General features: G+C 39.6%; 2 protein-coding genes and 2 pseudogenes across 2 annotated transcripts; 3 read left to right on the top strand and 1 right to left on the bottom strand.

The window, feature by feature from the left end:
- Positions 1–16797: 16797 nt before the first annotated feature.
- LOC102284291 (olfactory receptor 10J5) lies at positions 16798–17727 on the bottom strand. Its single transcript, XM_005889552.2, has one exon. The coding sequence runs from the start codon at positions 17725–17727 to the stop codon at positions 16798–16800; it is 930 nt and encodes a 309-aa protein (XP_005889614.2).
- A 1794-nt stretch (positions 17728–19521) lies between these two features.
- On the top strand, positions 19522–20201 carry LOC102284570 (BRCA1-associated RING domain protein 1 pseudogene; annotated as a pseudogene).
- A 46775-nt stretch (positions 20202–66976) lies between these two features.
- APCS (amyloid P component, serum) lies at positions 66977–67761 on the top strand. Its single transcript, XM_005908388.2, has 2 exons — positions 66977–67040; positions 67151–67761. Exons 1-2 carry the CDS (start codon positions 66977–66979, stop codon positions 67759–67761), a joined length of 675 nt encoding a protein of 224 aa, XP_005908450.2.
- A 306-nt stretch (positions 67762–68067) lies between these two features.
- LOC102266059 (putative olfactory receptor 10J6) overlaps positions 68068–72089 on the top strand; it is a 9447-nt pseudogene continuing 5425 nt past the window's right edge.

The raw sequence follows: 72089 nt of genomic DNA on the forward strand, positions 1-72089 counted from the left end.
GAGCTATTTCAAATCCTGAAAAATGATGCTGTGAAAGTGCTGCACTCAATATGCCAGCAAATTTGGAAAACTCAGCAGTGGCCACAGGACTGGAAAAGGTCAGTTTTCATTCCAATCCCAAAGAAAGGCAAAGCCAAAGAATGCTCAAACTACCTCACAATTGCATTAATCTCACACACTAATAAAGTAATGCTCAAAATTCTCCAAGCCAGGCTTCAGCAATTCATGAACTATGAATTTCCAGATGTTCAAGCTGGTTTTAGAAAAGGCAGAGGAACCAGAGATCACATTGCCAACATCTGCTGGATCATTGAAAAAGCAAAAGAGTTCCAGAAAAACATCTATTTCTGCTTTATTGACTATGCCAAAGCCTTTGACTGTGTGGATCACAATAAACTGTGGAAAATTCTGAAAGAGATGGGAATACCAGACCACCTGACCTGCCTCTCGAGAAACCTGTATGCAGGTCAGGAAGCAACAGCCAGAACTGGACATGGAACAACAGACTGGTTCCAAATAGGAAAAGGAGTACGTCAAGGTGTATATTGTCACCCTGCTTATTTAATTTATATGCAGAGAAACGCTGGGCTGGAGGAGGCACAGCTGGAATCAAGATTGCTGGGAGAAATATCAATAATCTCAGATTTGCAGATGACACCACCTTTATGGCAGAAAGCGATGAAGAACTAAAGAGCCTCTTGATGAAAGTGAAAGAGGAGAGTGAAAAAAAGTTGGCTTAAAGCTCAACATTCAGAAAACGAAGATCATGGTATCTGGTCCCATCACTTCATGGCAAATAGATGGGGAAACAGTGGAAACAATGTCAGACTTTATTTTGGGGGACTCCAAAATCACTGCAGATGGTGACTGCAGCCACGAAATTAAGAAACTCTTACTTCTCGGGAGGAAAGTTATGACTAACCTAGATAGCATATTCAAAAGCAGAGACATTACTTTGTCAACAAAGGTCTGTCTAGTCAAGGCTATGGTTTTTCCAGTGGTCATGTATGGATGTGACAGTTGGACTATAAAGAAAGCTGAGCACAGAAGAATTGATGCTTTTGAACTGTGGTGTTGGAGAAGACTCTTGAGAGTCCCTTGGACTGCAAGGAGATCCAACTAGTCCATTCTAAAGGAGATCAGTCCTGGGTGTTCATTGGTAGGACTAATTTTGAAGCTGAAACTTGAATACTTTGGCCACCTCATGCAAAGAGCTGACTCATTTGAAAAGACCCTGACGCTGGGAGGGATTGAGGGCAGAAGGAGAAGGGGATGACAGAGGATGTGATGGTTGGATGGCATCACCGACTCAATGGACATGGATTTGGGTGGACTCCGGGAGTTGGTGATGGACAGGGAGGAATGGCATGCTGCTGTTGACGGGGTCTCAAAGAGTCTAACACGACTGAACAACTGAACTGAACTGAACTGATCTCGAAAAGGAGAAGAAATTCTAAGGGCTTTTATTTAATACCTGCTACCATATGACCAATATGTTAGGGAACCACTGTGGGGGGTTCTACCAGTCACTAAGCATATCTATTCTAATTTTACATTAGAGAACTGAGGAAATAACCACCAGGTGAATCACTTTGTGTCACATCAGAGCTAACACTGCATCTATCACCTGACTTGAGTCAACACAGTGGAGCATCACAGTCTATCAACTAGTTCCCAAACCAATGTCAATTCAAAGATCAAGAGCCCCTTGACTGAAAGGGAGCCCAAGTCTCCTTGAGGAAGTGTCCTTTATAATTAATACAAACACACATTGTAGATTTTCCACCAAATCTTTCCCCAAAGGGACCTATGCCCATAGAGTAGAGTGGCTTCACTGAGGAATAAGAAATACCCAGACCTATCAAGGATTACTTGACACTGGCCCAAAATTTATGTTAACATGTTGGGACCCAAAATCTCACTGTGGCTCATCAATCAAAATGATAGCTTATGGGGGTCAGGTGGACAAAATGGTATGCCCTGTGGATGTCAGTCAGTCTCTTTCCCCAGTGACCTTAATGTTTGTTCAAAAGCTCCCATGAACAAAATGGCCATGTTAGCAGAGGTAGAACCTACACCTAGGCTCCACAATATGGACTTACCCTCAACAAAGTTGATCTGAATTATATCATTGCTGAGCACCTTATCTGCCAAAAGCAGCAACCAATAGTAACTCCTAAATGTGATATCATTCTTTGTTAAGAATCAATCTGGTGGCAGGTTGATTATAATAGACCTGTTTCTCCATGGAAGGGGCAGAAATCTGTCTTTGCTGGAACAGACACAAATTCAGAAAACTGATTTGGTTTCCCTTCCCATAATGCTTTCTGCCAGCCCTACCATCTGTGGACACTCAGAATGCCTTAACCACTATCATGGCATTTCCCATAACATTGCATCTGGTAAAGGACCTCATTTCACAATAAAGGAAATACAGCAATGGACTCATGACCGCAGAATTAACTAATCTTACCACGTAGTTCATCATCCAGAAATAGGTGATGTATTTGAAAGATAAATGGCTTACTAATGACTTGGTTACTCCACCAGTTGTAAGATATCCTAAAATTACAGGGCTCTCTTTTAAATCAAAGAATGTATGTTCTGAATCAGACAACCATACAGCCAGAATTTATGGGTCTAGGAGTTAAGGGGTGAGAGTGGTAATGGTTTCTTTTATTCCCATTTCACCTAGTAACTCACTTGCAGGATTTTCTTTCTGTCCCAGCATACTTAGCTCCATGGGTCTTAGTCCTCATGGGCAAAATATTTCTAACCAAGAAATGTAACAAAAATAATTAAATTTAATTAGAAGATGAGACCATCACCTGGCCATTTGTGACCCCACACACCATTGAACTAACAGTAATCCCCTATTACAATTAATCCTTTATATTAAACTTTCATTATTCAAACTGTGGTTTCCCAAATGGACCATGACTGATATACTTCTTTTTTATATTAAGCAATCAAACTATTTTCTAAGCACTATTAGCTGAATCACACAAGTTTTAATGTCTTACATCTTAATTTCTATTCAGTTCCAAATATTTTTCAATTTCCCTTATAATCTATTCTTTAATTCACCAATTATTAGTCTGTGTGTTAAATTCCAAATGTTTTTACCTGATATTTTTTGTTTGATTTAAAACTGAACTCCACTGTGGTCAGAAAACATACTTTGTATGATTTTAGTATTTATAAGTTTATCGAATCTTATTTTATGATTCATATGTTCTTTCTTGTTTCCATGGGCACTTGAAAAGTGTAGTCTGTTGTTGGTTGTAAGGTTCTATAAATATCAAAAGGTCAAACTGACTAAAACATGGAAGAGCTATTCTATTTGCTTATTTACTGCCTACTCATCCAATCAATTGCTAAGCAAGTATTGAAATCCCCAATCAGAATTGTAAATTTATCTATTTCTCTCTCTCTATTTAACTGAGTTTTGTTTTACTTATTTTAGAATTCTATTACTAGGAGCTGCGTATTTAAGATTGTCATGTCTTACTGATGAATTAGCTTTTTATTTTAATAAAATCTCCCAATTTTATTTATGGTAATATTTCTTGTTTTGAAATCTTTGTCTGACATTAATGAAAACTGAAGGTGAAAGTAAGGCATTTTTAGATAAGTGAAAACTGGGATAATTCTACAACACTAGAAATTGCTAAAGAAGTTGTAGAAGGTAAAACTACTCTAGTATAGAGTTTGCATGAACATAAGTTTGAGCAAACTCCAGGAGATTGTGAAGGATAAAGAAGATTGCAGTCCATGGGGTCACAAAGAATCAGACCTGATTGAGTGACTGAACAACAACAAATGTTATATACACTCATTCTTTCAATTCATCTGTGTATTTTTATTTCAGTTTGTTTATATCCATTCTGACAACATCTGCCTTTTCATTGACCTATTTAGTACTGCAGACCCTTGAACAACATAGGTTTGAACTGTGCAGGTCCTCTTATAGATGGAATTTTTCAACACATATACTACTATATTTATAATCTGAGATTGGTTGAATTTGCAAATGTTGAACTACAAAGTGCCAACTGTTGGACTTCCCTTGGCACAGTGGATATGAATCTGTCTACCAAGATAGAGGACATGAGTTTGATCCCTGGTCCTGGAAGATTCCAAAAGTCATGGAGCAACTATGCCCATGTGCCACAACTACTGAGCCGCCACTCTAGAGCCTGTGAGCTGCAACTACTGAGCCTCTGTGCCACAATGACTGAAGCCCGCACACTCTAGGGCCTGTGAACCACAACTACTGAGCTTGTTTGCCTCAACTAATGAAGCCCATGCACCCTAGAGCCTCCACGTCGAAACTGCAGAGCACACGTGTGGCAACTATTGAACCCTGAGTGCCAAAAGCATGTGCTCTGCAGTCAGAGAAGCCATTGCAATGAGAAGCCCATGCACCGCAAAAGAGTAGTCTCTGCTCAGTGCAACTAAAAGTCTGTGAGCAGCAATGGGGACCCAGCACAACCAAAAGTAAATAAAATTAATAAATAAAATTTTATTTAAAAACTGCCAGTTGTAAAGTTAGATGTGGATTTTCAACCGCTGGGACGGGATGGGGGCAGGGAGTGTTTGAGTACACTTAATCCCTATGTCATTTAAGGGTCAACCATATATCTAGATTGAATGTAGTTCTTAATACAACTGAATTTAAGTCTAATATTTTGCTATTTTTTTTCTATTTGTCTCATTTGCTAGCTATTCCTCTATTCCTTTTTTTCCTTAAGTATTAATGTATTTCTTAAATATTAATACTTAAATATTTTTACTATTTTATTTCTGTATTTTCATAGGTATACCTCATTGCATTATTCTTTTCATTATTGTTCTATGAATATACATTCTTATTACAATCTTAGTTAAAATTGTACCACTTCTTGTTAAAAAAGACATCTCATAACAGTACAGTTATGCTTATCTTTCTATATGCTATAGCTGTCATGTATATGACACCTGTATACATTATTAGCCTCTCGATATTATATCATATTTTCTTTAATATATCCTTTAAAATAACTGAAAGAAAAACAGTATATCTTTATTTACCCACATATTATTATGCCCAGTGATCTTCAGTACTTTCTATAAATCTATAGCTTGAATCTGGTGCCATATTCCTTCAACCTTAAGAACTTCCTTTAGCATTTCTGATAAGTGTATAATGATCTCAATTTTCAATTATCTGAAAATACATTCACATACATATAATTTCTGAATGGTATTTTTTACTGGATATAGAATTCTAACTTAACACTAAAAATGTCATTTAACTCTGTTCTGGTCTCCATCATTTTTGATTAGAAGTCAGTGAAATTATTATTGTTCCCTTACGTGTAGTATACCACTTTTACTGGAGACTATCAAGATTTATCTTTGGTTTTAAAGATTCACCTCTGATGTACTTAGATTTGGTGTTCTTTTTATTTATCCTGCTTGAGATTCACTGAGATTCTTGGATCTTTATATTTCTCATTAATTTGGCCAATGCATCTCCAGATATTTTGTGACACATTCTGTTCTCTATTTGAGACTCCAATCACTTGGAAATTAGGCTTCTTATGTTGTGTATAAATCATTGAGATTTTTCTTTTTTCTGTTCTTAGATCAGTAGAAATTATTGAATCTGACCTTCAAGTTAACCAATCTTTTCTTTTACCAACTCCAGTTTGCTGTTGAGCAAATTAGTAAATTTTTCACTTCAAATATTTTAACTTTCTGTTCTATAAATTCTTATTACAGTTTTCATTTCTTTACTGAGATTCCACTTCTGTTTGTTCATTAAGAGCATATTTTCCTATAAATATTTGTATCTATGTATATACTGCCCTTTTTTTAAGCACCTGACTACTAATTTGGGCCATCTTAAAATTGACTTCTATGGACTATTTTTCTCTTAATCATGGAGTCATGTTTTTCTGTTTATTTCAATGTTGAGCATTTAATTGTATGCTGGACATTATGGAAGATATATTATAGAAATTCTTGGATTCATTAATCTTGGTGAACTTGCTATCTTTGAGTTGGCACAGCTGTCAGTAAATCTCCCTATAGCACAGTGTTTTGACTTGCCAAATTCATTCACCTTGACTTGGCCCAAACAATACATGAGAAGATGACGTCACCAGCTAAGTTAGGCCATTTTCTTCTCTGAGGTTCTATGGTACTCTGTGTATAGCACTAATCACACTGTATTAAGACAGGTTGCAAGAATATTGTGAGTTACTTAAGAGAAGCCAAGTTAAGTGAAAGTTGCTCAGTCATGTCTGACTCCTGGCAACCCCATGGACTATACTGTCCATGGAATTCTCCAGGCCAGAATACTGGAGTGAGTAGCCTTTCCCTTCTCCAAAGGATCTTCCCAACCCAGGGATCGAACCCAGGTGTCCCACATTGCAGGTGAATTCTTTACCAGCTGAGCCACAAGGGAAGCCCAAGAATACTGGAGTGGGTACCTATCCCTTCTCCAGTGGATCTTCCTGACCCAGGAATTGAACTGGGGTCTCCTGTATCACAGGTGGATTCTTTACCAAATGAGCTATCAGAGAAGCCTTAAAAGAAGGAAGGCTTAAGAAGAAGGAAGACTTAAGAGAAGGGCTTATGTCTAGTCTCTTCAGCTAATGCCTAACTGATACTCAGAGTGGATATTCATGTCATATTTGTTGATGCAACAAACAGAATCATTTAGAAGTTCATAAATCATATGATGCTAACACAAAATTCACAAAATACTGGAATATGTGAGTCTTTTAAAATTTTATTTATTTTTAATTAAAGGATAATTGCTTTACAGTATTGTGTTGATTTCTGCCATATATCCACATAAATCAGCCAAAAGTATACATATGTCCCTCTTGAACCTCCTTCCCACCTCCCACCCCATCATGCCCCTCTAGGTTGTCACAGAGTACTAGTTTGATCTCCCTGAGTCACATAGAAGATTCCCACTGGCTATCTATTTTACATATGGTAATGTGTATGTGGGTCATTTAACTCAGAAACAAAGATGCTAATATAAGCTTAGTTTCAGCTGAAGGTATCAGTGAACCACAACACAAGGTAAATTTAAATGCTCATGGTAAACATTTAAAGAAATATATTAATGAGGTTCAATATACCTTATTTACAAAGGCAAGAAAAGAAATCAGAACATTTCAGGAAGAGTCAGCAATACTGGCTGAAATGAAGCTCTAGCATGTAAAACAAAGTTTACTCATTCATCATACCTTATTTATTCCCTGATAAAACTCTGTGTGTGTGTGTGTGTGTACATATGAATAAAGAAAGAACATAGAATTTAGGATCGATAGATTGATAATTGAGGCTAACTTCTTTTTTAATCCAACTTTTATCTCTAATGGTGTATGCACCCTTAGGAACATCCCTTAATCTTCCTCCAGTGTATTTATCTGAAACTGAGGTAGTAATATTTATCTTACAGGTGTGGTGTTGGAATCAAGTGAGATCATGAATGTGAAAGACCTTTGTGAATGTAAAAAGCTACATAAATATTAGAGATAGTTATAAAATAATTCAAATGAAGCATTATTACCTTTGACTATGGCATTCATCACATCTAAAACTCCCAAATGTTCTCTCCCCTCACAAAAATATATGTGCATAGTCACTCACATGCACACACAATTCCAAATGTGTAAATACTTCAGCAGCAGCATCAAAACTGATCTGGGATCTTGCATGCTTTAAATATGCATTTTTAAAAATTGTGTGCAACATACTACCTGTCTTAATTTGGCTTCACTTTATCCCTCCTGCCTACTTCCCCCCTCTCTCCTCTTGGAAACATTTATACTTATTAAGAACGTGTTTTATTCTACTTATTGTTGGTAGTACTGCAACAATTTTCTCTAATCCATCATGCACTGCAAGTGGGGAGTGTGAAAGGATATCAAGTGAAACTGGTTTTTCCCTAGAGAAGCTACAAAGTCAACACTGTGAAAATCTTATTTCAGAACATTTAAGATCTGTCAGAGTCTGGTTCACTTTTTTTTCCCCCCTCAAAGGTAAGTATTAAAAATATTTTAACTCTTGATTTTACGTGTCAAGCTATCAAGCTATCAGGTTTAAGTTTGTTATTTTTCTGGTACGGCTAAGACATCAACCCAGTACTAACCCAGATTCCTTCAAAAGAAGGATTTTTCCCCCCAGTCCAATTTTAAATGACAAATTAACAAAAATATATGAATGTCAACCGAGTTTATGGAGCAAGTGAGACCTGATTATAGGAAATGCTGCAACGGGGAGAAGTAATTTCAAGTATGCTCCCAAGATTGTCACTTCTACTCTGTTTTTCCTGTTTACCGTAGGTGAGGGAAGTCTTTATAGGAGATAGAGGGAATATAATAGGCTATCTCTATCAAAACAAAACTGGAAATCCCTGGATAAGAACTTATACTAAGCATTTGCTCACACATTCAATATATGCATATTTCCAAAAGTATATTAAGCAACTATTATTTGTCAGGCTAATAATCAGCATGGCAATGGGCATATAGGAATGAATAATACTCACCTGCTAGTACTTCTAGTTTTTCAGGCTATATGTCTCTGCTCAGGCTCTTTTCTTTCCCTTGATTGTTCTCCCTAATCCCTCCCAGACTTCAGTTGACCTAGCACCACAGAAAGTTAATTAAATATCATCTCTCTGAATTATTTTCTGACCTTCTAAATAGATTTTGATCGGTTCTCTTTTTTTTTTTTTTTTGTACAACACTCCTGACTCCAAACAACAATCCTATATGTATGCCTATAGCAAGTTTTGGTATTTTTCTTATTTTCTCTGTCTTCCCATTGGACTGTGAAGAACTAGAAATAGAATCCTGCATTGCCCAGGATTGTAGACCCAGAACTACTTAACTGCTCAGTACACAGTGCTTGAGAAATGCACAGATACTGAATAAATATACGACATTACGGTTACTTTTCTGATGAGCAGAAAAGCTAAACAAAAGAAGTGCTGAAACAAGATGTTTGCAATGCACAAGAAACCCAAGATGAAGAAACATGTGTAGAATGAAATGTTGGAAAATTATGATAACAGAAGAAGATAATCAAGACAGCCCCCACATTACCAGCAATCTAAGTATTATGAATTGATTATAAAATTTTAGTAAAATCTTATCATTTAAAGGTTACATATAACAAAAACTACCTACATATGTGTGCACATATAACTTGGATAAAAGTAGCAAATTTTAAGACCTAAAAAAATGTGGACACACACATGCACACACACATACGTGATTCACTGTTCCTGAGTCATCCTACTAGAAGGACCTGGGACCACACAGGCATACCTACTCTTATATATTTGCTGCACAGACTGTAGAAGTGGCTTCCTCCAGTGAGTCTAAGTCCATGCAAAGTGGGTAAACAATGAGCACTAATGGGCAATTCACTCATCTGTGAGGTGTGTTGAGGAGGGGCAGGAATGATGTTTCAACACTTAAGAAAGTGGAAGGGATGGGATGGAAGAAAGCCAGAAAACCGTCAATAAAGAAGATCACAAGTATAACAAAAACTACCTATATCTCTACTATCTACATATTTCTCCATATCTGTATAGACATTGATCTATATACATACCTACATAGTATATACCTATGTGTGTGTCCACATTTTTTTAGGTCTTAAAATTTGCTACTTTTATCCAAGTTATATGTGGACACATATGTAGGTAGTTTTTGTTATATGTAAACTTTAAATGACAAGATTTTACTACAATTTTGTAAAGTGTGTCAAAATATATACACTACTATTATAAAATAGATAACTAATAGGAACCTATTCTATAGCACAAGGAACCCTACTCAGTGATCTGTGGTGACCTAAATGGGAAGGAAATCTAAAAAAGAGTAGACATATGTATATGTATAACGGATTCACTTTGCTGTACAGCAGAAACTAACACAACACTATAAAGCAACTATGTTCCAATTAAATTTTTTTTAAATAAACATTTTTTAAAAAAGAAGACCACATGTGCCTTCTTATATATATATACATATACCTTATTGCAGTATAGTTGACTTAAGTGTTTCAGGTGCACAGCAAGGTGATTCAGTTATACAAATATGCATATTGAAACTATTTTCCATCATAGGTTATTATAAGATATTGACTATAGTCCCCTATGCTGCATGGTAAATCTTTGTTGCTTGTTGCATATCTACTTTTAAATTATAAATCTAGCATTCTACTCATACTAAGTCAAACAAGTGGAATCAAAATGTCATAATTTTTTTAGTTAGGTAAACTTTCAGTTTTCTAAAATTATATATTATACATATTTATATACATATGTGTTAAAAAAAAAAGCTTTTCTACTACATACTTGATAAAGGCTTGAGAAAGAACATTAAAAAAAGAGAAGAGATAGAGAAATTAGAGAACATAAACTGAATATGAAGTAGAAAAACTGAAACAAACCAGATAAAAGTAAAAGATCATCATATAGTCCAATTGTTTTTAAACATGACTGCTAATTAGAAATGAATCTGGAGCTCTGGAGGGGAAAAAAAAAGCAATACCTGGTCATTTTTACTTTTCAAAAAATTTCAAGATAATTCTGATATACATTTGGATTTTTAAAAAGTGATTACAGATTTTTCATTAAATGGCAGTTTTGGTGATGTAGATCTCTATTACTTTTCTGTTGACCAATCATGATACAATGGTATTGAGTAAAGGTTACATAATCACAATAGTAAAAGATGTTTATCAGTTTTCACAGTCAATAGCCAAAAAATAAAATACCATTATAATTACAAGCTATAATGCAAACATGATTAACTTAACAGTATAAAATAATTACATACAATTGGGGGGGGCAGTCAAGCAGAGTGATGTGGTAAGTGGAAATGCATATATGCACATGTTCTCATTTACCCAGTCAGACTATGTCTTTTGGTTGGTGCATTTAATCCATTTACATTTAAGGTAATTATCAATATGTGTGATTCTATTACAGTTTTCTTGTTTGGAGTATATTTTCTGTAGATCTTTTCCTTTTCTTGTGTTTCCTGCCTAGAGAAGATCCTTTTGAATTTGTTGAAAAGCTGGTTTGGTGGTGTTGAATTCTCTTAACCTTTGTCTGAAAAGTTTTTGATTTCTCTATCAAATCTGAAGGAGAGTCTTGCTTGGTAGAGTATTTTTGGTTGCTGTTTCTTCCCTTTCATCATTTTAAATATACCACACCCTTCCCTTCTGGCTTGTAGAGTTTCTGTTGAGAAATCAGCTGATAGCCTGTTGAGAGTTCCCTTGTATGTTATTTGTCATTTTTCTCTTGTTGCTTTTAATATTTTATCTCTGTCTTTAATTTTTGTCAGTTTGATTACTGTGTGTCTCAGTGTGTTCCTCCTTGGATTTATCCTGCCTGGGACTCTCTGTGCTTCCTGGGCTTGGTTGACTATTTCCTTTCCCATGTTAGGGAAGTTTTCAGCTATTATTAGCTCTTCAAATTTTTCTCAGGTCCTTTTTCTCTCTCTTCTCCTTCTGGGGCCCCTATAATGTGAATGTTGATGAGTTTAATGTTGCCTCAGAAGTCTCTTAGGCTGTCTTTATTTCTTTTCATTCTTTTTTTCTATATTCTATTCTGTGGCAGTGATTTCCACCATTCTGTCCTCCAGGTCATTTATATGTTCTTCTGCCTCAATTATTCTGCTATGGATTTCTTCTAATGTATTATTCATCTCTGTTTGTTCTTTAGTTCTTGTAGGTCTTTGGTAAACATTTCTTGCATCTTGTCAATCTTTGCCTCCATTCTTTTCCCAAAATCCTGGATCATATGCACTATTATTATTCTGAATTCTTTTTCTGGAAGGTTGCTATCTCCACTTCATTTAGTTGTTTTTCTGGGATTTTATCTTGTCCCTTCATCTGGGACATAACTTTCTGCTTTTTCATCATGATTAACTTTCTGTAATATGGTTTTTGTTTTAACTGCTGTGAAGTAGTCCTGCTTCTTGCTTGTTCTGTCTGCCCTCTGATGGATGAAGATAAGAGGCTTGTGAAAGCTTCTTGATAGGAGGGAATGGTGAGAGGACAAACTAGGTCTTGCTTTGGTGGGCAGGACCTTGCTCAGTGAAGATTTGGTCCAATTATCTGCTGATGGGTTGCATTGCCTCCCTGTAGTAGTTTGGCCTGAGGTGGCCCAGCCCTGGGGTCTATGCGCTCCATAATAGGATTAATGGCAAACTCTAAAACGGTTTATGCCAAGGGGGAATTTCCAGTGCCCCTATCCCTGTGATGAGCTCCTGCCAACCCACGCCTCCACAGGAGGCCCTCTAACCCTAGGAGGTAGTTTTGGTTCAGTCTCCTATGGGATCTTTGCTTCTCTCCTCTGAGTCTTGGTTCATGCAAAATTTTGTCTGTGCCCTCCAAGGCTGGCGTTTCTGTTCCCCCAGTCCTTCGGAAGGTATATAATCAAATCCTGCTGGCCCTCAAGGCCAGATTCCCTTAGGATTCCCAGTCCCTTTGCTGGGTCCCTAGGCTGGGAAGACTGATGTGGGGTTCAGAACCTTCACATTAGTGGGAGAATTTCTTTGGTTTCATTATTCTTCAGTCTGTCAGTCACCCACCCAGTGGGTATGGGATTTTATTTTATCATGACTTCACCCCTCCTGTCATCTCACTGCAAACTCTTCTTTGTCTTTGGAGGTGGGGTACCTTTTTTTGGTGGGTTCCAGTGTCCTCCTGTCAGTGGTTATTCAACAGCTATTTGCAAGTTTGGTGCTCTCAGAGGAGACAAGTGCAGGTCCTTCTACTCCACCATCTTGAACTGCAAGCCTCTCAATATATCCACATGTGCCTTCAGATTATCTATCTACCCTCCATTACCCCTCAGTCTCCCAGGTGAGAACCACCATTTAATGTTCCATTTCCCCAGCTTAATGAAAAATAGCAGTGCCCACATAGACAAAAATAAACGGGGTTAAAGAATGCTTCTCCAAAAGAGTTTAAGAAAATTATGGAAGCAAATGGTCTATGAAAGAGGGAAGCTGGATTCTGCAGTATGTCTCTGTTAGGATTTGAGGGAAGAAATATATCAGAGAAAATTCTTTGAGAATATGATAGAAAAGGCAGATTCACACTTGAGCACAAAATTTACTAAATAATTCCGTAAAGTTCAAAAGTCCCCTGAAGCCCTTATAAACACTACTCCTGAAGGCACTATGAACCTCAGGTTGAGAAACCTATTCTAGAGGGACACCAGTGATGGTTACCATCGAGACTCTGATATCAGCTATGATGTCACCCAACTATGAGAGCATGCCACAAAGGACACTGGACAAGGAACCCCAGCCCTGCTGATCTCCTCACATTGAGACCTATGGAACAGAGAGTAAATTACAGTCATACAGAAGATGCAATAGTACTATTTGTATAGTTCAGAACAGAGAAATAAAGCTGGAAAGAAAGGGACAGGAAGTGACCTGGGGATGAAATCATGACAGGAATGTACAAAAAGACACGTGTCCATATCAATGTTTCTTCATATCTCTCAGCTCTGCCTCAGAGCAGAGATAAACTAGTAATAAGATGCACAAAAAAAATATTCTTACAACCTTAATCATTGAGGATATAAAATAATGTAGCACAAATATGCTGATTTTTCTATACGTTAGTATTGAGAGAAGGATGAAGTCTGCACTATTCTCTGAGAAAAGTGAATTCCAATGGCATTTGCCTTAGACTTTGGAATCAGAACAGCCAATATCTAAGACAACTACTTCAATGCCACTTCAGCTACTAAATAGAAGTATGAAATCTGAAAGGTTTCCATAGGTTGAATAGAGAAGACTTTATAAAAAGTGCATCTGGATAAAAGTACAGTTACAGAGAACAGCCACCAATATGTTCTCTCCCAGTTTAGCCTCTAGGGAACAACAGAGATTTTTGCTTTGATTTCGAATAAAGAAGAGAGATACATAGAAATGCATAAGAGCCAAGGAACTAACATGGATGGATAATAACAAGTGACAAGATGAAAATGAAGTCATTATTCAGCAATCATTTACTACTGTTTCAGTTATTCTTTATCTGTGACAACTCTTCTTCATGATACCAACAGAATGTTTAAGTTGTTATAAGAAAAATCAGTCAATTGAATATATAATTATGTATAATTATATGTGAAAGATATTTCTAATGCATTGACCTTATTACTTCCAAGTATATTTTCATATTAACATATAGCTTCTTGATGAAAGTGATAAAGGAGAGTGAAAAAGCTGGCTTAAAACTCAACATTCAAAAAACTAAGATCATGGCATCCAGTCCCATCACTTCATGGCAAATAGATGGAGAAACAGTGGAAACAGTAGCAGACTTCATTTTTGGAGCCCCAAAGTCACTGCACATTGTGACTGCTGCCATGAAATTAAAAGACACCTGTTCCTTGGAAGAAAAGCTATGACCAACCTAGACAGCATATTAAAAGGCAGAGACATTACTTTGCCAACAAAGGTCCATCTAGTCAAAGCTATGGTTTTTCCACTAGTCATGTATGGATGTGAGAGTTGGACCATAAAGAAAGCTGAGTGCCGAAGAACTGATGCTTTTGAGCTGTGGTGTTGGAGAAGACTCTTGAGAGTCCCTTGGACTGCAAGGAGATCAAACCAGTCAATCCTAAGGGAAATCAGTCCTGAATATTCACTGGAAGGACTGATGCTGAAGATGAATACTTTGGCCACCTGATGCAAAGAACTGACTCATTGGAAAAGATCCTGATGCTGGGAAAGTTTGAAGGCAGGAGGAGAAATGAACGACAGAGGATGAGACTGTTGGATGGCATCACCAATTCAATGGACATGAGTTTGAGCAAGTTCCAAGAGTTGGTGATGGAGAGGGAAGCCTGGCATGCTGCAGTCTGTGAGGTCACAAAGAATCAGACATCACTGAGCAACTGAACTGAACTGACTCATACCTTGATATGCCTAAAAACAGTCAGTTCAGCCACTCAGTTGCGTTCAACTCTTTGCAGCCCCATGAATCGCAGCACACCAGGCTTCCCTGTCCATCACCAACCCCAGAGTTCACTCAAACTCACATCTATCAAGTTTATGATGCCATCCAGCCATCTCATCCTCTGTCCCCTTATCCTCCTGCCCCCAATCCCTCCCAGCATCAGCGTCTTTTCCAATGAGTCAACTCTTCATGTGAGGTGGCCAAAGTACTGGAGTTTCAGCTTCAGCATCAGTCTTTCCAATGAATAGTCAGGACTGATTTCCTTAGGATGGACTTGTTAGATCTCCTAGCAGTCCAAGGGACTCTCAAGAGTCTTCTCCAACACCACAGTTCAAAAGCATCAATTCTTCAGTATCCTTCACAAAATTTATTCCATATCATAATGTTTGTCTTCATTACTTTTAATTTTGCCTATGCTAATATGTGTGGTGGTAGCTCATTGTGATTTTAATCTGCGTTTCCCTAATGGCTAATATTGAACATGTTCTCATGTACTTGTTTGCCATTAATTAATCTTCAGTGAAATATCTGTTCAAATCTGTGGTCCATTTATAACTTGGTTTGCTTGCTTTCTTTTGAGCTTTTTTTTTTTTTTTTTTTGAGTGCTCTTTATATACTCCAGACCCAATCCCTTTTCACATTTGTGAAATGCAAATTTCTTCTAGGTTGTTGTCTTCTCATCTTAGTAGTATGTTCTGAGGGGTAGAAATTCTTAATTTTGATGAGGTTATTTATCTTTTTTTATCTTTTATGAACTATGCATTTGGTTTCATACAAAAAAGGAAACTTTGCCTAACATAAAGGCACAAATATTTTCTTAAAAGTTTAGTAGTTTTTTAGATTTTACATTTAATTCTACCATATTTTTGAGTCAATTTTGTATAAACTGCAAGAGGTGGATAATAACTGGTGTTTTTACACATAGACATCCAGTTGTTCCAGCATGAATTGGTAAAACACTTTCCATTCTCCACTGAATTGCCTTTGTTTCTTAAAAAAAAAAAAAAAAAAAAAAAAACAAACAGTTAACCATATAGGTACAGGTTTCTTTCTGGACTCTAGTTTGTGCCATTAATGTTTTTCTTTCTATCAATACTCTCTTGGTTACTATATTTTTAATGCCCTTTCTCTGTGTTATTATATCTTCATTTTTAATACTGTAGAGTACTTTTATGAAATTTGTAAATGCTTATATTTTATTTTGGCAAAAAAAAAAAAGCCTTTAGATTAATAAAACCTACTTCTCTCTTGTAAAAAAAAAAAAAAAAAAAGAAGTGCTACCCTTTTCTGAGGCTCTTCATTTTTCAATCAGCAGGAGTTAAGAAAACCCTTTCTGAAATGACTGCTACAGGGCAAGTGATTCAGCTTCTGAGAATGAAAGCCATCCTTGGGCTGTCTCTGCTGCTTCATTTCCTAAGACCTCTTCCACATCTGTTCCAGCTGCCTCTTCTCACATCTTCTTACCAGACTACATCAAGGGTCTGACTGCCTGAGAGGAGCCAGGTAAAATGAAGGCCAAAAGAGGTCTCCAAACAGAACTCCTCAGGCACAGAAACAAGTAGTCTTACTCTGGCTTGGAATGATTCTTGTATCTGGTAACAAAATTCATCAGAGCAAAAACCTTGCTTTCTGCTTTGCCCCTACAGCATGAGAAAGAAAAGCATTTCAACTCTTTGACATTATTCTCCACACACATTGTATTTGATGAACTTGTGTATCGTGGCATGTTTGTGAGTAGACACATTACACTGAGCCAAAGGTCTCCTGACAAAACAATTCAATCTGTTAAGAACTGATTCTGCCCACAGCTCTACACAGGGCATCCTTGACCTCCTTGTTCCTAAGACTGTAAACAACAGGGTTCAGCAGGGGAGTGATGATGGTGTAGGTCACAGAGAGAAGAAGATCTTTTTCTATTGCATTTTCTGATTTGGGCTTGAGGTAGGCCATGGCGGCACAGCCGTAGTGGACAACAACCACAGTGAGGTGAGAGGCACACGTGGCAAAGGTCTTCTTGCGGCCCTCGACTGAGGGTATCTTAAGGATGGAAGAGATAATGAGGATGTAGGAAATGAAGACCAGGACAACAGGCACAATAATCACAAATGAACTTACACCATAATTGATGATCTCATTGATAGTGGTATCAATACAAGACAGTTTCATGACTGGGTAAATGTCACAGAAGAAGTGGTCCACCATGGTGCCACAGAAGGGCAAGGTGAACATGGCCGTTACTTGGAGAACTGCCGTAACAAGGCCAGTGCCAAAGGACCCACAGACTAACCTAGCACACACGCCTTTGTTCATGAGGACTGTGTACCTCAGGGGCTTGCAGATGGCCACATAACGGTCATAGCCCATTACTGTGAGCAAGAAGCAATTATTAATGGCCAACATGGCAAAAAAGAACATCTGAGTTGCACAGCTTCCCAAAGATATAGGCTGGTTATAAAAAATGAGACCAGAAAGCATTCGTGGGATGATGACCAGCGTGTACACAGTCTCGGAGCTAGACAGCATGCTGAGAAAGAAGTACATGGGAGTGTGGAGGTGACAGTCAATGCAGATGACAGTGATAACGATGATGTTCCCAGTCAGAGTGAAAATGTAGGTGATGAGGAAAACCACAAAGAGGGTTATCTGGTGATTTCCAAAGATGGAGAATCCCAGGAAGATGAATTCTGCCACTTCTGTGAAGTTCTTTCTCTGCATTCTGCTATATCAGTGTCCTAAGGCAACAGAGAGAGGCAGTCAGCACGGGGAAAATTCCCATCAGCAACTTGACTTCATAGTAAGGGACAATGATAGCTGAATTGAGTGAGCACAGTTCCCCCTTTGTGACCAGAAAGCTCATGTAATGACCCCTGAATAGAAAGAGAAAACTCTGGTTGCCTCTGTGGGGTTTATACCTGTAAACACAATCATGAGGTGCAAACTTGCCCTGCGCATGGAGACTTCTGAACAAATGCTCACAGCACTGATGTTGGGAAAGGGAAGATCGAGCCGGGAAAGAGAGATGCCCTGTGTCCCGAACAGTAATGAGGTCTACCACTTAAAACAAACTCCAGGAACAAGAGGCTTACTAATGAAGTGCAGGTCAAGAAAATGATAAAGATGAAAGTTTTGAGGGCAATGATATAGCAGAAGGAAGTAATCTGAAAGATGAACTTTGATCAGTCATCACTGGATCTGGTGACAGGGCCACCAATAACTTTTACAAAGTATTTCAGTTGAGTTTCGAATCTAGAAACCTCAATTCGGAGAAAGAATGTGGTCCAAACATGTCATCACACCCTCAAAGAACTGCAGGACAATTTGTGCTGTGATCTCTCCACTGAAATTGTTCACTGAGTCCCGCCACAGTAATCTTTTTTGCTGACCTCAGTAGTCCTTTTTAAGAATGAAGTCAGGAAGAGAGACAAGTAATTGGGAGAACATGGTTTAGTTTCCACTATAGTAAGAAAGGGGAAGGACAATTCAAGCTGTGAACAGGGAATGTAAGCATCAGAGTTGAGAGGAGGAGGAGAAAGGAGTCTGCCGGCTGCTGGGATCTGAATTGGCTTATCAATTTTTAAAAATTTGGTGAACACAGAATTTTATATAATTATAAGAAATAGAGTGCACTAGTTCCCTCTACCAAAAAGCCAGAGTACACAACCTGTGTGGAGAATATACATTTGATTTTGCGGACAGTGATCATTCCATTGCTCTCCCTCTTTTCTTATTCAGAATTATGAAATAAACTTTCTCTCCCACCTGCCATAATTCCCTGAAAGTTGGTTTCGTCATGGTCACTCCTACAAAACTGTTCTCTCAAATGTCAAAGAAGTCTCCATTGCTATAAGTGTCAGACTTTGCTTTTTCCTCTTTCTCTTTTCCCTCTGATTCATTTTACACTTCTGAAAACCGTGCCTCCTGGAAACATTCTCTGACCTTAGTTTCCATGACACCACACTAGTTTTCTCTTTTCTCAGCACTAATTTAGTTCTCTCCCATGAAGCTGCTCATTCCACCTATATCATAACGGAAATGCTGTTCTTTGGTCAATCTTTGGCCTTTGCTTTTTTCTTTCCACACTCTCCTCAGTTTTTCCAGTTATAATTTCTATGTTAATTGCTCTCAGATCCCTACTTCTATCATCAATCTTTTCCTCAAAGAATCCTCTGGATTCTTCTACTTATGGGTCTTGCTGATATAATACATTTTACTTTTTCAAAAACTAATAAACATTTATCCTCTTATATTTGGGACATACCCTCTACATCTTGGGCTTCCCTGGTAGCTCAGATGGTAAGGAATCTGCCTGCAAATTCAGGAGACCCAAGTTCAATCCCTGGGTTGGGAAGATCCCCTGGAGAAGGAAATGGCTAGCCACTCCAGTATTTTGCCTGGAGAATCCCACAGACAGAGGAGCCTGGCAGGCTACAGTCCATGGAGTCACAAAGAGTCAGACACAACTGAGCACCTAAGCACAAACACTCTTTATATTAACTTCTGTCTTTCTTGATGACCTCACCATTATTCCAGTCAACCAAGGTCAGTATTTTGGAGTCACTTGTACCTCATCATCGCATTCAATGGAATTCTTTCTTAAATAATATCCATTGTCTCTTCCTTTCAACGATTCTTAAGGCTAAAAAATGTGCTGAGTTTGACATTACAGTAACTCATGTCATTGTTCCTGGTGATACAGTTCAAAGCACCCTGAAATGTATGCTTGGAATTCTCAGTGGATGCTGGATCCTAAAATTTGAATGGGTGAAAGCATACTACAAAGCAAAGAATGTGAACAGGAAGAAAAGAATGAAATTCCTGAAGGACCACAGAAAAGCAGGATCAACAGAGAACAGCTGTTGCCAAAGCTGTTTGATGGATGTTACTTCTATTTGAGGGGACCCTTCAGACACCATTCAAAGGACAACCTTATTAAGCTTGTCGCTGCTGGTGGGGGCCAGATCCTCATTAGAAAGCCCAAGCCAGACAGTGATGTGACTCAAACCATCAATACAGTCGCATACCATTCCAAACCTGATTCTGATCAGCACTTCTGCACACAGTGTATCATCTATGAGGACTTGTCTAATCATCGCCCAGAGAGGGTTTGTCAGGGCAAAGTCTGAATGGCTCCTTCCAGCTGGTTTATAGATTGTGTGATGTCCTTTGAGTTGCTCCCTCTTGACAAATGAACTCGCACAGTGTGATAACCTAGGGACTGTACTGTTTTCATCAGTCACGTTTTTACAAATAGGTAGACTCATTCATCGGAGAAGGCGATGGCACCCCACTCCAGTACTCTTGCCTGGAAAATCCCATGGACGGAGGAGCCTTGTAGGCTGCAGTCCATGGGGTCACGAAGAGTCGGACATGACTAAGCGACTTCCCTTTCCCTTCCCTATTGTCTCTCCCAATGTCTGGATTCACAATGACCCTCATAAGACTAGGGTACCAAATCCTCTAGTCAGGAAATAAAACCTGTTCCCATTCTAAAACATATATGGAAATGCAAAGAACTACAAAAGCCAAAGCAATTTCCCAAAAAAATTTAAAAACTTACACTATTGCAATTGAAGACTACAGTAACGAGGCAGCATAGTACTGGTATAAGGATAGATATACAGCTCAGTGGAACAAAACATAGATCAAAAATGATCCACATATATATGGTCAATTAATTTTTTACAAAGTTTTTAAATATCTTAATAATAGTATTATCAATAAATGTTGCTGTTACAAACAATTGGATAGCTAGACAGAAAAAATAAACCTCAAATCTTACCTCATGCCATATACAAAAAAATCAAAGTAAATCAAAGACATAAAAGTTAAAACAAAAATTCTAGATGAAAATATGTGAGAAAATCATGACCTTGGAATGAGAAAATTTCCTAGACACAAAATAAAAAAGCATAAACTATAAAAGGACAAAATCACAAACTGAACTTCATCAAAATAAAGCTTCTATGCTTCAATAGACATTGTTAGAAAAATGAAAAGGAAAGCCACAGACTGGGAAAAAATATCCACAATATACATGTCTAAACTTGTATTCAAATGTATAAAGAATTCTTAGAGCTCAATACTAAGAGACATGTTTTTAAATTGGAAAAATATTTAAATAGACATTTTACATAAGAAGATATACAAATGGTGAGTAAGTACATGAAAGAATGCTCAACATCATAGCCTTATTAGCCACCAGAGAAATGTAAAATAACACCATGAGGTACTACTCCATGCCCACTCAAATGGCTAAAATTAACAACTTGACAACCCCTAATGTTGTCAGGGAAGCAAAAGAATTGGAACTCTAAAATATTGATGGCAGTCTTATAAAACAGTACAACCACTTTGTAAAACAGTTTAGCATATTTTTAGAAAAATAAATACATACTTACTCCATGATTCAATATTTTTCCTAAGTATTTACACAAGAGAAATTAAAACTGATGTCCATATAGAGAAGCGAACATGAATATCCTAGAAGCCTTATTCCTAAAAGCCAAAAACTAAAAACCACTGAAACTTTTATGGTGTATCTATACAATGAAATATGGCTCAGCAATAAAAGGAACAGATTACTAATACAAACAACATGACTGATGCTATCAAGCATTATATTAAACCAAAGAAGTCAGACACAAAAGAGTGGATACAATGTGATTCCATTTATAGGGCACGCTAGAAAATATAATTTTAATCTACACTTGCAATAAAGCAAGAGGTGGTTACCAGAATTGTTAGGAAATTGACTGTAAAAGAACACTTTTAGGGATGGGAACTTTTAGGGATGAAGGGAATGTTCGTGATTATGATGGTAGTTACACAGTCACATAAAGTTATCAAAATTCACCAAAATGTATACCTATATTGGTGCATTTTGTTACATCATTTACAGTAAACATGGTGTTTATCACATTGTATAACATTATATAGTACAATAGGATGGAATGTAATATACCTCATCTAAGTTGATTTTTAAAAAGATTCTCATTTGGCCAAAAATAAGATTTTATGCTTGCAAATCTGTCACTGCTAGATCCACAGCTCTTTAGGGGCTCACTGTGATGTAAGAAGCATGGGAATTGGCTGGACCCTAGGGAGTCAGAACCTGATGTGGAATCTGTTAATGTCATAACACGTGGTCTTGGGGACTTCAGTGATGGCCCAGTGGTAAAGACTCTGCCATTTCAGGGGGCCTGGGTTCAATCCCTTGTTGGGAAACTAAGATCCCACATGCTACACGGGGTGGCCAAAAAAAAAGAAAACCAAAAAGCATGTGGTCTTGGGCAAACCATTTAAATTTTTTCTTGGTATGGCTCTATGATAGGAAGAAACCATCCAAGTATTTTTTTTTTAAGTCAACAAAAAAAAAGAAGAAAACAGTGTGAGACAATGGAAGATGAGAAAGACAGAGAGAAATTATTTCTAGATTATCCTCTTGGGAAAATAAGAATGTTGAAACAGCAGAATATAATGAAAAGATAGAATAGCAAGTGTTTTAATCAGGAAGATTACATTCCAAATAGAAAAAGAGAAAAAAGCTTGAAGATGCAAAGAAAACTGTATTTACAAGAAAACAAACTATTATGGAATGTATTGATACTTACAACAAATCAAGTATGTTATTTAAATTGGAGTGAACCTGTTAGGAAGTGAGAAGGAACTTAAAACATGCAACTTGGCTAACCTCACAAAAAAATATTACATGTCAATTATTCTTCCAAAAAAACAAAAACTCTATGACCTCTCCAGAGACCTTGAAACACAAATTTCAAGATGCCAGGGACTCTTTAAAAATCTATGATTATTATAGCTATCTGAAGAAGCCAGAGAAAGAAAAACACTTGATCATAGGATGGGAAAGAATCTGCCAGACTGTGCTTTTATTTTTTTTTACGACATGAGCCCAGTTGTCATGTCTTTGCAGCTTCCCATCGCAGAACTCCAGATCCTGGCCCATAAAGGATGCAGGAGCACAAGGGACTAGATCTTGCTTAAGTTAAGACACACATACAGGTAACCCAGGCACATTGCAAACTTAATCTGAAAGCATCTACAAAAGCAAAACACCCTGGTGCTTCTTCAGGGCTTTATAATCTTACAATCACTTTCTCTCTCTCTAGATTGGACTGGAGCTTAGAGAAAAAGAGGTGCATGACATGCACACTGGCCCTGAAAGTTACGTCTGTAGGAGGAGGAGAAGGAAAACCTATAAACTCAGACATCATGAGAAGAATCTCCAAGGAAAAGCCATGTTGACTAGCCCAGTTCTCCAGGGTCTCTTTTCCTCAGAAGTTCCTGAGTGTCTCAAGGGAACGAGTAGAGTCAGATTCCAGACAGGTGTCAAGGGATCTTATTAAAAAGAAGACTTCATTTTTTCCAAGTGGTTGGTGATTTGTGATCCTGAAGCCATCCTCTCAGATGGTGTCTCTGCCCCTATCATGGACTTTAGAAGATGGGAGATTAGCCTCTATAGTGCTTCCAAGGAGGGCACTTAAGTACATAAACAGTATTTCCCAAGGACACACATTTGTTAATAAATTCCATTTCCATTTTAGCAAGACAGATTTTCTTAGCCTGAGTATTAGCAGTTAGACTCCTTCTGGGAGACTTTCCAACAAATATGTCATGCTCCTGGCATCCAGAGTTCCCTTTTGTTGTTACTGTTTACTTGCTAAGTTGTGTCCAACTCTGCGTCCCCATGGACTGTAGCCCGCCAGATCCCTCTGTCCATGGGATTTTGCAGGCAAGAATACTGAGTACATTTCCATTTCCTCCTCCAGGGGACTGAACCCATGGTCTCCTGTCTTCTGCATTACAAGTGGATTCTTTACTTGCTGAGCCATCCATGGCTCCCTATCTTTGCCCAATGCCCACTCCTCTGGACTGATCCAAATCCCTTTCCCCTGAGCATCCTTCAGGATTCTTCCAAGACTGCAGCAAATAATGTTTTAATTTTTCCACTTGATCTATGCTTATTCCTCCCTTCCCTACATGGAAGTTACAAAATGGTGTAAAGGCTTTAATGTACTTTTACTTCCTCCTTATACCTTATGGTATAAGGTCATTCTATCAGACTAGATATGTACACCTCCAATTTAATACACTCAAATGCCAGGATCATAATCAAGCAGTCATGTTAACTCTGACACCTGTTTCTATCCAGTTTTATGTTCTCAGAGCATTTCAATGGAAGTCAGAATAAGGATTTCTTTAATAGCCCTAAGTCCTGTTCTATATTGCTTCAAATCCAGTAACCTCTGGTTTCAGTCTTTCCTTTTACAATGTTTACAGAGTTTACAGTGACCTTGATAATTTGCACAATCCTTGACTTTAGAAGTTACCTGAAGCACATTCATAAATTCTTTAGTTAATCCTCAGTTATCTCCGACATTGGGCTTCCCTGGTGGATCCGTGGTGAAGAATCCACCTGCCAAGCAGGAGATGTGTGTTCAATCCCTGGTTTGGAAAGATCCCCTGGAGGAGGAAATGGCAACCCACTGTAATATTCTTGCCTGGAGAATTCCATGGACAAAGGAGCCTGGTGGGCTACAGTCCTTGGGATCACAAAAGAGTCAGACATGACTTAGAGACTAAACAACAACAATCTCCAAGGTCTCTGCTCCCTCCTAGCTTAAGTGTCTCTCAGGTCTGACAAAGGCAATACCATTACTGATTCCCATTCCCCCGACACTTGAGATTTTTAACAAGATTTCAAACTTAAAGAAAAGTTGCAAGTACACTACAGGGAACTCCTACATACTCTTTCCTGAATTCACCAATTGTTTATATTTTGCCCCATCTGCCTCATCTAAATCTAACTCTAAAGGAGTTGAGAGTAAGTTGGATACATCATGCCCCTACAGCCTTAAATACGCCTTTGAAAGTTTTCTAAGAAAAAGGAAATTCTATCACACAGCACAATGAAATTACAAAGACACGGAGGCAAGAACCACTGTCACTCATCTCAACACTTACTGGCAGGAAACAGAAATTAGACCCAGATTTCAGTTCTGCATATCACAATACCAATGCTTCCCCTTCCAAAACGTAAAATATTGTACCCCTTCCAATTCTTCCTAACCCAGTAATGCTTTTGCCCAAGGGCCTGAGAAAGAATAACTTATTTTAGAAAAGAAAGGGCAGAAGGAAAATTAGAGCCCCTCAACCTTACCTCTTCTCCTTCCACCTAATCAAGAACATTATTTCCCAAAGAAGCCAGTCTCCTGAGTTAATGATCACCCAATGCTCGTGTCCATCTAGAAAATCTACAAAGATTCATCCCCATTTTTCCCATGTCCCAAATAATTTCTCTTACTTTCCTTTTTACTGCTGCTCAACTATCTTCCCAAGCAAGACTAAGTACCACTTTCTCTTTAAATTTCTTCCCCCTCCTCAAATTTACAGAAAAGTTGAAAGGGCAATACAAAGAACTTTTTCTTGAACCATTAGAGTAAGTTTTTGAGACCTTAAATACTTTAGAAGTCCCTACAAACAAGGACATTCACCTACGTACCACAAAGCCATCACCCCAATCAGGAAAGTAACACTGACTCACTATCTTCTAATCCTCAGGTCCCATTCAGTGTTTTGCCAGGTGTCCCAAACATAAATCCAGCTCAGAATCAAGCTTTGTGTTCATTGGCATGCTTTGTTAATCTTCTTTAGTTTAGAACGGTCTCTCAGCAATCCCTTGTCTTTCATAACTTGGATATTTCCAAAGATTACAAGTCGAGTATTTTATTAAAAGTCTCTGAAGTTTAATTTGTCTGCTGTCTTCTCATGATTAGAAGCAGGTTATGGACCTTTGGCAGGACAGAAGTGATGTTGTGTTTTTTCACTGCATGCTATCAAGAGGCACATGGTTCTGAGTTATTCCACTTCTAATGATACCCAGTTGGATTGCTTAAAGTGGCATAAGTCAAGATTCTCTACTTTGAAGTACTCTTTCTCTTTAAATTAATAAAATATTTTTCAGGGAGGTAGTTTTGATAATTGTTTGATAAATATCTTTTCCTGTTCTTTATCAATTATTTATATATATCATTTTATGATTCATTGTTTACCTTGTTTATTCAATATATTATCATTATTTTGACAATTTATTTTGATTCTTCAGTTATTTTCCATTTGTTCAGTGGAATCGCCTTCAAGCTGACTTTGGTGTCCTTTTGACACGTTCATATTATTCTTTGATCATTTCCTTCCTTTCTGGTTTTAAAAATAAAAGTCCAGACTCTGTGTTTGCCTGCCTCAGACCTAGAATTAACCATTTGTCCAAGCATTACTGGTTCTTTTTACTGATATGCAGCATGTAGAAAGGAAGTTTGGGATCTGCTTTCAGGCACTTGCATTGGAAACAGCTCGGGAACATGCAACGCAAATAACACACACACACACACACACACACACACACACACACACACACACACACACAGTGAAAATCATGCGTTCACAGCAATATCTCCAATTTCTATCTTTTCCCTTATCTCTTCACTTATTGTAATTCCACAAATTTATATTAACATTATAATTCGACAAATATCTAGTGAGTCCCTAAGATATATATGAAGCAAAGTGCTAGATGATGGGTGGGATCTCAGAGATAAGGATAAAATAGAATATTTTGTAAGATTTTGTAAGGGTGTTTAGAGGAATATACAAATAACTATACTGTGAGATAATACTGTAATAACAGAAAATGCCATAATAATGACTTTCAAGAACTTACTCTGTAAAAAGCACTGTGTACCTGCCGGCCACTAAAACCTCACAAAGGTGGCAACTTATATTACTGTACACATATGAGGAGTTAAATGTTCCAATAGTTTCAGTGTTTGCTTGGGTTTCCAAATTTAGAAAATGAGAGTGCTCTGCTTGGAGTCCATATTTGTCCAATTCCAAAATCGTTTTACTTCATCACTATGGCATTCAGAAGATGGAAATATCCCATCTGTCAGGAGATCAGGAAAGACTTCATGAGGTAAATGGCATATAAGATAGACTTTCAAGAACTGGGATTTTGAGAAACAGATATGTCTGAAAGCTACTTAGATTACAGAGAAGAGAATGAATCAAAGAGTTTAAAGGGGAGACTCAGGGCATATATTCAAAAGTAGAAGACTTTGAGTACACAATAGAATTTGTGAAGGAAGTAAGACAAGACCAATAGATTGGAAAAGAACTGTAAATGGTTCTAGATCCCAGAAAAATGAGTCTGTGTTTCATTCAAGATGCAAAAGTTAACCTAAGCCCAACTCCACCACTGAACCTAACTAAGGTTATCAGAAGAATGACATTGTAGAAAACTGCTTCCAGGAAGTGACAGTTAGGGTCTGGCCAGCTTTCAGGATTAGAAGAGAAGAAAAAGAGATTCTGGAAGGCAATTACTGAATCAGGACAATGAGGCTGGAAGTAAGATGAAGTAAAGGACATGAAGTACTGACCAAAACAAAAGGGGAGTGTGTGTGTGTGTGTGTGTGTACATAGGTCAGGAGGAGAAGAACCAAAATAAGATATAGAACAGTTGAATGGGATTTAAAGTGGAATAGATGGAATAATATCTATGCATAAACAACTTCAGTTTGAAATATGGAGGGGGGAGAACAAGGTTGAGTTAAATCCAACACGTGATGGTTGTAACTCCAATACAAAAGAAATCGAGGTTACTGGATATAGCCCAGCAAAAAAGCCACTCTCTTATCTGCAAAACTTAAATACTGCATGGCACACAAGAGATGTTCATTAAAATTGTGTTTACATTTTTTTAAAAAAATGTGTTTAGTAAATGTACGCTTGAATGGATGTGAAGGCAGTATCACCACATACAGACACTGAACCTCACCTTGACAGGCTTGGGGCAGAAGAGAACAAAGCTGCAAGATTCTGACATCTGAAGATGGTGAATGAGGGTCTGGGAGGTCAAGTCATAAGGAGAAAAGGGAAAGGAAAAGGGAAAGATGAAAGATGTCTCACGACAATTCTCTAGAAACCAGAGGTGGTATCCCCCATTGCTCTGAATCTCTGTAGCAAAGTGCTGGGATGTCATACTGAATTAGTAACAGAGAGGTGGATTCTGTGGCTACAGCAGAAACCAGAATCCCAGAATACCCCACAAACAGACTGCTTCACAGAAGAGTAAGAGGAAAAGAAGTCCCTGCATCCACAGCTCATGAGAGGCCTGAGTTCAGGCAGGCTCCCCTCCCACCCACATGGCTCAGGAACTCCCAGCAGAGCACAGGGCCGTGGGCAAAGCGGCCCTTGGAGAGTGGAATCAGGCCCTTCTGATGTGGCCGGTGTGGCCTCTTATCTCATCCATAACACCACAGCTCCACAGTACTCTCTCCCAGCACAGAATCTGGGTCACAGTGGAACGGAGCTCTGGCTGTCCTCTGTACCTAATAAGTAGCTTGCATTGATTTTCCAGCCCTCCCTTCGCCACCAGCAGCTCTGACCATCGGCACCAGGGGGCAGGCCTGGAAAATCACTCACACATTATTGGTGCCCTCCATCCCCCCACCCACCCAGAGGTGAATATAAACCCTGAACAGCCTGAGGTCTGAGTATGAGAATCTCTATGTAGGTGAGTCAGAAGCTGGCTAGATAACCAACCACTGGGTTGTCTGCTACACTCATGCTGGTCACCCCTGCTTCTCTAACAGCCCCAGGCCAAGAACATAGCTGCTGCTATGGGTCTCTGTTTCCACTCTCCCAGAAGCCTTTGCTCAGGTAGGTTAGAAGGTCAGGGTACATAAGTCTATGTGGTGGGAAAGTAGGGAAAGTGTGAATGGAGAGATCATGGGAAGGAAAGACTAGAGATTATTAAATACATGACTGAATTTATGATTTCTCCTGTTGACATTTTAGGTGAAAATTGTTGTATCCCCTTCTTTCTCTCACAGACATGAGTAGGAAGGTGTTTATTTTTTCCTAAATGGTCTAGTAACACTCATGTGAGCTTGATCACACAGCCAGAGGAACCTCTGCAGAACTTCACTCTGTGTCTTTGTGCTTATCCTGACCTCTCCCCATGTCTCAAGCCTGTCCTCCTACAGCTACAGGCCAATAAAAATGAGATGACCTTTTTTTTTTTTTTTTTTTTTTTGAAGCACTGCATCTTCATTGCTGTGGGCAGGCTTTCTCTAGTTGCATCAGTTGGGGCTACTCTTTAGTTGCAGTGCACGGGCTTCTCATTGTGGTGGCTTCTCTTGTTGCAGAGCACAGGCTCTAGGCACTTGGACTTCAGCAGTTGAAGCACGTGGGCTCTGTAGCTGTGGTGCACAGGCTTAGTGGCCCCATAGCATGTGGAATCTTCCCAGACCAGGGCTCAAACCTGTGTCCCCCACATTGGCAGGCAGATTCTTAATCACTGGACCACCAGGGAATCTTGAGATGATTGTTTTTAAGCCTAGGACTGGAGAGTAGAGTGTTATCTTGTGGGTGACAAGATTTTCTCCAAGGTCTCTAAGGACTTCCTTGCCCAGGTGCACACCTGTGCCAGTAAGGAGTCATCCTCCGGTACTGCCAGACTCTGGCTCAACAGGCAGATTTGGGTGAGAAAGGGACTCAAACAGGGTTACTCTGTGGGGACTCACCCCATATTGTCCTGGGGCAGGAGCAGAATTCCTATTGAGGTGGGTTTGATCAGAGCCAGGCCTTTGTAGGAGGGATTGGATTGGGGATTTGTATCTGTCCATCTCCAGAAAAACTGGCTTATGTGTGGAGGTATCTCCATCTGACCCAGTGTCCTGGAGTGGTGAGCACTGAACAGTGAAATACAGGATTATGTGCTGACCAGGCATCAGAAGTCGAGCTGAAGTTCTGTTCCAACAGGACAAAGATAGCGAGAAGGAAAATTACCCACAGGAAAGACCAGCTCTAAAGTCAATTACACTGATCCCCTATGGCTATTGCTATTTTCTTTGAAGTATCCTATCTATTGAAATGCTTAATTTACAGTAAAAGTACAATGACTTCTAGCATTTGTTCAATTTTTTTTATGGCCCCAAACATCTTTTATTTAAGGTTCATATTTTTGAGTTGCGTTGTTATTCAGAAAATAAGGAATAACCAGTGTGCAATAAAAACAAAATCTGTTGTAAGAGGGGAAAAAAAGTAAAGGGTTTAACTTCTACTAGTAAGAAAAGGTTTTGGACTTCCCACTCAAAGGAGCTTATTCTTATTTTACTCACAACTATCTATCTCTGTGGAACTTCACTGCTGCTGCTGCTGCTGCTAAGTCACTTCAGTCATGTCTGACTCTGTGTGACCCCATAGATGGCAGCCCACCAGGCTCCCCCATCCCTGGGATTCTCCAGGCAAGAACACTGGAGTGGGCTGCCATTTCCTTCTCCAGGAACTTCACTGAGAACCTGCTAATTGGGGTTTCCAGGGCACAGTTAGCAGAAACAGAAGGGTAGAACAGGTTGGGAGAATCTGTACTCACTAAGAGCTATGGCGCCTCCTTCCTCTGGGGCACATCCCCAGAGCTGATCTCACAAAATCTGGGGCCGCATAGTCCACGGCAAATCTTTACCTCCAGTAGCCCTTCAGTGCCTGCATGGTAAGTTGCTTCAGTGCTGCCCAGCTCTTTGCGACACTATGGACTGTGTTGCCATGCCCTCCTTAAGGGACCTTCCCAACCCAGGGATTGAACCCACATCTCTTACGTCTCCTGCATTGGCAGGCAGGTTCTTTACCACTAGCACCACCTGGGAAGCCCCCTATAGCCCCTGAAATGCCATAAAATAATCACTGACATAACAGTGTCCCAAAGTCATCAAGAAAATACATTATGAATAACTCTCATGTCACCTTTGCTTAAAATCCCTCTAAGATTCCCAGGCACTTATAGCAGAAGTTAAATATTTTGGCAAGTTAAATATTTTGGCAAAGTTAAATATTTGCTGAAGGATTTGACTACTTGTCTGAAGGCCCTGCAAATAAAATATTCAGCCTATTGATTGGTATGTAATATATATCAATGATATTGCAATTAATATCTGAGGATAGTGAAGAACAGGAGAGCCTTCTGCAATATCCGTAAGGTTGCAAAGAATCAGACATAACTTAGTGACTAAACAACAACAAAAATTATAATCAAAATCATTTGTTTTATTATTGTGATTAATAATAATGTAATAAATAATACTAATAACATCATATACACTGCTGTTATATATTTTAGTAGTATTTTAGTATATGTTAGTATTTTATTGTTATACAAAATACTATAATTAATAATATTAGTATACTATATATATTGCTTGCTGCTGCTGCTGCTAAGTCACTTCAGTCGTGTCCAACTCTGTGCGACCCCAGAGATGGCAGCCCACCAGCCTCCCCTGTCCTTGGGATTCTCCAGGCAAGAACACTGGAGTGGGTTGCCATTTTCTTCTCCAATGCATGAAAATGAAAACTGAAAGTGAAGTTGCTCAGTCGTGTCTGACTCCTAGTGACCCCATGGACTGCAGCCTACCAGGCTCCTCCGTTCATGGGATTTTCCAGGCAAGAGTGGGGTGCCATTGCCTTCTCTGATATATATTGCTTACTATTAATATAGTAATATTATTTAATAATAATATTATTAATATTATTATTAATAATAACAATAACAATTATTATTGTTTTTGTGTGAAACACATCCCACACTGTCTTGTTCTTAGTTGGTGCTTAGGGAGAGTGGGTTTCAATTCTTTCAACTCCTTTGCCAAACAGAAAAGAGCAAAAGATGCTGGATTTAAGAGGGACTAGTCCCAGTTTAGCACATCACAGGGGCACTGGCCTTAGTTTGCAAAGAGTGGAGTCAATGAAGATCAGAAAACAAGAATTCAGAAAGAGCCAAGTGTTTAACCCACCTTACCATCCTCTCCCTTCCACCAAAAGTTGAAACCAACCTAAGAGAAGACTTAATAAGTGATGAAAGGCATAGGCACAGGCACAGCACAGTGTAATGAAAACAGAAGATTTCAGAAAGAGGTGATCAATTTAGAGTTGCCATCTGAGCCTACAAAGATTTCCTAAAAACTGAGGAAGAGCGGCTACAATGGGTTTCTTATAAGTCAGGTCCCATAAGCCTCCCCACCAAGTAGTAGGGAAACAGGTAAGTAAACCAAGAAAAGCAGATGTTTTACTGATATACGAAATATTTAGCTTCTCTTTGTTATCTCCTGACCTAACTATATGTTTTCTGTTTATGATACATCTCCCCTTGATTTTACATCTTGAATACAGTATTCAAATAAAAGACATGATCCTCCCTGTTCTATTTAATTAAATATAATGAGAATAACTTTCTTCAAACATTAAATTAACACAAATTCTGAAGGAATTGGGCAGAGAGAAAAGATATATGTTTCATTTTATATAAAAGTATAATCTTCTAATCATTACAAATATATATGAAAGCTGCTCAGTCAAGTCCAACTCTGCGATCCCATGGACTGTAGCCTGCCAGGCTCCTCTGTCCATGTAATTCTCCAGGCCAGAATACTGGAGTGGATAGCTGTTCCCTTCTCCAGGGGATCTTCCCAACCTAGGGATCAAACCCAGGTCTCCAGCATTACAGGCAGATTCTTTACTGAGTCACCAGGAAAGCCCATATATATATGGTGCTAGCGGTAAAGAATCCACCTGCCAATTCTGGAGACGCAAGAGACACAAGTTCAATCTCTGGATTGGGAAGCTCCCCTGGAGAAGGAAATGGCAGCCTGCTCCAGTATTCTTGCGCGGAAAATTCCATGGACAGAAGAGCTTGGTGGGTCACAAAGAGTTGGCCTGTGGCCCATGGGTCACAAAGAGTTGGACATGACTGAGCACACAGCGCACACACATACAACACACACACACACATACGTACATACACAGACACATATATGGGGCTTCCCTGGTGGCTCGGATGGTAAAGAATCTGCCTGCAATGCAGGAAACTCAGCTTCAATCTCTGAATTCAGGAATTCCCCTAGAGAAAGGAATGGCTACCCACTCCAGTATTCTGGCCTGGAGAATTCCATGGACAGAGGAGCCTGGCAGGCTATAGTCCATGGGGTCACAGTCAGACATGACTGATCAACTAACACTTATATATAATCTAAGAAAAAAGAAAGGCGTTCTTTATATCCAGAAAACAGAACATTAAAAATCCAAAACATCTGAAACCAAAACCACAACCATTACCAGTTTGTTCAGCCCCACATAATTAATTCTTATTCTGCTTGATCTTGGGTGAGCAGTTTTATGAACCTGTCAGTTTCTCTATTAGAGTTCTAGAAATACCAACTCAGTCCAGTGCTATGGTCTCAAAATTATGTAAGCTAAGCCATCAGAATCCTCTAGCCCAGAGTTCTTGTCATAGTCTTTTCCAAGGGTCTCTGAGAAGACAAAGCATTCCGGCCTATAGATAATGGCAAATACTTCCAGGGAAGAATCAGAGCAAAACAAAATCTGTCTGTGGGTGATAAAATATTTAAAATGGCATGTTTAAGATCTGGTAACAGTTAATAAGAATATTTGGTTGTTTCTATGACATTCAACATTATAGAATAATTACTAGAATGGTGATTGGACATCTCATGGGTGTCCTAATTTCTAGGAAATTAATACAACTTCTGAAATATTTACATTTATATTTACCCATACAAATATAACCTAAATTAATATCACTTCTTATTTGGAAGAGGACAAGCCTTTCCACGCAATAATCCAACCTATCAAATAAACCAAATTAGTATAACATCTTTCTTTTCACAAGGTGAGAGAACAAATTCCTTGAGACTTTCCATGGAGTCTTTGGAATAAGTCAGTTTGGAGTCAAGATAATTTCATTTAGGATCTGATTTGGAGAAGGCAAAATTGTCAAAAGTGTAAAAAAAAAAATACCCTTAGCTCTTTGAAAAGTGATAAGACTTGGTTTTCTTAAATAATCAAGGATAAGATTAACATAAGGCATACATAACATAAGGCTGATAAAAATCTTTGTTTCTTAGATGGGTGACTTAAAAGATAAAGAAAAATAGTTTGCAATCTATTAAGAACAAACCAACAATCCAAGAAAACTCTTGTTATATTAGTAGAAAGAAAAACAGATTCTAGTTTTGCACTGTTACATTTTTGAGCTTATCTTTAAAACACCATATAAATAAATCCATTCAATCTTAGCCAGCTTAACAACACATAAAATTACTTTTCCTCTAAATCTCCTATAACTTTCTATATCCATTCAATTTTTTCCCCTACATTTTTCTCTTTCTCAATCTGGGACAAATAGTCATTTCACTTCAGGACAAAATTATTCTGTTTTTCTTTACTGAAGACACATGCTTCAACATATCGCAAACTTTTTCTTACTGAAACATATCCTACTTTTCTGTATACTTTGCCTGAAAAAGTTGTTCCCTTATTATTTTTGGTAGTTTTATTTTCATACACTTATTATAATTTTTTAGACATTAGTACCCTGTCTTTCACAGAAAAAAAATCTGGGAGGAAGTAGACAATTATGAACTGCCTGTCACATACCAGTATTCTGTGGTAGACTAACAAATTTTCTGAATATACAATTTTATAGGTCTATACTTCCTCATATTTTTCAATGTGGTAAAAAGAACATATTAACAGACTCAAATATATTTAGATTCTCTATAACAAACAAAATTCAAAAGCAGAAAGCACATACACTTAAATGTATATTCAGTAATGAATTATTTAGCAGTTCAGGTTACTTAGAAATGATTGAGATGTTTAGTGAATATCTATTACTTAGCAAAACTCTAAGATTGTAGGTTACAAAAAAAAAAAAGAAAAAGATTTTGGAAACTAATTTTAGGCAGACACAAAACTGCCCATAATCTCCAATTATTTCCCTGTTAACTATTTTCACAGTGCATATTGGGGGTGGAGAACCCTGAAAAAATAAATTAAATGCTTGGAAGGTTTTTTGTTTGTTTTACTTCTGTGCTGGATTTACATGAGGCAATGGATATCAAAGAATTCGTTTTTACTGCATCTTTACTTATACATTTGTTTTTTAGATTGAATTGATAACTTTTATAATCTTAAATATCTAGTAGATATCATATTACCTTATTTGACCAGTAAACCCAAGTAGAATAAAAATGTATGCTCGTATTACAGTCAGTACTGATAGTCAGAAGGTATTGCTGTTTTTACTCAACAGTATTAAATTAATGTCAACAGTATTAAATTAATGTCAACAGTATTAAAATAATCTTCAAAGATTTGCTCAACTCACAGTTTTTGGGATCGTTCCTATATTTCTGGAAGATTTTAGTAATATTTAATTTATATAAACACTCATTTACCTCTAAGCTGATTTAAATAGAGCTCTTTACAGGACTTTATAAATTTGGTAATACCATTCAGAGGAAGGAAAATATCACAGATGCATAACATATGTACATACATCCATAAACATATGTACAGACAGATGCAAACAGATCTTATACCTTTCCATCTAAAATTTTAGCCACGAGCCAGGTAAACACAGAAGCACAAAAACTCACTGGTTTATTTCCACTCTCTGTCTAAATCGTGTTTCTGACAAATGGAACAAGTCAAGGCTAACCACTCAATATGAGAGTTAAATCCTTTTACCAATATCCGCAGATCTTTTGCCCTGTCTTAAAGACACTAGACTACATTATAGGTGAGAGACTGAGGGAATGTGAAGCAGCTGCTGTGAAGCTGTCTCCAAAGTCTGACCCAGTTAAAATATCCAGTCTGTTTCCAATTGGCCTTCTTTATTTTTCTTTTCAGCCTCATGCAATTGCTTTTGGGGGTCCCTGAGTCCCTTGAAGGGCTTCCCTGGTGGCTCAGACAGTAAGAATCTGCCTGCAAAGTGGGAGACCTGGGTTCGATACCTGGGTTGGGAAGATCCCCTGGAGGAGGGCATGGCAACCCACTGCATTATTCTTGCCTGGAGAATCCCCATGGTCAGAGGAGCCTGGTGGGCTACAGCCCATGGAGTCCCAAAGAGTTGGACATGACTGAGTCCCTTGAGAGCCCCAGGGGACAGAGAGCAACAAGTCCAAGTGCCTGAGAGGCTAGAGTGAGAAGAAAAAGGTCTGGCATGGTGAACAGAGGATGGAGGGGCCTGAAGAGAGGCAAAAAGGATTCAAGGAGTGGAAGGAAATATTGAAGGTTGTGAAGGAGGAAGGATGAGTGGAAGCAGTGGGAAGCGAGAAGTCTCAGAGGAACAAGATTGAACAGATCCTCAGTTTCCCACTGAAGTTCCTATCAACATTAGTAAAGTCATGCCAGCAAGAAAGCAAGCAGAAGTTAGCAGAACATATAGTCATATGAGTTCAGGAAGAGGGTTTCAGCTGACTGAGAAGCTCTACTGGGAGAAACAGAATCAAAAAGAGAAAACAGAGGTCTCAAAAGAGCCAGGGGGAAGAATTCCCAACCTAGGACTCAAGGACTAAATGCACACTTGACAAAAAGAGCCAGAAAGACATTTTCTAGCCCAGAAAGTCAGAAAGTGTATTTCCATTTGAAACAAAGAACCAAGCCCAGGACTCAGGGAGTGAATGAATCTTACTCCAAACAAAGAGCCAGAAAGAAAGCCTTACAGCCCAATGTGTATTAATCATAAAGTCATGCCCAACTCTTTGCGAACCCATGGACTGTAGCCCACCAGGCTCCTCTGTCCATGGGATTTCCCAGGCAAGAATATTTGAGTGGGTTGCCATTTCCTTCTCCGAGGGATCTTCCCGACCCAGGATTAAACCTGGGTCTCCCATATTGCTTCTCTCCACACTGTTTCTGTCCTTTAATGTGCACATCTTTGTGAAATGTTTCCTTAGTATCTCTAATTTTCTTGAAGAGATCTCTAGTCTTTCTCATCCTACTGTTCCCCTACACTTTTTTGCATTGTTCACACAGGAAAGCTTTTTTTCATCTCTCCTTTCTATTCTTTGGAACCCTGCATTCACATGGGCATATCTTTCCTTTTCTCCTTTGCCTTTAGCTTCTCTTCTTTTCTCAGCTATTTTAAGGCCTCCTCAGACAACCATTTTGCCTTTTTACATTTCTTTTTCTTCCAGACTGTTCTGATCACTGCCTCTTGTACAAAAAGGACAGAAAGAGCATAGACCTAAGAGAAGCAGAATTATTAAGAAGAAGTGGCAAGAATACATAGAACTATACAAAAAAAAAAAGATTTTAATGACCCAGATAATCATGATGTTGTGATGACTCACCTAGAGCCAGACATCCTGGAATTCAAAGTCAAGTGGGCCTCAGGAAACATAATTATGAACAAAACTAGCGGAGGTGATGGAATTCCAGCTGAACTATTTCAAATCCTAAGACAATGCTGTGAAAGTGCTGCACTCAATATGACAGCAAATTTGGAAAACTCAGCAGTGGCCACAGGACTGGAATAGGTCAGTTTTCATTCCAATCTCAAAGAAAGGCAATGCCAAAGAATGTGAAAATTACCACACATTGCACTCATTTCTCATGCTAGCAAAAGTAATTCTCAAAATTCTCCAAGCCAGGCTTCAACAGTACATGAACTAAGAACTTTCAGATGTTCAAACTGGATTTAGAAAAGGGAGAGGAACCAGAACTCAAACTGCCAACATCCATTGGATCATAGAAAAAGCAAGAGAATTCCAGAAAAACATCTACTTCTGCTTCATTGACTATGCTAAAGCTATTGACTGTGTGGATCACAGCAAACTGTGGAATATTCTTAAAGAGATGGGAATATCAGATCACCTTACCTGCCTCCTGAGAAACCTGTACACAGGTCAAGAGCAACAGTTAGAACTGGACATGGAACAACAGACTGGTTCCAAATAGGGAAAGGAGTATGTCAAGGCTGTATATTGTCACCCTGCTTATTTAACTTATATGCAGAGTACATCATGCGAAATGCTGGGCTAGATGAAGCACAAGCTGGAATTAAGATTGTTGGGAGAAATATCGATAACCTCAGATAGGCAGTTGGCACCACCCTTATGGAAGAAAGTGAAGAGGAACTAAAGAATCTCGATAAAAGTGAAACAGGAGAGTGAAAAAGCTAGCTTAAAGCTCAACATTCAAAAAACGAAGATCATGGCATCCAGTCCCATCGTGTCATGGCAAATAGATGGGGAAACAATGGAAACAGTAAGAGACTTTATTTTTGGGGGGTCAAAAATCACTGCAAATGGTGACTGTGGCCATGAAATTAAAATATGCTTGCTCCTTGGAAGAAAAGCTATGACCAACCTAGACAGAATATTAAAAAGCAGAGACATTACTTTGCCAACAAAGGTCCATCTAGTCAAAGCTGTGGTTTTTCCAGTAGTCATGTATGGATGTGAGTGTTGGACCTTAAAGAAGGCTGAGCACTGGAGAACTGATGCTTTTAAACTGGTGTTGGAGAAGACTCTTGAGAGTCCCTTGGACTGCAAGAAGATCAAACCAGTCAATCCTAAAGGAAATCAATCCTGAATATTCATTGTAAGAACTGATGCTGAAGCTCCAATACTTTGGCCCCGATGTGAAGAGAAAATTCATTAGAAAAGACCCTGATGCTGGGAAAGATAGAAAGCAGAAGGAGAAGGGGACAGCAGAGGACGAGGTGGCTGGATGGGATCACCAACTCAATGAGCATGAGTTGAACAGGCTCCACGAGATAGTGAAGGACAGGGAAGTCTGGCATGCTGCAGTCCGTGGGGTTGCAGAGTTGGACATGACTGAGGGACTGAACAACTCCTGTATTGCAGGCAGATTTTTTTTACCATTTGAGCCACCAGGGAAGCTACAGCCTAGTAGGTACCTCACAAATAAAGAAGCCTTGGCCTCTAACTCAGCTTCTAGAGTATCCTCAGAATCTTAAGAACCAAAATATATCAGTAGGCTGTCATCTGGGGCACCTGTTCATAATCTGGACTCACCAATGGACCCTCAACAATCAGAAACAAAGACAAAGTCATCAACAGTGTTGATTGTTGCAGCCTAGGTAAGAGGTCCAAGGGTCCAATGATGCATCTTATGTAAGTCACAGCACAGGTACTACCAAAGAAAAGCCAGGGCCAGACAGTAGGTGAAGCAGTAAAAATCAGTCTTACTCAGAAATACCACATTAGAAGGAAGAGACATGAGTATAGCGCTAAGCTCAATTCCAAATACAGCAAGGGCAAGTGGGCATTTATAATCAAGGAGCACGGTGAGGGTCAGGATGTTCCAAAGAGGATGCATCATGGTAAAGAACACTATGATTCAACTGACTTGACAAAATTCTTGCTGATGGCAGACCAGCGTGAATAGATATCAAGGGTGGGGGATAAGGAACTTGATTAGATATTAAGGGTGATCAGATATCAAGTGTGAAGGGTTGTTTCTCAATTGACTTTACAGGATTCTTGCTAAAACCAGTCCTGACAAGAACAGACACAGAAGTCCACCATTAAGTAAAGAAGAGGGCTTAGAAGGGCCTGACTAAAGACTGGTCAAGGAGAGAGCCTCTGTCACCTTAAACCCTGAAAGATGTCCAGGAGGCAGGTGGGCTCAAAGTCAATAAATCTCCCATGGGACTCATATGGGAGAAACAACCAAAGATCTTTCACTAAAATTCCCTTTTATACCTCTGGTCACCATCCCTAGAAAATGTAGAGAAGAGGATGACAACAGGGGGCATTATTCAATTATTTCAGATTATCAGCCAAGGAGATGGCATATTGTCAGGTCAGACCAAGTTTTAAGCTAAATGGAACATTTTCTCCCTACTCCCTGCTAAGTTCTAGCTCATGTAGAATACCAGAGAGTTATAGTGTGAGTAAATTACTCAACCCCACTACACAGATATGCCTACTGGGAACTGAAGAAAATGTGTGTTAACAAGGAGTTTTATAATGGTAAAGGCTGTGTTCGTTTTACAGACCCACCTTCTTTGAAACATGGAGCAGTTCTCAGAGCTGAGCACACAATGTTGATATCACATGGCCACTGTATTTGCTCATGCACTCACCTAATCAATCACTATCTCACATCTACCCTGTGCCAGGTGCTATGCTAGGAACAGGAAGTACAAAGCTGAGAAAAATGATTCCGGCCCAAAGAGTGTTGCCACTGGAACAAATTCTTTCAAGTCAACCATTAACCAACGTACTTTCATCACTTCATGGCAAATAGAAGGGGAAAAGGTAGAAGCAGTGACACGTTTTATTTTCTGGGGCTCCAAAATCACTGTGGACAGTGAGTCCAGCCATGAAATGAAAAGATGCCTGCTCCTTGGAAGAAAAGCTCTGACAAACCTAGGCAGTGTATTAAAGAGAACAGACATTACTTTGCCAGAAAAAAGTCCATCTAATCAAAGCTATGGTTTTTCTAGGAATCACGTACAGATGTGAGAGTTGGGCCAAAACGAAGGCCGAGTGTTGAAGAATTGATGGTTTTGAAATGTGGTGCTGAGAAGACTCTTGAGAGTCTCTTGGACTGCAAGGAGATCAAACCAGTCAATCCTAAAGGAAATCAACTCCAAATAATCATTGGAAGGATTGATGCCAAAGCTGAAGCTCCAATACTTTGGACCCTGATGCAAAGAGCTGATTCATTGGAAAAGATTCTGATGCTAGGAAAGTTTGAAGGCAAAAGGAGAAGAGGGCAGCAGAGGATGAGGTAGCTAGATAGCATCAGCGACTCAGTGAACATGAGTTTAAGCAGGCTCCGGGAGATCGTGAAGGAAAGGGAAACCTGGCATGCTGCAGTTCATGGGGAGTCAGTCATGACTTAGCAGCTGACAACAACTAAACAATGGTTTCTGAATTTTAACCTTTCTCCAACCTCCAATTAATGCTATACCTTTTCTCATAATCTATCTGAAGAAACCCTTTTCATAAACGTTAATTCTCACTGGGAATGTCTATGAGTCACAGTAAAAATAGTTTCTTTTAACAAACTTAATGGTATTAATACTTTGGCCATCTGATGCTAAGACCCAACTCTTTGGGAAAGACCCTGATGCTGGGAAAGATTGAGGGCAGGAGGAGAAGGGAGTAACAGAGGCTGAGATGGTTGGATGGCAGCACTGACTCAATGGACATGAGTTTGAGCACAAACTCCGGAGACAATGATGGACAGGGAAGTCTGGTGTTCTGCAGTCCATGGAGTCACAAAGGGTCATACTTGACTAAATGACTGAAAAATAACAGAATGTTGTTGAGGTTTATTAATTTTTATTAATTGAAGTGCAACTTCTGGACATCTTTCCTGGGTACTTTCTGTAAGTGTCATATACACTTACAGATGGCAAAGAAAAAAAAAAAAACTCAACAAGGAAAACACTCATGCCATTAAAAATGCACCAGAAAGATAGAAGGATATGGACAGCCCAGAGGCCCAGAATCATAACTGGAGAAAGACAGCATCAGAGATCCTGATAACTTCTGACCCTTCTGGTTGTCCAAGGGTCAGACAAAACCTTTAGAAAATGATTTGTATACTTAATGGCCTATGATAAATGGCTAGTGGTAAGAGCCATAATCATTATATCGAAGTCCTTTTCTTTGGTCATCTGCTGCATTCATAAAGGATCTACTTACTACACAGGAGTCAATCTAGCCTCAGAATACGCTGCTTTTCTAAGATAAAAAAGCACGTGCAATAATACCCTATCCCACACCACTCCATCCACAGTTTACTTAGGTAAATTCAGTATAAATCCCTGAACTTGCACCTGTAATAAAATTTAGCTTCAGGTTGAGTTGCCATGAGAAGAAGAGAAAGATGTGACCTGGAAGTGCTAACTGTTAGTGCCCTTTGTAGTGGAGACTGGGCTTTTTGGATGGCCCAGGAAAATGCCCAATGTGAACATGGTAAGAGAAACCAGGCCTGGATCACTTTTAACCACTGACTGGAGAAAGGTAATAGCTCATTGGGTTATAAACTGATTTCATTCGGGCTTCAGAAAGTTTTCCAATACCCTCCAAGCCTATGAATACTGGGTTGCACCATATGAAATCATTACTGTTTGTAGTTAAAACAATCAAATATCAGCTATTTCAAGCAGTTCAACCTAACAAATGCCCAGAGAAACAATGTCACAGTTGGAGCAGTACCGTATTTGTGCCTGAAAAAAAGACAATGGTAGGAGTCAATGCTGACTGATATACTGCGGCTGATATATTACATGAGTCCTATGAGCTACAGAGAGCCCATTCAGCTATGTCTGCACTTCATAAATGCCCTCCAACAGAAACAGAATATGCTGCAATGATGTCTTCCTTCAACGTGGCCTCTTGGGTACCATCTCTCCCACCCCACAAACATAGACGGATAGAAGAAAGCATTCGGAGGGAGAAGAGTGAAGATGGAGCAGGAGGGAAAAGGAGGAAACAAGGGAGAGGTAGGGGAAAGATGTTATATAAGTTGACAGTGCTTTCAGCTTACAATACCTGAACTCTTTCTGCATTGACAGTGGCTTAAACTAATGATACTTTTTCTTGTCTCTAATACCAAGAAGTTCAGAAAAGGAGGTCAACATGGTGCGTTTTTTATGTTTCTTTCTAAAACAAGTTGACTCTAACCTCAGAGGTCCCAAGATGGCTTCTGTCGGTCTAGCCTTCACATTCATGCTCCAAGCAGGAGGAAGAGGAAACAGTAAAAGAAATATTTATCCTGTTTTTCATAAAGCAAGTGTTCCTAGAAGCCCTGGATCCCACCCATACCATGCAGAAACCCTTTACATCTCATTGGCCATAACTGTGTTACATGGACACCTACATGAAAAAAGATGTTGGAACAGTGGGTATTTGGTGGAAAGCAATGCTATGACATCAATGAATTTTCCTGAAGCAGCATTCCAATATCCAGTGAACAGTTTCATGGGTTTCAGGAGACAGTTGTGAAGACTTCCCTGGTGGCCAAGTGGTTAAGAATCTGCCTGCCAATGCAGGAGATATGGGTTCAATCCCTGGTCTGGGAAGATTGCACATGCTGCAGAGCAACGAAGCCATGCACCACAACTACCGAGCCCATGCTTGGCAACAAGAAAAGCCACCGTCGGGAGAAGCTCACACACCTAATAAAGAGTAGCCCTCACTCACTGAAACTAGAGAAAACTATTTGCGGCAGTGAAAACCCAGGGCACCCAAAAATAAATAAATATTTTTAAAAAGAGATAGCTGTTGTAACCATGGCAGGGAAAAAACTGTGTGTTCCAGAGTCCAGTCACTAGCTGTGCTGCTGCTGAGAGGGCTTTGCCAGTGGCATCAGTGGCTTCCTGAACCTGGATCACTGTCAAGTGACCTCCCGTCATTACCTTCCTGACTCTTGCAGAGACAGAAGCAGCCCAGGCTAACTCATTCAACAGTCTTGTTACAGAAATTTGTTTCTAGAGGCCCAGCCTGGAGTCTATTCTCCAGCAGTCCTCCACAGTTCTGTAAACACTTAATGATCTTTTAAAAATCTTTCTGTTTACAGTTTTCACTTTCTGCAACAGAGCCCTAACTGATGCATGAGTTTACTGTTCCTGCCACAGGTAGTGAAGTGGAAAGACAGCTTTGTGGGGCCTCAGCTTCTGCCCAGGACTGTCAAGGAGAAACTAACAAGAATTAATTTCCTAAGCTACCTGAACTTCCCCAAGAGAATACATATTTATTCTCCAGGCCCAGCTTTAATTGCAAAGATCTGCATCTAAGTGTCCATGGTTCTGATGTTATTTCTTTCCTGAACAAATGACACTTCTTTTGCATCTGCAGGTTTTGGATTTCCTCTCTTGTTAGTTTTCTTTCCCTCATATACAATGACTTCAAGACTAATATCCTGATACATGGATATATCACAGGGTATTCAGTCTCTGAAATTCATAATCATTTTTGGAAGCTGTTTCTCTACCAAAAAAAAATTTATTTGTAATTTGTTAATATATTTCCCCTTTCACAGAGGTATCTTTAAAGAATAGAGACTAGAGACAGAAAGAGATACGCAAAAAGTCTTTGCTGTAACTATTTCACTAGTGCCAGCCAGTTGTGGCTGGTCCTCAGCCTAACCTCAAAACCACCAGAACACAAGCTTTCCAAGGAGAAGGGGCATGTAAATTTACCACTTTGTGTTTAGCACCTAGAACAAAGTCTGAGACATACTTGAGGCTTAAAAAATGTTGAATAAATGAATGTATACTGACACATCAGAAACCACACCCCACCCAGCCTCCAATACCAATCACCAGGGCAAAGCCATTGGAAATGATGCCATCCTCACCTATGTCTGCACACTGTCCTTCATCCTCTTAATCAGTGTACTTGGTTTACTCTGGATAAGATTCTCAGAGTATGAAGAAAGTATAGATTGTGGCCAACCCCCGGATCTGAAGGGGTTCCTTTTGGCTCTTGGATTCACCATTTCCCAAGGTCAATCTAACCTCAGTGAAGAAAGCCCTAAAAAATCTCACTAACCAAAACTGTACTTTCTTATTCTTAAACAGAAGCAGGTCAAGGTATGGATCACCTAGGTAATTTCTCAGATTGCAAACTGTAAATTGTAGTTAAACAGCACTAAAATGTGATGAGATAGACAAAACTATAAAATTTAAGAAATTAGATTTGAGGAAATATTTTTGACTTTGGTTGAAGGAAATTAGAGAGAGAGAGTATGTGACAGAGAGAGAGAGAGAAATATTATGTAGGAGGAGAAGACTGCCAAGGAATATGCTTATGTAATAACAGATATTCTCTAAACTACTAATAGCTGTGTTAGTAGTTTAAAACACAAGCATTTGTTATGTCACATAATTTCTGAGGGTCAGGAATGCAGGAGCAGCTTAGCTGGTGGTTCTGATCCATGTTCTCTAATAAGGTCACAAACAAGATGTTATCCAGGACCACAGCCATCAGAAGGTCTGGTTGGCACTGGTGAAGCCACTTTCAAGATGACTCACTTACACAGCTGTTAGACAAAGCCTAAATTCCTTGCTGGATCCTGGCAGAAGGCTTCAGTTCCTCACCATTTCCTGGGTGTTCTTATGACATGAGTGATCAACAGTAGGTAAGAAAGTAAGCAGGAAAATGCAGTGTTATGACCCAGGCTCTGAAGTCACCCCTTGATGCATACACATTTTTCTACTCATTAGAAGAAAGTCACTAAGTCCAGTGCACAATCAAGGGAAAGGGATTAAGTACACCTTCCTGAAGAGCACCATATCAGAAAATTTGTGGACACAATATAACAAATCAGTTAAGAAATGTGGAAATGGTTAAGTATAGGGTACTTGCTAAATTCAGTATGCAATTTTAGGGCTGAGTGGTGTTGGGAGATGCACAGAAGACTAGAAGTTTGCCTTTCTCGTTCTTCCCCAAGATTGACTAAATTTTCCTCTAAATTAAACCTTGACAACCATTTAGATAATGCTATCCAACTTCTGAAAGAAAGCATACAAAGATTAAAAGATGAGGTAACTGGACAGCTTAAGTCCCCTTTTGCCTTCCTGGCTCACATAAGGGGAGAAAAAATGAAAAGACTAAAATTTTTCTGAAGGTCACAGCCTACAAAACAAAGATTTAATTACCTCTTCTCTCTAAATCTTTACCAAATGTATCAGGCACCCAGTCTAGTGACAGTGGATTGTGAGTGAGAGAGCAATAAGACAGACTATTTAAGGAGGTGATGGAATTCCAGTTGAGCTATTCCAAATCCTGAAAGATGATGCTGTGAAAGTGCTGCACTCAATGTGCCAGCAAATTTGGAAAACTCAGCAGTGGCCACAGGACTGGAAAAGGTCAGTTTTCATTCCAATCCCAAAGAAAGGCAATGCCAAAGAATGCTCAAACTACTGCACAACTGTACTCATCTCACACGCTAGTAAAGTAAGGCTCAAAATTCTCCAAGCCGGGCTTCAGCAATATGTGAACCATGAACTTCCTGATGTTCAAGCTGGTTTTAGAAAAGGCAGAGAAACCAGAGATCAAATTGCCAACATCCGCTGGATCATGGAAAAAGCAAGAGAGTTCCAGAAAAACATCTGTTTCTGCTTTATTGACTATGCCAAAGCCTTTGACTGTGTGCATCACAATAAACTGTGGAAAATTCTGAAAGAGATGGGAATACCAGACCACCTGATCTGCCTCTTGAGAAATCTGTATGCAGGTCAGGAAGCAACAGTTAGAATTGGACATGGAACAACAGACTTGTTCCAAATAGGAAAAGGAGTTCGTCAAGGCTGTATATTGTCACCCTGTTTAACTTATGTGCAGAGTACATCATGAGAAACGCCAGACTGGAAGAAACACAAGCTGGAATCAAGATTGCCGGGAGAAATGTCAATAACCTCAGATATGCAGATGACACCACCCTTATGGCAGAAAGTGAAGAGGAACTCAAAAGCCTCTTGATGAAAGTGAAAGTGGAGAGTGAAACGTTGGCTTAAAGCTCAACATTCAGAAAACGAAGATCATGGCATCCAGTCCCATCACTTCATGGGAAATAGATGGGGAAACAGTAGAAACAGTGTCAGATTTTATTTTTCTGGGCTCCAAAATCACTACAGATGGTGACTGCAGCCATGAAATTAAAAGACGCTTACTCCTTGGAAGGAAAGTTATGACCAACCTAGATACAGCATATTCCAAAGCAGAGACATTACTTTGCCAACAAAGGTTCGTCTAGTCAAGGCTATGGTTTTTCCAGTGGTCATGTATGGATGTGAGAGTTGGACTGTAAAGAAGGCTGAGCTCCGAAGAATTGATGCTTTTGAACTGTGGTGTTGGAGAAGACTCTTGAGAGTCCCTTGGACTGCAAAGAGATCCAACCAGTCCATTCTGAAGGAGATCAGCCCTGGGATTTCTCTGGAAGGAATGATGCTAAAGCTGAAACTCCAGTACTTTGGCCACCTCATGCGAAGAGTTGACTCATTGGAAAAGACTCTGATTCTGGGAGGGATTGGGGGCAGGAGGAGAAGGGCACGACAGAGTATGAGATGGCTGGATGGCATCACTGACTCGATGGACGTGAGTCTGAGTGAACTCCGGGAGTTGGTGATGGACAGGGAGGCCTGGCGTGCTGCAATTCATGGGGTCACAAAGAGTCGGACACGACTGAGCGACTGATCTGATCTGATCTGATCTGATTTAAGAAGCAGCTTGCAGGAAAATCCAAAGCAGGGAGAAAAAACAAAGACCTAGAGAAACTACAGCTACAACAAACAGTAAATACAACCTATCTCTCAGCCAGATAAACATGTCTGAAATCTCATACTAAAGACCAATTTACCTTGTTCCTATTGCCTATATCATGCCCAGCTTACAATAAAAAAATTACAAGATATGATAAAAGACAGAGGAAAGAGTCTGTAAAGAAAGTAAGCATCAGAGCCAGACACAGATAAGGCAAAGATTTTAGAATTATCACACTGGAAATTTTAAATAACTACGATTAATATGCCAAGGATTCTAATGAGAAAAGTGGATAACATGCAAGAACAGATGGATTCTATAATCAAAGAGATAGAAATGCTAAGAAAGAATCAAAGGCAAATGTTAAAAATCAAAAATATTTTAACGGAAATGAAGAATATCTTTAATGGACTCATCAGCAGACTGTCCTTCATCCTTGGTTAAGGTTATGGTTAAGGAAAGAAAGAGTGAGCTTGAAAATCCATCAATGAAAACTTCCCAAACTGAAATTCAGAATTAAAAATAGACAGAACAAGCAGAGGAGAATATCAAAGAACTGTGGGACAATCACAAAAGATGTAACACACAATAGAAATATCAGAAGGAGCACAAGGATAAATATTTGAAGAAATAATGCCCAAAGTTTCCAAAATTAATGACACTAAACCACAGATCCAGTAAATACAGAAAACACCAATTAAAATAAATAAATATCAAAAATTCTACATCTAGGCATTTTATTTTTAAACTGCAGAATATCAGAGGCACCAAAAGCACTTACCATCATATGCATAGTGGTTGAATCAAAGAGGAGGGGGAAAGAAACTAAAATAATAATAATAATAATGCTGAATATTTCCCAAATTCGAGGGAAATTATTAATCTACACAGTCAACTCTAAGTAGGATAAATACAATGAAATACCCCTTCAGATACATCACTGCCAAAATGTCAAAACCAAAAATAGAAAAGGAAATTTTGAAAGTAGCAAGAAAAAAACAACTGGAATTATATACCCAAGAGAATCCCAATCAGATTAACAAATGACTTCTCATCAGAAGTAACTGAAGCCAGAAGGCAGTGGAGTGATAGAGTCAAAGTCCTAAAAGAAAATACTGTCAACCAAGAATCCTATATCCAGTAAAGCTACTTTGCAAAAATGAAAGCAAAATAAACACATTTCTAGGTAAACAGAATTTGCTGTTGGCAGACCTGTCTTAGGAAAAATACTAGAGAAGAAGTTACTCAGGCTGAAAGGAATTGAAACGATGAAATTTTTTAAATTATTTTTTATTTAAGGATAATCACTTTACAGAATTTTGTTGTTTTCTATCAAACCTCAACATGATTCACCCATAGATATAAGTATATCCCCTCCCTTCTGAACCTTCCTCCCATCTCCCTCCCCACCCCACCCTTCTAGGTTGATACAGAGCCCCTGTTTGAGTGAAACTTGATACAATTTAAACCCACAGGAGAAAAAAAAAACAAAGAACTCCATAAAGGTACTTACATAGAAACTATAAAAGATGACATAATCACATATTCTCTGTCTCTTTTATTTTATTTTTTGGCCATGCCACATGGTATGTTGGGTCTTAGTTCCCTGATCAGGGATCACATCCACACCTTCTGCCTTGAAGTCATGAATTCTTGACCACTGGGCCACCAAGTAAGTCCCCATACTTCTCTTTCTTATCTATATTTATTAAAAGAGGAATTGCATAAACAATATCTAAGACTTTCACTTCCAGGAATTTGATGTACTCTTCTCCATTCTCTAAGTAAAAATAAAAACCCTGGACATTACATATGAAATAAAAATAAAAAGACTGAAGGATAGAGAGGAACAGAAAGAGAAAGACCAGCTAGAGACCATACAACCTGAGGTAAGATCACTGCATTTTCTTTTGGCCTCGTATACCCCAGACTGTAAACTAGAAAAGCCAGTAAACTGAAATACCAATGGGTGCAGACAAAAAGAGGCCCCCTAGAAAGGTCTGCTATCTCTATACAAAAGGACCAGTAAAAGGATATCCTAACAAGACAGAAAATCTTAGAAAAATAACTACTCTGTTCAAAAAACACACACCACAGAAAAACAACTTCCCCTGCTGTACCCCTCACATCAAAAACCAAGCGGAAAGCCCTAGCTTCCACTTTTGCTGGTCTGTAAAGAGACATCCCAGCTCCACACTAGAATGGTATCAAAAAAGACTGAATGTGTAGCCAGGAATTTCACCTCTGATAAACAGTAAGAACCCCCTCCAGTGGTCTCAGTGGAGACCAGGTGGGGAGCCTAGACTTTGACCTTATGCAAAGGTCAAAGGTGTTTCTACAGCTCCCTACAAGGGTATATCAGAGAGGGCCTAATAGAAAATCAGGATGTTCACCACCATCCAGCAGTAAGAAGGCCACCACCTACAGTGTATTGAGACCTCACAGAAGGCCATAAAGCAGTGCCCTACCTCTCACAGCCAGAAGGTTATCAGTTCAGATCTAGTGAAGAGCCTGAACTCTCACCCCAACCCAGCAGTATCAAGGACTCGATCATCCTGTTGTCAATAGAGTCTGAGCAGAGGACCTGGACTTCCACCCAAATGGAAGTAAAGAGGTGGTCACTCCTTCCCTTCAGAGCAAAGTTAGAGGAGACCTGCTGAACCATAAGCTTTAAATAGATCCAGAGTCTTGTAACATAATAGTCAAAATATTGAAGTTTCAATCAACCATCATTCATCATACCACAACCCAGAAAGGCTTCAAAAGAAATGGAAAAATACCATGAACAGATACCGATACCAACATGACACATATATTAGAAATACCTGATAAGGATTTTAAAGAAAACATAAAAATGTTTCAGTGAACAATTACAAACATGCTTGAAACAAATAAACAAAAAAGCTCACAAAAAAATGAAAGGGTGAAAGTGTTAGTTGCTCAGTCATGTCCAACTCTTTGTGACCCCATGGACTGTAACCCACCAGGCTCCTCTGTCCATGTAATTTCCCAGGCAAGATTACTGGAGTGGGTTGCCATTTCCTTCTCCAGGGGATCTTCCTGACCCAGGGATCGAAACCGGGGCTCCTGCACTGCAGGCAGATACTTTAGTCTGAGCCACCAGGGAAGGGACATCTCAATAAAGAAATAAAAGATATAGAAGAAGAACCAAATAGAAATCTAGGATCTAAAAATACGGTAATCAAAATTAAGGATAAATTCAACAGAAGAATGAAAAGAACAGTAGAAAGAATTTGAATTTGAAAATAGAACAAGAGAAAGTATCCAATCTGAACAACTAAGAAAATCAACTGAAAAATAATGGATAGAGTATAGGGAACAAGACTATAGTAAAACATCTAAAGTTCATGTCATCAGAGTGCCAGGGAAAGAGGTAAAAGAGGCTGGAACTAAAAAAATTACTGGAAGGCATATGACTGAAGTGTCCCAAATTTGTCAAAAGACATAAACCTACAGACTCAAGAATCTGAGCAAACCCCAAAGAGAAGAAACCAAAAAAATACCTACACTAAGACACATCATAGTCAAACTGCTGAAAGCAAGAGGCAAAAGAAAAAGTTGAAAGCAGCCAGAGAGAAACAATGAAAACAATCTGAATGACAGTGGATTTCTCATCAGAAACTGGAGAATGGGAGGAAGTTGCACAATATTTTTCAAGTGTTGAAAGAAATGAACTGTCAACCCAGAATTCAATATCTATTGAAAACAGTCTTCAGTGATGAAAGAGATATTAAGACATATTCAGAGAAAGGAAAGCTTAAAATTCTTCACCGGCAGACCTACTCTAAAAGAATGGCTAAAAGAAGTTCTCTAAATTGAAATAGAGTAAAAGAAATATCCTTGGAACATTAGCAAGGAAGAAAAAACACAGTAGGCAAAAATATAATAGACTTGTCTTCTTCCCTTGAGTTTTCAGAATTATGTTTGATAGTTGAAGAAAAAATTATAATCCTATCTGATACGGTTACCAGTGTATGACGAGGAGATATTTAAGATATGAATGGGAGGGTAAAGGAATATCAGTCATAGTTATATAAATCTATACACGTGGTAATATGACACAGGAGTGAACACACGCACACCTATATCAAATTCCTTATTGCGATGTAGTAACCATTGGGGAAAACTGCACTGATAATGACTGGAGGAAAACTTATGTCTGTTAAATTTTATATTTAAACAGTGAATTCTAGGAACTGTAAATTGTATCTCAATAAAGTGTTTTTTTTTAATCACAAAAATTCCCTGCAATCTGTGGATAATTTAATAGAGGCAACAGCACTCGTGCATCTCAGAAATTCCTGAGGATACTAATACAACACAGCTCAAGACATAATAACCTCTCCAGGAAATTGCTAAGTGGGTATACTTTGTTTACAAAGGCAAAGAACAGGATATCTTTGAGAAATCTGCCATATGACTCAGCAACCCCACTCTTGGGCATAAAACCATAATTTCAAGAAATACGTGCACCCCAATGTTTATTGCTGCACTTTTTACAATAACCAGGACATGGAAGCAACCTAAATATTTATCAACAGATGAGTAGATAGTCAATGCACCACATATATACAATGGCTAAGAATATTACTTAGCCATAAAAAGGAACAAAACTGCCATTTGCAGAGATGTGGATGGCACTAGAGACTGTCATAGAGAGTAAAGAAAGAGAAAACCAAATATCACTTATTAATGCATATATGTGGAATTTAGAAAAATGGTACAGGAGAAACTAACACAACATTGTCAAGCAACTTATTCAAATAAAAATTGTTAAAAATAATGTTTGAACTGAGATGTATTTGGACCTAGAAAGGATATGTTCAATTATCTGAAAATAGATTTATATGCATATTATTCTTTACCCTATGAGAATGGATAAATGAGGTAGTGGAAAGAGAGAGAGAATATATAAGTCTGGATATGGAATTTAGAGTTAGTCCACATGGGTAGGGCTGAGGCCCAATTCTTTCAAAGCCCCAACCTGTCACTTACTGTATGAACTTTGGTGAGCTTCTTTTGGGCTATGGAGTCAGAGAGCCTGAGTTCCAATCCCAGAATTCCACTCCCCTATGTGAGTCCTAGGATAAAACTCACACTCCATGCCTAAAATGCAACATATAATAAGACATATCTCAGGAATTCCCTGGCAGCCCAGTGGTTAACACACCATACTTCCACTGCAGGGAGCATGGGTTTGATCCCTGGTCAGCAAACTAGGATGCTGCATGCTGCACATCACAGCCAAAAAAAAGAAAAATATACACATATACATATTATGTATACACATATGCACACACACACTTCAGTAATGCTTGAACTGAAAGGTATTTGGACCTAGGAAGGCTGTGTGGGGTGTGTGTATGGTGTGTGTGTGTGTGTTACCCAACTCATAGAGTTACTGTGAGGATTAAAAGACTGAACACATATAAACAACCCAGAGCAGTATTTATCTCATAAATTAGCTCTAGCCATAGTGATAATAGCAGTAGCAGTAGAGGTAAAATGGGGAAATAATGCTTACAAAAGTATTACACACCTCAATTTAGAAAACACATGCAAAATACAACTTTTTAAGTTAATTCATATATAATTTTAAGGAAGTATTATTAAGTAACGTGATTTTCTGCTACAAAGCTTGTCACATTGTAGACCTTCAAACAGTTTCCTTGCCCCCAGTGTCACCTGCCCGCCACCAGCACCCTGCACTCACAGACACACACGTGCATGCACCAGCAATAGGAGACTGCATTGTGGACTGCTATCTTCTAAGTCTACTTTTATGAAAATGTGGATTGTGTGCTGGGCTCGTCTTTTGGCTCTTTAGCTAAGGCCCATCTCTTCTTCCATGCTCTCTCTTCTTCCAAAGGCACTTGTCCCCTTCACGAAGACTGTGTTTGACTTACTGTTGGGTTTGCTGAAGCTGTTTTCTCCCTTACTTGGTTTCTTATAGGTTGAAAAATGGGGAGTAGGAGGAGAACGTGGACTAAGCTAGAGGGATCTGATGGAAGAAAGAGCCCATGGAATTTTTCTTTCCTAGCAAGTTTTTTTCACCTTTTCACCTTGAGATAAAGAAAGACTGTAAGGTGGTCAGAGAAAACAAGACCAGATTCTTCTACTGGCTACAGGACACAAAAAAATTGCAATCATAAGGCCTTATACTTTGTAGAAGCTTATGAGTTCATCCATCCAAAGTTGTGTTAAGAGCCCCGTGCAGAGTACCAGGAATACAGAGATGGATGCCAGCATGCCTGTCCTTCAGGTTCCTTCAAATCTGAGCTAGGCATGCTATTCCCTTTGCTTACCATCATCCTTCTCACCCTGCTGCTGCTGCTGCTAAGTTGCTTCAGTCGTGTCCTTCTCACCCTACCCAACTTCAATTCACTTAGTTGAACACTCTAATCCTTCTCTGTGGCTTCATCCTCTCCTGAATTACACCAGGTAGAACTGAGTGCTCGTTCCTTTGTGCACAAACTCTCCATCAACACCCTCTACCACCCTGATGTCCCTAATTGTGTACCCATCCCAGCTTCTGCATACAGACACTCCTCAGAGATACTGTGAATCCAGTTCCAGATTATCAAAATAAAATGAATATCACAATAAGGGGATCCGCACAAATTTTTTGGTTTCTCAAGAACATATAAATGCTATGTTTACACTAGACTATAGTCTATTAAGTGTGCAATAGCTTTATGTTTAGAAAAACAATGTATATAGCTTAATTAAAAAGTAATCCAATTGGGAAAATGGTGCCGACTGACTTGCTCAACACAGATTGCTGAAAACCTTCAATTTGTAAGAAAGAAAACACAGTATCTTCAAAGTGCAATAAAGCAAAGAGCAATGAAGAAATATGCCTAATTTTTTATGTGGTGGTCTCTCTCTTGAGAGCCTGAGTTCCTTAGGGATACAGAATCTCCTTAGGACAGTGATTGACACATTATAAATACTCAGCACTTAGATTTTGAGGGAAAGTATGACAAATTTTCTACTAAAAGATACATATACATCCCTAATAGAATACACCATGATACATAATACTAAAATACTTAAAATATGTGCAAACAACTATATCAGCAGACAGAAAGGAGCAACTAGTGCTGCCTGGGTTGGGCAGGAGTGGAAGAGAGAATAGCTGTTAGTGATGCTGATCATGACCAGTCCTGAATATTCATTGGAAGGACTGATGCTGAAGCTGAAGCTCCTATACTCGGGCCACCTGATGCGAAGAACTGACTCACTGGAAAAGACCCTGATGCTGGGAAAGATTGAAGGCAGGAGGAGAAGGGGATGACAGAGGATGAGATGGTTGGATGGCATCACCGACTCAATGGACATGAGTTTGAGCAAACTCCAGGAGTTGGTGATGGACAGGGAAGCCTGACGTGCTGTAGTCCGTGGGGTCGCACATAGTCAGACACAACTGAGTGGCTGAAATAATTGATGATGATGAAAGCAGCTCTGATCAATATATTTTCTATTATGCACGCTTATCACTCCTCTCTAGCCACACAGGACTTCCTGTCATTTCTCAAACATTCTGGGATTTCCCTGACTCAAGTGTTTGAATTGTTTTGTGATAATTTGGATCAAGGTGTATTTATAGATGTGTGTGTGTGTGTGTGGATGCACGCATATAGCATGGCAAAATATACTACTTACTATGGGTCTGAGTAAAAATAACTTTACAAAACCCTAATCTAGAGCAATCGATTTTTATCTTTGGCAGATCAGAGACTTCTTTGAAAACCTGATGAAAAATGCACATGTGCCCAAGCTCACAATACTTTGCACACAATTTCAGAAAGTTCACAAATGCCCTTAAACCTATTCAAGAGCCCCTTAAGGATCTGTGGGCTTCAGCTTCAGAACTGCCCTTTATGGTACACCAGGTGCTGATCCTAAGACACTGGCATCACCTATTAATCCTCCCAGTCTCCTGTGTGAAACAAAAGAGAAATTCCAGGAGAAGGCAACCACTAATGCCTGAGACTTTTGACCTTAAGCAGGCTGTTGAAGAAAGGAAAATCACACATGGTCAAATTGTACCTCAATCCTAATTTTGAGGTTAAAAACATGACATAAGTTCTCAAAATACAATATGGAAAGATTGACCTTGAAGTTGAAATAGCAATTTATATCCAAAATATAGGAATATGTAAAAATAGATGTTCCTATACTAGCTTTTTCCAACAAATTTTCTAGTTCTAACAGTGGAAGTATATAAAAGTTTCTTAATTAAACACATAACCACCCATCTAAGAAAAAAAGTGTAATATATGAATACAGAAGAGCTCTTCAGAGCAAGAACTCTACTGGGAAAAGACATGGGATGGAAATAAACTTATAGCCTGCACTTACCTAGCAGAAGGGAAAATGGGTATTGATATGGGTTTAATTTATTGGAAAATGCTAGCAAAGAGCAATCAAAGTCACTTGCCCAGAATTAACCACACCTACTCCAAATTCAGAAAATGAAGATCATGGCATCTGGTCCCATCACTTCATGGGAAATAGATGAGAAAACAGTGGAAAATAAAGTGTCAGACTTTATTTTGGGGGCTTCAAAATCACTGCAGATGGTGACTGCAGCCATAAAATTAAAAGATGCTTACTCCTTGGAAGAAAAGTTATGACCAATCTTGATAGCATATTCAAAAGCAGAGACATTACTTTGCCAACAAAGTTTCGTCTAGTCAAGGCTATGGTTTTTCCTGTGGTCACGTATGGATGTGAGAGTTGGACTGTGAAGAAAGCTGAGCACCGAAGAATTGATGCTTTTGAACTGGGGTGTTGGAGAAGACTCTTGAGAGTCCCTTGGACTGCAAGGAGATCCAACCAGTCCGTCCTAAAGGAGATCAGCCCTGGGATTTCTTTGGAAAGAATGATGCTAAAGCTGAAACTCCAGTACTTTGGCCATCTCATGCAAAGAGTTTACTCATTGGAAAAGACTCTGATGCAGGGAGGGATTGAGGGCAGGAGGAAAAGGGGACGACAGAGGATGAGATGGCTGGATGGCATCACCTACTCGATGGACGTGAGTTTGAGTGAACTCCGGGAGATGGTGATGGACAGGGAGACCTGGCGTACTGCAATTCAAGGAGTCCCAAAGAGTCGGACACGACTGAGCAACTGAACTGAACTGAACTCCAAATAGCTACCACATAGCCACTATGGAATTAACAATTCTCAAAGGCTTTAGAGGAACAAGAAGACAAACTTTTTTAAAAGCGTTCTAAATGAAGACATCATTCCTTGAGAAGAGACACCCCCCGCCCTGTTCTCCCTGTGCCATTTCCAAGGCTATAATAATAATGTCACTTTAAAGGGACTTTTCCTCCTATAAAACTAAAGGATACTCCACCTAAATACACACTTTAAGTTGGGATGAATTCATGGAAAGAAGGATCTCTCTTGTTGCAACTGTTTTTCAATCAGCAAATGGTTAAGGAAGTGAGTGAGTGAGTGAGTGAAAGTCACTCAGTCGTATCCAACTCTTTGTGACCCCATGGACTATAGTCCACCAGGCTCTCCTCTGTCCATGGGATTCTCCAGGCAAGAATAATAGAGTGGGTTGCCATTCCTTTCTCCAGGGGATCTTCCCAAACCAGGGATGGTTAAGGAAAGTCTTTTTGAAATACCTATTAAGGATCATATAACTGAGATCATGGAAGCGGGGTAAGTCTCAGGTGGTCCATGGGGTTCTTTAACTGAAGTCACTGCTGTCACTGTCACTAGGTCTGTGCCATGCATGGACAAAAGCCAAGCAGCAAATGGTCAAGTGAAGTGGAAGCCAGGAGGATTTTCAATTAACATGCTCCTCCATAAAAAGAAGTCATCAAAGTTCTCCTGGAGCATTACGGTCCCTGTAGTCATGTGCACCCTGATCAGAAAGCCTGGCTCCTGCCTTCTTTATAGAGTATAAGTAGAAGAGCAGGCTAAGTCTGTGAACCAGCTCACAACACAGCTTTCTATTTGGTCTACTCGTGAGCTGTGAAATGTCTGTAAGCAGGGAAAAACACTGGCCAGGACTAAAGGTCTCCTGATGAAATGAGTCAATCTGTTGAGAAATGCTTGTGTCCACAACTCTGTACATGGTATCCTTGACCTCCACGTACCCAACACTGTAAACAGCAAGGTCCAACAGCACATGACAATGGTGTAGACCTCTGAGATGGTCTGTTTTCTACTGAATTGACCAGTTCAGGCTCGAGTTAAGTGACAGAGGCACAACCACATCAGACAATGACCCCGGTGAGGTGGGAGGCACAGGAGGCAAAGCCCTGAGCTGAAGCAATCCAAAGCATAGTGGAAGTGATGAGGGCGTTGATGCAAGCCCATGAACACCTGAATGTAGGTGTGGGAAATAAATGGTTTATGCCATGGATAGGAGTGGCAATAAAGGAAAGTTTAATATATTTTAGCATCACATAAATATAAATGGAGCCCAGATGATATCTAGATAACTACTACACCTGGGCCAATACTAAATAAAACACACACCAATGGGGCTCACACCCTCTTGTTCACAGACTCTACATCTCAGGGATTTTCACATGACCACACAACAGCTGGTGGTGGTGACGAAGATAAAAAACAGAAGGACATAGCCAACATGGTTAGAGCCAGGACAATGCTGTTCCCTGATGAAGTGAAGATACTGCACAACAACACTCACAAAGCTGGAGATGTCCAGCCAGGTGAGCTCTGTCAGCTTCTGTGAGGCTCTTTCTCTGCATTCTGCAGTTTTACAGATGTGAATTAAATGGCTGAACATGGGCAAATTCTCTTGTCCTGACATGGACTCTAGGTCCTAGGCAGAAACATGACTTAGGGCAGAACAAGATGACAAGAGTAGAACAAGACAGCTCTAGCTAAGACCTCTTTCAGCGCCCACCTGAGACATCTGCCCCTGTTTTCTCAATGTGTGTGTTCTCTGTAAAACTGTAGACTAAGAAATATATTCCTATACAGGTGGCTCAGAGGTTAAAGCGTGCAATGCAGGAGACCTGGGTTTGGTCCCTGGGTTGGGAAGATCCCCTGGAGAAGGCAATGGCAACCCACTCCAGTATTCTTGCCTGGAGAATCCTATGGACGGAGGAGCCTGGTGGGCTACCGTCCACAGGGTTGCAAAGAGTCGGACACGACTGAGCGACTTCACTCATTCACAGAGAGAGTCTTCTCTTCAACAGACTTAAGACTTAGTTACACTGAGTTCCTGCCATTATTTTTTTTCTTCTTTTCATAGCACCTCCCCAAGATGCTATACTCACAAAGGGATGATGAACAAACAGCAAGGAGATGCTTATGGCCAACGGGTTATAAGGAATAGAAAGAAAATAATTCTAATGGATCAAAAAATCCACTTCATCAATCAAGGTGTATTTTTATAAATATGAGAATGAAGATGAGTGATTCCAAATAAATGAGTGATAATTCAGGGGTGTAAAGGACAAAGGCCGAGAAATGAATACTGTGACATTCTGGAGGGTCATGACAGTTGAAATCTGAATTCAGACATGAGATTTCCTTGAGGGAGGCTGATCTAGACAGAGGGCTGAACCCAAAAGTAGATAGGAGATGACAAATTTATCAGGCAGCTTATTTTACCAACAAACCCTGAAACTAGGAACAGAGAACTTAGATCAAGGGAAGACTCCTGTAAATCAGCAAGACCTGGAAAGGAAGAGGTGGGTTTGTGAGGCTGCCAGAATTGGGAAGGGGAGGCAGGAGTCAGCCAACAGCTGCCTGGAGCCTGGCATTTAGAGTCTGAAATAGCTTCTTTAGTGGAAAGGTCAGTCATAATCTCAGGTGAACACCAATTTTTCTCTGTCATTGGATGAAATGTTATGGGGTGAGAAGCAGAAACACAATAGCCTCTCTGTCAAAAACAGACACTCTATAATCTGCATGAGAAACACACAATGGATCCCAAGTCCCCTATAGAAATCTTGCTTCTTTCCTTTTGTTCCTTGTCAGAATTACTGCACAGGTTCCTAAGGGAAGGAAGACCTCCCTTCCTCCGTCCATCATCCCCTGCAACCTGGCTTCTGCCACATTCACTTTAAGGAAATTGCTCTTTCAAAGGTCACCGATGATGTTTTTATTGCTAAATCCAGCATCCCTTCTACTTAGATCTGATGCATTTAATACCAGTGGACACTGCCTCCTAGAAACTTGCACTGGCTTGGTTTCCATGACACTATACACATCATCCTTTTCTCTGTCAAACAGTGTTTTTTTGTCTCTCTCCCTGACTCTTCTCTTGCTTCCAACTCCATAAAAGCAAATGCTCCCCCACATCAGTGCTTGGTTCCCTGACCTTTGCTCTCCTCTCCCTTCCACTGAAAGAGATCATCTATTTTCATTTCATCATCACTTATGTGTTGATTCCTCTGAAGCTTGTATTTCTAATCCCAAGTGGCACTCACATATATCAAATTCTCCACTGGCCTATTCTATATGTAGATCATACTATCATTTCAAATTTAGCATTTTAGGAACCAAACTTATCATTTACCCTGCACCTCTTCCAAATGAATGTCCTTGCAATTGTTCTATCTGCATTAAAAGGACCATGTTTTTCCAAATTATGTGCAATCAGAAATTTAGAGTAAAACCTAATTCAGTTCCATATTCTATTTTTTTTTATTCTTCCAATTTTATTTTATTTTTATCATAATTGTATTAGTTTTGCCAAATATTTTTTTTTTTTTTTAATCTCAGGTTTGCCCTTTTCCCCATACCATCCCTTGGGCCGTCCCAGTGCACCAAGACCCATCATGCACCAGTCTGGAAATTGTTTACATGTTTGATTTTATCTCCCAAATCACTTCTCAGGATGATAATCAGTTCTCTTTTAATGTCTCCACTGTCTATTTTTCATCTTTCTACAAATGCGTTAGTATACTGTATTTAGTTTTTTCCTTCTACAGCTTACTTCACTCTGTATAATAGGCTCCAGTTTCATCCACCTCATTAGAAACAAACATGGCAAATAATTCTTTATTACCACAGCTTTCTTATCCATTCAAACATCTGTCCATGTCTATCTCCAACATTGGGGTACACGTGTTTTTTCCCTCCCCTAGCAGTGGGGTTGCTGGATCTCTTCTATTTCCAGTCTTTCCATAGTGGCCTAGTTTGCATTCCCACCAACAGTGTAAGAGGGTTCCCTTTTCTCCACACCCTCTCCAGCATTTATTATTTGTAGTCTTCTATAAATACCCCAGGCATAGTGGTTTTGATTTGCATTTCTCTGAGTGATGTTGAGCATCTTTTCATGTGTTTGTTAGCCATTTTTGTCTTTTTTGGAGAAATGTCTATTTAGTTCTTTGGCCCATTTTTTGATTGGCCGTTTATTTTCTGGAGTTGAGCTGTACAGTTCTTGTTTTTTTTTAATCTCAGGTTTGCCCTTTTACTTATACCGTAAGACCCTGCCACCAGTCTGAAATTGTTTACCTTTGATTTTATTCAATCACTTCTCAGGATGATAATCAGTTGCTCTTAATGTCTCCACTGTCTGTTTTCATCTACTACAAATGCATGCCCTTAAGTTTCCTTACAGCCAACAGAACACATGCAAATAATTCTTTATTCACACCAAAATCTGTACTCTTCTCCAACCTCGTGTTTTTTTCTCCCGTCAGTCTCTTCCTTTCCAGTCTTTCCCAGGGGTTACTGCGACTTTATGTCTTCTATAAATACCCCAGGCCTTAGAAGGTATCTTTCAAGTATTTTTTAATCCCTTGGTAACCCAGAGGAGCCTGGCGGGCTACAGTTCATGGGGTTGCAAAGAATCAAACAAAACTGAGCAATTAACACACAACACATGACCTTCAGTTCCATGCCACATCTCTGCCTTTTTCCAGATCTGAGTTTGTGCCATGCCCTTTCTGTGGCACTGCCAGTGCTCTATTCTCCCATCCTCTCTGAAGACACGTTTTATTGTGTGCCAGCTGAGGGCATCAGGGCAATACTACTTGAGGCACACCAGTGACCTGCCTCTTTCCAGTGCTTTCCATCTTTACTTCCCTATCCTCAGCCTTTCCAGAGCTACCCAGACAGAAACCAGCATCTCTCACCTAAACTTTCACTGGCAGGAAGGCACCCAAAAGCCTCTCAGCAACCACAGGGATTGGTTCACCTTGAAAACCCGACCTGGTTCTAAAGACTCAGAATTCATTGTCCTATATTCTGACATCAGGACCTTCCTTCCTGCAACAGAAAGAATCCAGAGTTTCCACTCTGACTACTACTGAAGCCCAGGCTGTTTTCTTCCAAGGCCTAGGAAACATATTCCAGAGAAGGAAATTAAAGAACAGAATCAGGCCCCACCTCTCCTTCTGTTTTCCCGTTCTACACTGAAACCTACTTTCTAGCCCTGCTGGTCTCTTCACAGGGATTGAACATACTATTTTCACACCCAGCTACAAACTCTGGCACTCGACCCCAGTAGCAATATTCCTAGGCCAGCTTCACACCCACATCTCCCATTAGAGGGGACTCTTCCACATTGACCTCCAAACCATCTTTGGTTGACAGAATGATATTTCATAATTTCTGATGAAAACTAGAAGCAGTTGGTGAACGCTATATTCTCTAAATTTCATGGCATACATTAACTAACATATGGGAAGGGGAAGAGCCTAGTACCTGGATTCCCAGTAAAAGTTGCATCCCATTTCCTATTTCCAGCAGATCTTCTTATGTTACTCAAGTGGATTCGTAGTTTTGGTTGCTACTAAACTATTTTATGTAAAAATTCCTCTCCCTGTTTGAATCATATGATTCCACAAATATTAATTTATACTGGGTTCCTTCCATGTTCATAAATAATGGTTAAGTAAAACAGGTGAACTAGAAATAAATAAGACGTAATACTCAGCTTCAATTAAGAGAGGATAAGAGATAAATATGGGCTTCCCTGTTGGCTCAGATGGTAAAGAATCTTGCCTGAAATGCGGGAGACCTGGGTTCAGTCCCTGGGTTGGGAAGATCCCCTGGAGAAGGGCATGTCCACTCTGTGGACAAAGGAGCCTAATGGGCTACAGTCCTGGTTTTGCTGAGTCAGACATGACTGAGAGACTAAGCACAAGAGATAAATACACCAACATCTATAAATATGGGGAAGACACAGTGACATCCATAAAAGCTTCAAAATTACAATAATCATCCAGACACCATTCCATGAACTTTATGCATATTATAATATCTCGTTTATGCTCACAATTACACTGTGAGGTGGAAAGGTTTATCTTTGTTTTGCAGAAAAGGAAAGGAAGGTTCAGAAAGGTTGAGTAGCTTTCACAATAGTCAACCACTAGCAAATTTTACTCCAAAGTCTTTGGTCCTAACCTCATGGGGAGTTGGAAAGAGGTGAAATAATGTTTAATTGAGACATCAAGGATATCTTCATGAAATGAATCACTTTAGAGGCTGATTTTGAACAGTAGTTAGGATTTTATGAAACAGAGATAGATAAAGAAAATTCAAGACAAAATGAAAGCAAAAAAAAAAAAAAAGAAAGAAAGAAAGAAATCAGGAAAATCAGGTATGTATAAAAAACAGCAATTAGAGGTATTTGACCAGAAAACAGTGTTTGATTAAGAGATTAAGCCTAGGATGGAGCCAAACTGTGAAAGGCACTGGCTTTCAAGCTGAAGGATCTGCATTTAATTGAGACAATAAAGTGTATAATCCAAACTCCAACTAACCGTTACTGTGCCACAAGCCATATAAGGTTTTACCACCTGGGATTTAGCTTAGAAAAAAGGAGAGAGTGGAAACTGTCTATAGCTGAGCAGTAGAAGGATAATTTGAACAATGGTAGAGAGCGTTTTTGGTGGCAATTTTTATGTCATTAAAAAGGCTGACCAGAGGTCTGCCATAAGCTGAGAGAAGAGGAAATGAACAAGAGACTGCACAAGAGGATGAACACGAAGATTCCATAGAATTTAGGGACAGGAAAAAAGGAAGATAATGCAGCGAGAAAGGAAAGCTTTAGTTTGATATCTTAGAGGCAGAGCAGGTTTGAGTGGTGGCCAGTAGCATAAGAGTTTAAGTAACAGCAGAGGGGATGAAGATAGAGGTCACTGGGGTTGTGCCAGGGTAGGTCACCACTCAACCTCCAGGACTAGTGTAGTGCCTGGGCATTAATACTAAATGTAAGTGTAATGTATTATTGGGGTTATCACCAAAGATTAACATAAATGAATCTTCAATGGCCAGGGACCCAAAGAGGAAGAGAGGAAAACCAAATGAGATGCTGACATCTCTGCAAATAGTAAACAGGTTACAAGAAAAATCAGTTACAAAGAGGAATGGAAAACTCTGGCATAAAGAAACACCATGATAAACATGACCATGGCCATGGAAGTTGGGATATGCTAGGAGTATGAAATGCTCACCTGCTGAATTAACTAGCCCTAAAATTGGACAGTACTAGACTTTCAGGTCCATGCCCAGCTGTCACTAAATTTAAAAGCTTTCACACAACAAAGGAAACCATAAACAAAATGAAAAGACATCCCACAAAATGGGAAAAAATATTTGCAAACAAAGCGATCAACGAAGGATTAGTCTCCAAAATATAAAAACAGCTCATGCAGCACAGTGTTGAAACAACACACAATCCAGTCAAAAACTGGTCAGAAGATCTACATAGACATTTCTCCAAAGAAGACATACTAATGGCCAAGAGGCACATGGAAAGGTGCTCGACACCACTAACCATTAAAGAAATGCAAATCAAAACCACAAGGAGGCCTCACCTCATACCAGTCAGAATGGCTATCATTAAAAAGTCTATAAACAACAAATGCTGATCAGGGGTGGAGAGAAGGGAACCCTCCTACACAGTAGGCAGGAATGTAAATTGATACAGCCACTAGGAGAAAAGTGTGGAGATTCCTTAAAAAACTAAAAATAGGGTTTCCCTGGTGGTCCAGTGGTGAAGAATCCACCTTGCGATGCAAAGGACACTGGCTCAATCCCTGGTCCAGGAAGATCCCACAGGCCTTAGCTGTGGGCCACAGCTTCTGAGCCTGCACTCTAGAGCCTGCAAGCCACAACTACTGAGCCCACGTACTACAACTACTGAAGGCTGAGCACCAAGAGACTGTGCTCTGCAACAAGAGAATCTGCCGGGGACCAGCCCCGGCTGATCCAGGGTATTCGAAGCAGGGACGGCGTCGGCGACCTATTTATTTAAATATTTTATCAAAGATATAAAGAGTAATAGGATGAGGATAGCTCAGTAGGAAAATTCAGTGCAGAAAAGAGGCTGAGTAGCTTGGTTTACACGGGAGACCAATAAAACTTCAAGACAAGAAGCTTGCACCACTTACGTAGGCCGCAGGCGTCCTTCCGTTCTCCCGAAGGAGAGGAGACACTGAGGCCTCCCGGGTCGGATCTTAGAAGCCCAGGCATAATTAGTAAGCATGGCGGGTTCCACGCTCCAGATGGAGACTCAGCCAGAATTTGGGAGAGAGAGCGACATGGGGAGACCAAGTTTCGGTGAACAAGGTCCACACTTTATTTTCCAAAGTAGTTTTTATACCTTAAGTTATGCATAGAGGATAACGGGGGAAGGGGTAGAGTCATGCAGTAAGCCAGGCTTTCTTCCTGCAAACTTATCATATGCAAAAGTTTAGGTGATTTGCATCATCTTCTGGCCCGGAGGCCTGTTAACATTTTAAGACCCTTTCTTCAGAAAACTTATTTTTCTCTAAAGGTGATTAGTCAGAGCCACCCTCCAAAAGCATTAGATAAAGTTGCATTCCTACAGAGCAAAGGTGTGGTGGGCTATAACAAGAAAAAGAATTAACTCAAGGGTCCCAGGTTACAAACATTAAAGCTACTATTTACACCAATTATATTAATCAATACACTGCCAGGGACACAGCAGGTAAGGGATATGGAGACTTAGCAGCAAACATTGGCCCAACAAGTGAAAAACCCTTCACCAATACAATTCCTAATCAATCTTTTAACTGCTCAAAGAAATCTGTATTTAGACAGTTTAGAACATCTCATGCCTCTCACAGTTGGGAGGCTCTGAGCAATCACATGTGGCCGGAAAAACCTATTCAGGCAGGCTAGAGGATTTCCAAAGGAGTTTGTAGGTTAAACACTGTCACACCCAGGAATTATTAACTGGAACTGTAAGCTAACTCTTGTTTCAGAGAGAGGTAGTGGGGGACAGCCCCCCGTAAAGTCTGAGGTGTAGGTGAAAGCACAAAGCAGAAAGTAGGCAGACTCTGGTTTTGGGGGTAGATGCTCGAGAATTTCCAGGGAGACTCCTGAGGCTTGATCCCACCTTTGCGTATGCCAAGCCTCCTTCCTCATGACCTTTGCCACGGGCGGAGCTCGCTCCCCGCAAGAATCCACAGCAGTGAGAAACCCGCACACTGAAACAGAGTAGCCCCCACTAGCTGCAACTAGAGAAAGCCGTGGGCAGCAACAAAGACCTACCACAGTCCAAAAAATCACTTAATAAGTAAATACATTTTTTGAAACTAAAAGTAGGACTGCCATATGATCCAACAATCCCACTTCTGGGCAAATATCTGGAGACAACCACAATTTGAAAAGACACGTGCACCCCAGTGTTCACTGCAGCATTACACACAATAGCCAGGACACAGAAGCAACCTGAGTGTCCACTGATAGAGGGACGGGTAAAGACGACACAGTACACATACACAGTGGAATATTGGTCAGCCATCAAAAATAAGGAAATAATACCATTTACAGTGACACGGATGGACCTAGAGACGATCGTACTGAGTGAAGCAAGTCAGAGAAAAACAAATATCATATAAGTGGAATCAATATCACTCCACTTATATGTGGAATCTAAAACAATGGTACAGATGAACTTATTTGCAGAACAGATATAAGTCACAGTTGTGGAAAACAGACTTATAGTTTCCAAGAGGGAAGGAGTTGGGGAGATAAACTGGGGGATTGGGATTGAAGTATACATACTACTATATATAAAACAGATAACTAATAAGAACCTACCATATAGCACAGGGAACTCTACTCAATACATTGTAATAACCTATATGGGAATAAAATCTAAAAAAGAGTGAATATACGTATATCTATAACTGACTCACTTGGCTGTACAGCAGAAATTAACACAACATTGTGAATCAAATATACTCCAATAAAACTTAATTTAAAAAAAAGAAAGAAACACCATGATAATCAAAAAAAGAAACAGAGCTGAGTGACAGAGACTAAAAGGACTAATCTTCAGGGAGACAGAAAATACAGATACTCTAATGCTCTCACTCCCCTTAGCAGTAAATATGGAATTAACCAAAGATGAAGAGATTCCAAGATCTTCAGTAGAAATCAGAACCCCAGAATATCCACAAACAGAAGACACAGGGCCATCAGACTGAGGGACACCTGAAGAGTGAAGTCAGGCCCTCCTGACATGCCTAGCATGGCCTCTCATCTCTTCCATAACACTACTCTCCATCCCACTCTCTCCCAGCACCAGAATCTGGGTCACAGTGGGGTGGAGCTCTGGCCATCCCCCATATCTAATAAGTAACTCCCAATTGATTTTCCAGCTCTTCCTTCCCCACCAATAGGTCTGACTGTTGGCATCACAGGGCAGGCCTGGAAAATCACTCACATATTATTGGTGCTCTCCACCCCCATCCTTACCTGGAGGTGCATATAAACCCTGACATGCCTGAGATCTAATAATGTGAAGCTCAGAAACTGGGTGAACAACCACCGTGCTCTCTGTACCCTCATCCTGGTCATTGCTGCTGCTATACCAGCCCCAGGCCAAGAACATGAACAAGCTGATGTCTTGGGTCTCTGTCCTCGTCATCCTCCCAGAAGCCTTTGCTCAGACAGGTAGGGTGGTCAGGGTATGATTCAGGAACATGAGATGAGAAAAGATTGAATGTTCTTTTTCTCCTGCATTTATAGTAAAGGTCACTCTGTTTCTCCCTGTCTGTCCACAGACCTCAGAGGGAAGGTATTTGTGTTTCCTAGAGAATCTTCCACTGACCATGTGACCCTGATCACAAAGCTGGAGAAACCTCTGAAGAACTTGACCTTGTGTCTCCGAGCCTATAGTGATCTCTCCCGGGGCTACAGCCTCTTCTCCTACAACATCCACAGCAAGGATAACGAGCTACTGGTTTTTAAAAACGGAATTGGAGAGTACAGTCTATACATTGGAAAAACCAAAGTTACTGTTAGAGCTACCGAGAAGTTCCCCAGCCCAGTGCACATCTGTACCAGCTGGGAGTCTTCCACAGGCATTGCTGAATTCTGGATCAACGGGAAGCCACTGGTGAAAAGGGGCCTGAAACAGGGTTATGCTGTGGGAGCTCACCCCAAGATTGTCTTGGGACAAGAGCAGGATTCCTATGGAGGAGGGTTTGATAAGAACCAGTCCTTTATGGGAGAGATTGGGGATTTATACATGTGGGACTCTGTCCTGTCGCCGGAAGAAATCTTACTTGTGTACCAGGGTTCCTCGTCCATCAGTCCCACCATCCTGGACTGGCAGGCTTTGAAATATGAAATCAAAGGCTATGTTATTGTCAAGCCCATGGTGTGGGGCTGAGGTCTGGAATCAATGAAAGCACTTGAAAATGAAACAACCAATACCCAAGAGTTCTGCTTAAAGCAACTGGACGCTAAATTGTAGATCTGTAGCTCTTTCTTCTTTGAATTTCCCATCTACAAGTATGCCTAATTAAAAAATGTATTATGCCACCTGCATTTGTTTAGTGCTTGTCATAGTCCCAAACATTTTCTCTTATATCTACTTATTTGAAAATTGTTTAATTAACCAGAAAAATCAGCCTGCAAGTTATGAGGAGGGAAATCTTTAAGTAACTAAAAAGATATGTCAGAGCACTCAATGAGTATGGTCAGTAGCAACACTTACATGCTACTAATAATCATTGCATTAACAATTCGAAATTCATGTGGAGTTGCAACAGAAATCTTTGTATTTGGTTTTCCAGCTACAAAATCAAAAAGAGGTCTGAGCTTCTGCCAAGAAGACAACTATAATGAGATAAGCAAGCAAGCAACAGTTGAGAACTTGATAGCAAGTAATGAGATGGGGAAAAAATTAGAACCAGCAGAAATGAAAACTAAAAATGTTTAAGAGTCTGGATCATTTTTGGTAAAGGCAAGCCTGCCTTTTTTTTTTCCCCCTCAAAAATTCCAATGGTACCGTACAATGACTGATTTCCATAAAACTGTCCTGAAGTCATCAAGAATCTTGCTCACATGAATTCCCAGTTGAAAATCCTTCCATGGATCCCCACTTCACGCAGGATGTAACTTAAACCCTTGACATACCCCCCATTAACTGGTCTCAGCTTATCTCTTTAAGATACAACTCTTAGCACAGCAACAGGCATCCCAATTACAACACTACAAAATAATTATCAGATGCTATTATTAGTAGTTATCTTCATTATTATTAAAACTATGGAGCAGAGTGTTTGGCATATCCTCAACAGATATGAATTCCCTTCTCAGAGAAGCAAGGACTCCAAAGAAAGTTTGGCTGCATATGAGAAATAAGGCAGGCTTTGCCCACAGATAACAGAGCATGAAGCGAAGGGAAGTCAGAAAGACAGCATCCAGTAGAGCTTCAGAATAACCAAGTGATTACTTCTTTTTTTCACTTTTCTTTTTTCCCAAGTGATTACTTCTAACTGGTGTCCATTCACCCAGGATGGACAAAGAGGCAGGCACAGACACAATAAAGTAGGCTGGAGCTTTCAACAACACAGCCCCAGGGCTGGTCATAACCGGAAGACTCTATAAAGGAGTTTTCCTTAATGAGAGTATTTGCAACTTTCTCTATGTTTTATATGGGAAACTTCATGGAGAGCTCTAAGGTTAAAGCAATGAGGTCTACTTGGGCTTGGGATATGCCTTAGCTCAGAGTGAGGATTTTAAGAAAAGATTTTCTCTTTTCTTCGCTAGAAAGCATCAGTATGTAGTCACCTTAGAAAAGCAACATGGAGACTTTCTAGGCATTCATGGTACTTCCTCTTATTTAGAAAGAACTGGTGTCCAAGAACACTCAAAGAAGAGAAGGAAAGCTGAAACATGATCTCAGTCACCTTTAATTCTTACCATGTTGTCATGCTAAGTCGATTCAGTCTTGTCCGACTTTGCAGCCCTATGGACCGTCATTCACCAGGCTCCTCTGTCTATGGGATTCTTCTGGCAAAAATACTAGAGTGGGTTCCCATGCCTTCCTCCAGGGGATCTTCCCAACCCAGGGATCTAGCCCTTGCTCGTATCTCCTGCATTTGCATATGAGTTCTTTACCACTAGTACCACCTGGGAATATGACTAAATAGCTGATTAACTTATAAACTAGACTGCATTTGTGTTCCAGAATTTTCCATCTAGGTTTTTTCTTGCTGTAACCATTCTTCTGTGAGTTCAATATGGGAGATGCTCAGGGATTCCATCATACACTGGGACAGTAGTCAAGCACACACATCATGTCACATCCAACCATAGGATCCAAAGCAAAACTCATCTAATGTTACTGGTAAGTTACACTAAGGTCCATAGTCTACAAGGGGCTGATCCAACTGTGTCTGGAGCAAGGAGGCAAAGGCAAATATTTCATCCAGAGCTCTAGCTGCTACACCAACTTCTCATGGTAACCTCATGGTGTTCTTGTGAGGATCAGAATTGATAACACAACACCTACTCAGTACATGTTCCAGCACCATGTAAGTGCAGAAAGCTATGACAAACCTAGACAGTGTATTAAAAGGCAAAGACATCACTTTGCCAACAGAAGTCCCTCTAGTCAAAGCTATGGTTTTTTCCAGCAGTCATGTATGGACGTGAGAGGTGGACCATAAAGAAGGGTAAGTGCTAAAGAATTGATGCTTTCAAATTGTGGTGCTTGGAGAAGACTCTTGAGAGAGTCCTTTGGACAGCAGGGAGATCAAACCAGTCGGTCTTAAAGATTTCCTGAATATACATTGTAAGGACTGATGGTGATACTCCAATCCTTTGGCCACCTGATGCAAAGAGCTGACTCATTGGAAAAGACCCTGATGCTGGGAAAGATTGAAGGCAAAAGAAGAGGGCAACAGAGGATGAGATTGGTTAGATAGCATCACCAACTCAATGGACATGAATGTGAGCAAACTCCAGGAGATAGTGAAAGACAAGGAAGCCTGGCACACTGCAGTTCATGGGGTCACAAAGAGTCGGACACAATATAGCAATGAACAAGTGCTAAGTGTCACCTATGATGTAAAAGAAACTGAGACTTACTACCTAAATCTTTAAATCATCTGCCTTAACTTCTTGGTATATTCCTACAAACAGAAAAATTCATTCTCTGTTTTCAGCCTCTGCTCCCAAACCTACCCCTTACCTAACCAAACCCATGTACGTCCCCTGTTAGTAGCAGAAATAGGGTAAAGCTCTTCACATAGACATTGAGGGTCATCACATCTGACTTTTATACAAGTACATTTTCATTGAGAGTAACTAAGCAGGAGCAACACACTAACTTAGATTCAAAAGAACAGAAGATAGTGCCATGTGACATTCAACACATCTTTGTCTGAGGTGAGCAATTTTTCTCCAGGAGAAAAAGAAAAAGTCAGGCCATGTGAGACCAGAGCCTGCCCAGTGTTCCCAGCATGATCCAATTGTATGAGATATCTGGGCTTATTTCAGGATTCTGACTCCATTCAGACCCATGGGATACACAGTAAGTCTCTTGGCAAATAAACCCAGGAGACAAGAGCTAGACAACAGGAATCCTCCTGAGAGTCCCTGTCAAATCAGACTTTAAAGGGACTGCTCCTTGAAGGTCAGATTTGCTCAGTGCGAATGTGTCACCTTATGCTTCATCCAAAGTGCAATTTACTGTGAGTGATCTAATAATGTAGTAAGGCTGACCTAGACCCTAATAAGGCTGAGTTTTGTATGACATTAAGATTCTACTAGGGCTTCCTTGGTAGCTCAGGTGGTAAAGAATCTGCCAGAAATGCAGGAGACCCTGGTTCTATTATTTATTCTAGCAAAAAATGACAGTCAGTTTTCTTGACATTGCAGTGACTTCTTGTAAATAAGTCATAATTGCCTGCTATGTCCTATAACCAGAAAAGAGCACAGGCAGATTCTACAGACTCAAGAAGGCAAGGGGGTGGATTCTTCTGGGTATGGGAAGGCTTCTGTCCCAAAGAAAAGTCATCACTCTCTTGTTTATTCAAATAGTTCACATAATCATCAGTTTCTTAAGAAGTCAGCTCCTCCATTCCTGGCACCTTACATCTATTTTCTTTAATGAAAGGAAAAGAAAGGACAGGACAAGATGGAAAGCCTGGCAAAAGACAACATCATTTTTTTTTTTTTTTAGCAGCACGACTCCTTTTAACTCAAAATACAATTATAGAGACTTAGCCTACCTTGCATAGTTTATTTTTTTAAACACAGATTCGGTTTCTAGGCACAGATTTTGCTTATAAAGATCTAGATATTTTTAAGAATCCATGGGTTTTGTCATAATTTCTTCCCTTTGCAAATGGTATTTCCTTTACACCCTCAAATTGTGCTTTTCCCCTCTATCTTATTTTTATTTTTCCTCTAGTCAGAATTTCGGCTTCATGACTAAAATTTTGATGCATGAGCACATTTCAGTATCCTTACTCCCCCACAGGGTTTTTGTCCTTCTGGAGTGTTTAAATCATTTTGAAAGCTTCTTTCTGTTCTATACTGTGCTTTTGAGATTGTCTGCTAGCATGTCACTTACACAGAAATGCCCCTAGGGTTCAGGCGCAGAGAGGACCCAGATTTGGATGGTAGAAGGGCTGCTGCTCCAGTGCCCAGCTGCAGTCACTCTGGCTGGGCTGGCTCACAAGAGTAACTAGGACGAAGAAAGGG

This window comes from Bos mutus, chromosome 3 (assembly GCF_027580195.1).
Source record: "Bos mutus isolate GX-2022 chromosome 3, NWIPB_WYAK_1.1, whole genome shotgun sequence".
In the NCBI taxonomy this organism is placed as follows: Eukaryota; Metazoa; Chordata; class Mammalia; order Artiodactyla; family Bovidae; genus Bos; species Bos mutus.

What these genes read in the sequence shown, in the direction of transcription:
- LOC102284291 (XM_005889552.2), bottom strand. Translation starts at nt 17,727, where the DNA reads ATGCAGAGAAAGAACTTCACAGAAGTGGCAGAATTCATCTTCCTGGGA.
- APCS (XM_005908388.2), top strand. Translation starts at nt 66,977, where the DNA reads ATGAACAAGCTGATGTCTTGGGTCTCTGTCCTCGTCATCCTCCCAGAA. An exon ending in AGAAGCCTTTGCTCAGACAG is followed by an intron (nt 67,041 to 67,150) that starts GTAGGGTGGTCA and finishes GTCTGTCCACAG; the next exon opens with ACCTCAGAGGGAAGGTATTT.